Genomic DNA, 72,089 nt, shown 5'->3' on the forward strand with positions numbered 1-72,089 from the left:
ACAGAGCAGTCGAGCAAGTTACAGACGTATAAATGATCTGTGGAGCCTCAAGGATTTCAAATTCGATTTTCATATTTTTCCGGGCCAGACATGAACCTTGTGTAGAAGTTTTGAATCTTACTACCAGAAGATTGTGAAACTGGATGACTTTGGCAACTCCTTGAGTCCCTTATTGGCAGTGTTTTACGTCACTGTAGCAAAGACGAATCGCACTTAAACTTACACATAGACTTGTATAAGGAGGCGAGTTAGACGTGTGCATTAGGAAATTCAGGTCAGTCAGCCTCATATTGAGTGATATTTGCTCATCCTTTTTTGCTGGTGAATATTTCAGTGACAACTACATTCAGCTAGCAAAGCAGTTTTGTAATTTAGATGTAATTTATTAAGTTTGGGCAATGCCAACAAAATATTTTGGCTAACAGGCTACTATGCTCTGATACTGAAAAGCACTTAAACTACCAAAGCGTAACAATCTAGTAGAGTGGATCCATTCTTCTTGACAATACATGGGGCTGGACAGCATCTTCCATACAAGCAAGCAGGGCAATTCAAAGTGAGTCCTCTTTCTGTTTTGTTTGAGGTTCTATCTTTGTGCCATATATCTTCGTGCCAAATCGTAGTTGGGGATAAATATACACATAGAGAGCAGCACATTAACCAGATTTCACTGTGATGGTCTAATTTTTCTACAGCCATTATACTATGTTATCAAAATGAATGTGAGAATGATATATTGAGGTAAATATTCTACATGCAGGGGCTTTAAAGTCCCCATGAAATTAACTCCCATTACTTTTATTTCCTGGAAAACACCCAGACATGGATTCTTTGCCTTTGGTTTTACAATATATAGGATTATCCTCAGAGCTGTTTTTTTTCTCTTTTCTTTTTCAAGACTGCTAAAAGTATGTGCTATCTAAAGTTTGCTGACATAACTGTGAGTGAACCTGACCAAAGCTTCCATTCTTTGTTGAGAGGCTGACAGTAGTCATGACTAGTTCACATGGTATCTCTAATGTCAACGTACCTTCCTGTGCCTCACTCCTTCTTTTCAAGCAGAATAATGGTGGCCCCCATTAGGCTGAGATGTGTAACTGCATGAGTCAGGCCAGCTAACAGCTTCTTTTTGTTTGGCGCAGCCAGTCTGCATGTCAGATTGCTGAATGCATAGGGCAGCCGGCCAGCTCAACTCAAAAGTCATCATCAAGTCAGGAGGTTTTTTTTTTTTTCTTCCAGTGAGTGTGCATGTGTCTCTGCTCTGTATGCATGTGTATGTGTGTGTGTGTGTGTGTGTGTGTGTGTGTGTGTGTGGGAGGGTGTGTGTGTGTGGGGTGTGGGGGTGTGTTCATTTCATGCCCATTTTATTAACATTTCTTATTTATTGATTTCTTTGTCTCATTATTTGTCTATTTGTCCTCAGTCCATTACTGGATGATTGCCATGATTGCCCTTTGGAATAAATCATGCAGAAGGCTGTTAAGCAATCAACCCACACGCTCTACAATGTGGCATATCTCCGATACATATTGACTACATTTTGATGGTTTATTAACACAATTAAGGTAATTGTTATTGGTAATTGACCAAATAGATACAACTGAATAGCTTCAAATAGCCTCTCAAAGAATAGAGGCATGCTAAGATCATTTCTCAGCGCAGCAGTTTCAGTGACTCCTCAATGGGGAAAAAAATGAGCTCATTTGTACTTGAAAGCTTCTTCCGAATATTACAAATTACTAGTGTAAAAATAGCACTTATTCATGCATTTATTCCTCATGGAATTACAATTTAGTTTCACAAACCTATGCCAAATAGCACACCACTAGGGGATGAGCAGTGGGTACAGCCCGATTTCAGTATATTGCCAGTGCCTTTACAATTCAAAGCATTTTGCATTTACTTAATATATAGTCAGACTCCATACAGTGGAAGCAATTACTAGGAATATAATTAGTCACTCATGTACATTCTTGTATATGAAATTATGCTCTGCAAATTAAATTATGCACTGTATATACTCTGTTACACACAGATCTCACCATCTGTTAAGCATCATTAGTGCAGAATTTTATTTCAAACAAAACTCAATGCAGTTTAGAAGTCAAAGAGTTTATGCACTATCTTTAAGAACTGTGATAATGTAGCTATAAATTTCATTTAGGTCCATAAATGCCAGCGGCTGCTCTGATCCTCTCTTTGCTTCATTGCTGAGTGGCCCTCTGATACATTCCCTAACAACTGGAAGAGTAATCAATGCCAGCCAAGGGCTCAAATAGATATTTTTTCCAGAATTTACCTGTGCCAGAATTCATTATTAAGTGAACTAATGAAGGAACTCCCACACCTCTCTGGGACCTCAGTACCACCTTTCCAATAGACACAACAAAGATAAAATATGGTTAAACATTCATATATTCCCTTCTAAATTACATGTGTTTAGATGTCAGCTTTTACATATGTGTCTGTCTCTGCTGTCAACAGGTTGTAAAACGGGAGGAGTCATTTTTGAATTAGGAATTCATACAGTCATTAAGAGAGACTGATAACAATGTAAGGAAGTTAGCTGCGGCCTGAGAGCAACAGGACGGCCCATGTGCATCCATTTCCCTCATACACCAGATTGCTCTCTCCTGTGGTGTATGCATTCTCCTCATAATGCTTAAACTCAACAGTCTTATTCTCCCCTTCCCTTCCCCCTGCTGCCCCTCTAATCGTTAGTATATTGTATGGCACCATTACACCATTACCCTCCACCAATCTTGCCTCACAGTGAGGACAGGTCTGTCAGAAGTCCTGTACAGTTGGGAAATGACAGTCCCTCAGCTGAAATAAAAAGCATTGCTCTGTTGTTGGTTATAAATGATTAATGAGACAGTGTGTCTTACTTTTTTCTTGTTTCTCTCCTTTTTGGGGCATAATTAAAATCTCAGGAGCCCTCTGACTGTGCTGGGGATTAATCTCCCGTGGCACATCTCCATCTGCAGCCTGGATCATCAGCCATCCCCCTCTGCATTAGCCCCCAGCTGTGCAACTGTCTGTCTGCCCAACCCAGTGCTTCCCATCCCCAGCCCAAGCACGCTGCACAGGGACACACTGGGGAGTGGAGTGAGAGGCGAGAAAGAGAGAGGAGAACAAGAGAGAGACAGAAAGAGGGAGGTGGGGCGGCATTGAGGAGCCGCGATAAGTCTCAATATTTCACATCAATTCTATTTTGCAGAGCTGATTTGTGCCTCATTTTCTCTCAAATGGCCTCCTCCACTGAGATCTGATTGATACTAATAGCTTCTACAGCGGCCACATTTGGGGAGGGTGAGAGGATTTTTTGATGCATGCAGAGGTTGGAGAGTTGTTAGGGTGACACCAAGTGAGATTGTAAATTTGGCTCTCTTCATGTAATGTGACTCAGTCACAGTCTTGAGGGTGCTTATGCTGAGAGCTTTTGATACACCACTGCTGTCTACACTTGTCCAGTGGATGTCCACTGCCAGTGAGAAGTGTGATTTCTTCAATAGCATTAACAAAAACATCAGCTAATTCTGCTTATACAGCGAGCTATATTTGAGGAAACATTTGAGTGCAGATTTGCCAAGAAAGGATTTTAATATGGATTGAAATGTTGTTTATTTATGTTACTTATGGACTATGCTGCCATTTAAATTTGAATAAGCAGAGTTGTTTGGAGTGATTAATGAAAGTCACAGATTCTAGGGCACCTAGGTCATGCATGACTTCTGACCTCTGTCCACTCAAGCATGATCTGCAACAAACAACACACCAATAAACATCAGTCAATATAAATCTCCCAGTCAAACATGATTGGATTGGAGACTGTCCCGCCAACCAATAGTCAAGTGCTTGTTTTGCCTCATAGTCCAGCCCATTTAACGGGCCCTGGGCTCCAGCATGCAAGATATGGTTGATCCAATTTAGGCCACGCTCAATCAACCTAATTCTACAGGGGACATGGAGGCCGGGTACTGCAGTGTGTGCAGGAACGGATTGCTCGACAAAGCAGCTTTTAAAGGTCATGTTTTCGCTGCCTCCATGCCCACAAGACCCTTATGGAGGGCACCGTTTGCAAACTGAGTATGTAAATTCATCACAAACCTCCAACTCAACAGTGATTTATGCTGCTAACCTGAGGGGCCAGAGTTTTGACTGTGTGCAATATGGGACTGTAAAAATGCAGCGTGGAGTCTCCAAGGCCCTGTTTATAGTGTCTGCTCACCAAGAAGTTGAGAAGAACTCTTAAATTGACATATCCCAAGTGTTTCTGAATAAACAAGTACAGTCTGCAAACCACTCTTTCACTGTTTACTCTTGCTTATTTTATTGGTGTAGACGTAATTACTTGCTAATACTGTAACTTGTCACAAATCTATGCACATGTGCAAGTCAACAACGTCTTCCTCCCCCCCTTTCAATATCCTCGTCTTTCTCATGGGGAGCACAATGTCATGCTTTTGCTTCTGCCATACAAGAAGCCAATTATATTATCAGCATGGGACCGCCGCTTGACATCGCATGTCCTGATGGTATAATGAAATAAAAGAGGTTTCACACACACGCTCCCACTGTGTCCTTGACGGTTGGAAATGTCTACTTTGCAATTTCTGTAATTTGGGTGAGAGGTATATTTTCAAAGAAACCCCGGTGTTGAGCGTTCTCCACAGGGGACAGGCAACCCCGTCTCACATTTCAGGTGCTGACACTGTTCAGTAATGGGTAGAGCAGACAAAGTTCTAATGGGGTCTTCTACATTGTGAAAACTCGCTGTTGGTTTTACGGAATATTGGTTAATTTCTACCAGTAAATTCCTGTGAAGGTGTTTTACTATTACTACATTACTGTATCCAACACATTTACATGTACATGTTACTACCTCTTGTTTTAGGTCTATGTTTTTAGTATCATATTGTGCTGCAGTGTTGCACTATATCAACTATTAACAATAAGCAAACATGTTGCTTATTACCACCTCCTGGAGGAAAGTGTAAAATAAGGATTTCACAGGAAAATTGCTTTCATGTCACATAGCCAATCATTGGACGGGACTTGCTGTATTTATAGATGTTGATTGACACTGAATTTAATTGACTTTGGAGAACCTCTGCACACTTTGAATTTTAAGTTAATTATTATTCACATAGAATATATATGAAAAGCATCTTTGTGGTTATTTTAGATTGAGACATAAAACTCTCAGACAAAGACAAAGGTATAGGTGACAGTGAAACCAAATTGTTGGGCTTTACTCTCGGTGCTGAGAAGAATTTTACTGACTGTTCGGAGTCATCGAGTCCAAGGTCTCAAACTTTTACAACAGTCAGGAATGTTTGTTGTAAATGCTCAACACACTGTAATAAAATGTGCCAAGCAGTGCTTGATGGCAGGGTTTAAAACAGGCTTGTTCTAATGAGATCTCCCACCAACAAACAGATGTGTTGAACCAGCACTCTGTGAAGTTAACATCTGTAGATAATTGGATGGTGTAGCTATTGTGGAAAACATGTTGTGGGCCCCCGTTTCTCAGTGAGAAGTCATTATCAGTGTTTATGTTAATAGCTTTGCCCATACCAAGGTTGTTCTGGATGTGTTTTTGGATAGAAGGAGGTTTTTTGGCTGACTGTTCCTGCTTTTCCACTCCCTGCACATGGATGCATTCCTGCTTAGATTTTCAGAAGTCTTGAATGTCTAAGCAATCTATTTAACGGCTCCGCTGTGAATTCCCAAACTTTGCGCTTGGTTAACAGGGACTGAGACTCAGTTTCACTCACTTGGTGATTTGGCACATGTCACCTGTCACTTATACTCACAGTAATCTTCCTGCTTGGCTGCCGCTGGATTCAATTTTAAAGAAACACATTTTCAAGTCATATAAACCCACACAAGCAATACAATATGGGAAATGCTTTGTGACAATATGAAGCATCTTGATGCACCGTTTTTGGCCCACGCTTAGCTTCTTGCTAGTTTGAGAAAAGAAAATTTTTTAGGAGAACATTAATTGGCAATGTGGAATACATCAGACTTGGATGAAGTGATACCATTTGGGTTTGCAGGTTTCTTCTTTGCAGAACAGCTTAATGAAGCATGGATGATTTGGGTGGGATACATTTTTCCTTTCATGTCGGATATCCTCAGATGCCCTGCTTCTCCTTAGTATCTCCTGCACATTGTTGGATAATTTGAAACATATTCTGAAGGGAGAAAATCTCTATCTTTCTCTCTCTTTCTCTCCCAAAATTCCCTCTCATACAAACTTGAGAGATGTGTGTGCTTTAGACAGACCACCAGTGGATTTCATATTTGGCTGAGTGGGCTTTATAAGTAGAACACATGAGGATTTGTGTATTAATATTGTGTGCAGTTTCAGTTACACAGCTTCTCTGATGTCCGTGTATGTTTAAAGTGGTGGTACATCTTATGTTGTGCCAGTGCCCCCAGTGGTCTAGTTTAGAAATGGACGGACCTGGAAGGAGGTTCATGCACTGAGAACTGGCCCTTGTGTCACTGTAGAGTAATTATAATCAAGGTTCATGGAAAAGGCCATTTTTAATGATAACCAAGAGCAAATCCACTTTTTGCTTGAATCCCTCATTTTATAATGTGCCTCTGCCAAGGTTTGTACTTGATTATCATATGATCAGATTGGATATTCACATTTAGTCTCATTACAAACTCAACACATAATTTATTGCAATCTTTGACATTTGAGAAAATAAGCATATTCAAGGACAATACACTGGATGGTAAATGCAACATGATAGGCAATTGAAAATTATTGTGTGTCTAAAGAGCTTTGAATGGAGTTAATTTAACCACTCAAGCAATAGAAATGACTGTGATAAAGGGTAGAGTAGGCTAATATTTATTATTTTATGGTCTCTACCTGTAAAGGCCTTGGTGTCAAATCACAAGCAAACTTAAAGAGACAAACATACAGTCAGTATCCACTTTATTAGGTACAGCTGTATAGGGCAAGTTGTTTACGCAAACATTTCGCTGCTCCAGACAGTGAGTCATGCATAAATAAAGCATAAGTATAAAGCATGCAGACAGGGTAGAGAGGTTCAGTTACTGCTTGACTAAACGTTAGAATGGGCAAGACATGAGCTACGCAATTTGAACATGGAATATTTGTGCCAGACACGCCTCCAGCCTCTCGGAAAAGCTGTGACCAGAAGACCTCCTGGGATTTTCATGCATTATACAGTGTCTAGAGTTTATTGAGAGAGAGGTGCATTAACTGTGGGCAAGAAATGCCTTGTTGATGAGAGAAGTCAGATGAAAATAGCAAGACTCATTCAAGCAGACAGGCGGACCACAAGTATGAACATAACAGCTCAGTTCCACGGTGCAGAAAGGCATCTCAGAACTAACACACAACTAGGCAAATCTTTAAAGGGATGGGCTACAGCAGCAGAAGACCATGCTGTTCCATGCCGCTCCTGTCAACTAGAAAACTAGACGATTGAAGAGTAAAAAAAAACATTGTCTGATCTGACCCAGATTCTTTCATGACATGCTGATTCCAGGATCAGAATTCAGCGCAAACAGCATGAATCCATGGGTCCATCCTGCCTGGTGTCAACAGTACAGGCTGCTGCTGCTGCTGCTGGTGGTGTAGTGGTGTGGGGAATGTTTTCTTGGCACACATTAGGCCCCTTTACTGCCAACTGAGCGTTGTTTGAATGCTACAGCATACCTAAACATTACTGCTGACAAAGTGTATCCTTTCATGGCACCAGTCTACCTTTTTTCAAAATGGATATAGTGCGCTAGGATAATGCGACATGTCACGAAGCACGCATAATCTCAAGATAGTTTCAGGAACATGACAGTGACTTTAATTTACTCCAATGCACGGTCCCCAGCAACACAATAGAGCACCTTTGGGTTGAGGTGGAACGGGATGTTTCGCAGCATGAATGTGCTGCCGAAAAATCTGCACAAGCCACGTCTTGCCCTGCATGGACCCTGTGGGACGTTTCCAGCACCTTGTTGAATCCACGCCTTGAAGAATTTAGGCTGTAAAAGGAGGTAAAAGCGGGTCTTATCCAGTCCTACCTTGGTGTATCTAATAAAGTGGATACTGAATGAATAGAACACATTATATTAAAGTTATATTCTATAGACTTCCCATTTAAAAGGGATTCTGAAATGACATATACCCGCTGAAAAGACATATTCAAGTAATACTCCCAGTCAAAAAAACTGTCCCTTTAATTGAAAATGGGTACATAACATATTCATACCATCTAAGGAACTTCTTCAGTGACAGCTACATGGCACATATATGAATAATAATCTAAGCCTCATGTCAGCTTTCATATGATTTAATAGCCGTAGATGAAGCAACCCTTTATCCAGGTCCAAAGATTAAGTAATAAATTACCACAAGGATGGTTTTATTCAGTAAATTGATACCCAGTATCATTGCTATGTCACAAGTGTCATAAAAGTTCTATGAAAAACATAGGGCTTGAGTCAGTATTCCTGAATGTGCTGTGCATCACTGATTAAACTATGATTCAGGTGATGGCATGTGTTATTGACCAGGTTTCAAATAAAGTTTTACTGAATTGACACTGGTGTATTTTTTTCTTCAGCAAAGGTGATATTGAGCAGACTTGGTAGGCTCATGCACATAGCAAGATAACAAATTGATCATGAATTAATAAGGTCACTACTAATCAAAAACTCCTATGTTCAAGTCTGAATGTATTAGTGATCCCTCAGTAACTCATCTAATAGATAACAGCCAGAGGACACGTGCTCAGAATCCAAAGATTTAGTGACGGCTGCTGAGGCAGAGGAAGGAATATCAGAGAGACAGAAGGTCAAAGGTCAGGCTGGAGAAAGACCAGATTATGTTTGCGATGACCTGATCAAAGGGGATGAAGCAGGAGGGAAACCACATTAAGATTGGCCAGATTGGGAGGTGGAGGAATGTGTGTGTGTGTGTGTCTTTACTTTTCTAAACAGTGTCCTTATAGATAGTATTAAAATATCATATTCATGTGAAATATACTGTAAATTATTCAGAAAATAGTGTTTTCATTTACTAAATCATGAGCAGTTCATGTCTGAGCAATTAATTCAAGTCTGTGCGTCAATAGTAATGAAAGTGATACATAAACAGTGTTAGCCTCATGACATTTCATTTTACATGAGCAAATCATTACTGCATGCACTTCAAATGTAATGGAGCTATAGAACAATGTCAATGAAAGATGAAAAGTGAGGTTTGTTGCAAAAGGAAATTTCAATTTTTTTGTTCTTGTTTGTTTTTGTTGTTTTTGTACCAATGAGGAATAAAATTTCTATTTACGAGCTGCTGTCAATGTCATAATACTGTCATTAATCAATGTTGATTAACTACTTGGCCAATCAGCGTTGGTTAGATAGTGCTTATAGTGCTAGAGAAGATGTGTCAGGAAAAAAAAAATCTATTAAAATTGTCAGAAAGCCATGCAAGCTATGGTATTTGGAAATGTTGGGATTTACACAGTATACAGAGTGGTGAATCTCCATTTTAGAAAATCTCTGACATGATTCTTTTCTAACCTGTAATTCCTACAGTTAGATTGACAACATTAAAATCACAATTGTTTACCAAAGTAAATCATTCTGACGTTTTTCTGAAGCCATCAGTCTCATCTTTCTCAAGGGTGAATACCTCCTATCTTTATATTATCACCTCAAACCTCAGACTAGTTATCACTGTAGTAATGTTTATAAAAGAGACCGATTGCGTAGGAAAGTGTGTCTGGCTGCCTCAATAGCACCGACTGACTGGTTTGAAATTGATATTGTGACATACCACTGCGTTTTTATTAACAGTTTGGAATGAATTATGTTTCCACCTGCAATGACACCCATGACGCTCTCCCTATTTTCTAAACAGGCGCATTGTTTACTCATCACAACATAACTGATATTGATTGAAGTAGTTGAAGAATGTTTGTATAAGCAGTGGAGTGCTATGGCATGTAATTATCTCCCATTGTCTCATGCTGATAAGAAAAAAATACCTCGTTTCAAAAATGGTAATCCAGGTATTAGACTAGAAGGAAGATGCATGTCTCACTGCAGACCAGGAATTAGTTTTCAAACACTTTCATTAGGGCCCTGATTGAAATCCCTTCTTTGGCTGGAAAGGTTTGTGCAAGGCTTTCCCTTTGCTTTAATAACAAATGGCTGGGCAGCGTTTGTAGCTTTATAGTTGCTGCTATTGCTCGAATTGCAGATAGAGAGTGGGGGGCTTTTTGAACAAACAGGCCTTGGTAATTGCTATCATTGGAATATTCCAGGAAATGTGCTGTTATCTGTGAAACCTTTTAAGCTATTGTCTAAAGGCAGAACTTAATGATCAAATGGACCTGGAAGCTCTAATCCACTGTTTATAATTTGTCAAAATAAAGCCATAATAACACCCCCATTGTGTCATCACTGGGGTAATGCTGTTTATCATTTTGCGGTAATTTGAAGAAACTGTACTCATATTATGAGGCAACGTAAAGTGTTTCTCCTAACAAAGAATAGTACATTGCATAACCCAAAGTACACATGACCACCATGCAGGAATTGAATACTAATGCACTTAGAACCACTTTGTTCCCTCTCTGTCTAGCTTTTCACCACTTTACTTTTGGTACATTGTTTGCTTGATTAGTGCCCTAAGTTTCTGTGTGTGTGTGTGTGTGTGTGTGTGTGTATGTGTGCGTGTGTGTGTGTGGGTGTGTGTGTGTGTGTGTGTGTGTGTGTGTGTGGTTAGGGTTAGGTCATCAAATTAGTGCTTTTATCATGGTAGGATAGTAAATATCAAATGCATATACATAATATATCCCTGTATTAATTCCTGTATTGGTTCTAATATGGGGTCCCACACTATACTTGTTTGTGGTTTAAAGAGAAAAAAGATTATTTCCTATGTTATATCGCAGTGGTGGTAATTTCCTTGTAGCTGTTGCCCACCACTGCTTATGAAACGATTTCACTCTATTGTATGTTACAATACAGCTGTGTTACAGTTAGTGGTGCCAGTGCACAAGCATTATGAACCAAGTAGTCTACTTATTCACGAGTTGACCTACTCACCCAGCAGTGAAGCTTTGACCTTTGACCCCCTGTCTGGATGGCACCTCAGTGCCCTGTTGAACTTGTCAACAGCCTTCCCATGACTCTGGGTTTGCCAGCAGTGATTTATTCTCTGTCTTCTCTACAAGCAGCCCCGCAGGGCGGAGAGGTGACTGTCGTCCTGAGCAGAGGAATAAACGTTGGCATGATGGTGTCAGGATCCCCAGCCAGCAGAGAACCACCTCCATCACAGGCACAAAGGAGAGAGTTGACCTTGCATCATCGCGGAACTATAATATATTACTGTTGTCATGTAAAAACCTTGTAACTCCAGTTTTTGTGATTTTCATGTTTTAACTTCAATCAAAGGATTGCATGTTCCTCTTGAGAAAATTATACAACCCTTGGGCTTTTGAAACCCTTTGAAACCCCAGTTCATAAACTCAAAAATACACGGTGCTTGGTACTTGATTCCTGAAAAGTACACATTTTGGAGATAAAAGGTTTTCACCTAACAGCGACGATATTTATCTCCATATAACAGCAACCCACTAACCCTAACCCTATATAGCCCTTTATCACAAGCATGTCTCAGAGGACTTTATAGAGAATGAGCCTAGCTAGATCTAACTGATCAACAATCAGTTGTAGAACAAAATGATATAGGACCAACATAGAGAAAAGCAGATGAAGAAGAGCAGATTTTAGCAAGACAAACAGCCTACCTATTCTACATAGCCTAACCTACCCATCACCACCAGCCTTAGACCCTCATTGCATACAAGGAAAAACTCCTAAGAAAAAACCTTGGTAGGGAACAAAATGGAAGAAACCTTGGGCGGGCCGTCGCAAGGAGGGATCCCCCACCGGGAAGGCTGAGCGTGCAATAGGTGCCGGGGCAAAATATAAAATCAAATATCAAAAGAACTTTTTAAGAAGCTCACTGGGTACAAATCAGACTCTTGGTTAGAACCTCTGCCCTAAGCAAACAACTCTTGAAAAAACTATTCTTTTTCTTGGTGTTTTTCTTGCTGAAGTGATAAATCATAACTATGACAAAAGCAACAACAAAGGCTAGTTGAACACATAGAAATGCCATGATCCATTACTGATTTTAATTAGATGTCGACAGTTTTGTACCACCAGCAGTGCCATCATGTCTCACTGCAGTGAGCTTGAGTGTGTACTAAATCTTGGCCACCCACACACTACATCAACTCACCCACACCCATCGCCCACTGGCAAATCTGCCACGGCCACTATCAATGACAGTCCCTTCATTGTTGCGGAGGAACAGTATGTGAGTGTGTGCAGGCATGTGTGTGTGAGAGAGAGAGAGACAGAGAAAGGAAGAGAGAGACAGAGAGAGAGAGAAACCTGTGTGTTAGGAAGATATAAGAAATCCTCTTTGGTGTTTTGCTTGCTAGAGTTTAATCTCATTTTGTAAATACAGACCATCTGATAAAATGAAATCAGCAGGGAGAAACCTACAGAAACATTATTACTCCGAAAATCTATCTTGCTTCGGTGTACATAGTACTTAAGCGTTTCAATAATTTTCTCCTTTGTCTACTTTTGAAGTATTAGAAAAGCCGGTCGGTAGCTCAGGGGGGTAGCACAAGACACTATACACTTAGTCAAGATGAAGAGGATGAAGTCATTATCTGCTGATGTCTCTTTTAAACGCCGCTGTCCTACTGATGTGTACCGAGCCCCACACTATCTCCCCCACCCACCAGCCCGCTCCCCCACTTCTCTCTTCTATCTCTTCCTTATTTGACTTAATGCTGATAAATGAGCCTGTACTTACCCATAGCATTTCTCATTCTGAGTGGCCCGGGTTGGATTTGCTGGTGCTGACTTCAGAGAGTCTCTTTTCATTTTTTTTTTCTCTTTCTTTGTGCAACTGGCCTCAAGGACAAAAAGGTTCTGTGGTGTTGGAACAGGGAAGCTCTCCAAAGGTCATTCATCATGGATTCGATGAACTGCCCCGACAAAAAAAAAAAAAAGAGAAACTCAAAAAGAGCAGCCTGGTGTCATTTGAGTTCAGAGACCCAAAGGTGGCATTTTTGTTTGCTCAGATCCAAAGGTCTCATATTGTCAGACACTATTTATTATTTTTCTCACAGAAATTTGATTTGCATTCTCAGCTGTTAGGTAGAGAAAACATGAAACTGTGTGCGATGATCTGCTGAAAACCTGTTGAAATGTTAGGAATATCACTGTAGATAGACGCATAATGCTGTACTTAGACGCATAATGCTGTACTTAGAGAGAACCCCTAATTTTTACCTTAGAGACTTAAACACTTAAAAGCAATGCCGTTGATTAAAACTATTGTTATTCTCCCAAAGGTTTTCCCTAACAGTATCATAATTACCATAATTATATATTGCATGAAAACAAATTTGCTGAACAACTGGAGCAATATCTCCACTGCTTCACTGTGTAGTGTATGCTTGCGCACTTTTCTTCAAATGGACCAACTCTTTCACAAACTTCTCGTTCTTATTCCCCTTGAGAGCTTTTTGTGTGGCTTTACACTTTTTTAAAGAGGGAGAGGGAGGGGGTGGGGGGTGGGTAAAGAGAAACAGGAAAAGAAAGAGCTATCTGTGTCTGCAAGCAAGTTGAGCTTTACTGATATCACTGGCTGCTGTGTGACGCTGGGTTGCCATATCTGGGTCAGGCCTCCCAGCACAGGTTCAGGCATCATGTGAGATTCTACAGGGAGCGATGTACTCTTTAACATCAACGTGGGTGAGAAGGAAATGGATTTGAGAATATCTTCTTCTGCAGGTGTGGCACAGTAGATGGAGCGCTCCCTAGTCAGGAGGCTGAGCAGATTCATCAGCAGCACAGTGGGTCTGAAAGATTCACAGACCAGCTGGTACACACTCGCAGCTCCGATGCCACAGACAGAGTTTAAATCTTACCGCTTCTGCCTGTCTGTGTCAGTATCCTTTGACACAAACCTGTAGTGAACAGTAATGGTAAAAGGCAGCAGCGTGCACCCCTGACCTGTTCCGCAGAGTCGTGTCCGTGTGTTAGCCGGGGCCTCTGGGGTGCAGACTGTGTCTGCTCTTGATGGGCATAGTCTAATCAAGCTGGCAGGGCGGCCCGGGCTGACAGGGTGTGTTATCTGAGCACATTGCTCACTGTGGCTGGCCATCCCACTTGCTACTCTCTTCAGTGATCAGCGCTGCAGCGACAGGCCGCAACTCTTTCTCCCAGTGCATCAATCCCAGCTGGCACACCACTCCTGCACTCCCCTAGTCATGTAGAGAGCACAGTCCAGACAGGCTCAATTAGTCCAACACACATCACAGTCCACCCAGAGGACGGCCACTTTTGAGTGTACTGATGATGCTGTCCATTAGCAGAATGATTATTTGTGCTGGTTTAATTACTAGTTGTGGCTACTTCTGAGTAATGAGAAAAGTGTTTGTTGGTGAATATGTCCGTATCCAAAGTAAAAATGTTATCATAGCACAAATCTTTTATGCTTTATTGTTTGCTTTTGACTAACAAGGCCAAAACCATTTTGCTTCTAGTCAGTGGTTGGGAATGTTTGTCTGTTGGAAAACTTATGAAATTCTCTACCAGCAGTGCAATGCCTTTTGCACTTACTGGAGAACATCATATTTGACCTTCACAAATAACAAATAACACATTCAAGTGAAAAAGCGATGAGCATTCTTGGAATGTGAGAGACTGCAGTCCTGTTGCCATTGGCCTTTTGACTCAAGGATTGTTTTTGGAATGATGTTTTCGATAAAGGTCTCGTTTTAGTTTGTGTAGACTTAAATAAATAAATATCCAATGGATGTACTATATCTGAACCTTTGAAACTGCTGTATATGAATATAGCAAAATCCTTCTAGTCTATAGCCATGCTGTACTTCAGGGTCATATGTTTCAAATCCCTATATGACCTATGCATCTCTAAAAAAAAAAAACAATGTGCAATTTTGGTAATATTCAGTAAAAATGCTACACACATGCAATCCATTCACTTATTTTAATTTGAAATTTCAACATCAGTTTATGTAATTCATATCGTTTTAGAGGAATGAAAGAAGTTGCAGAGCACAGTCACACCTAATCTTCACCACAATCCCACTGTTGAGAGAACAAGTCCCTGTCGTTCTCCCAGGCTAATCAAATGTATTTGTAAGGTTCACTGGTCGATCTGAGTTTTTTCTCTCCCTGTTTATATCATGAGTCACAGGGCCTGATCAATGAAGCCTCATACAGAGTAGAGCACAATCATGCCAATCAGAGTCAGTGCTGGTGGGTTGAGAACAGAGGACATATTTGTAAGGTTCACTGGTCGATCCGAGTTTTTTTTCTCTCTGTTTATATCATGAGTCACAGGGCCTGATCAATGAAGCCTCATACAGAGTAGAGCACAATCATGCCAATCAGAGTCAGTGCTGGTGGGTTGAGAACAGAGGAGAAAATCAACCCACCACCACCCACCGTGGCCACCCTGCCTGGACAGCCTCTGGATAGCTGTAAATGGGCAGGAGCGGGCTGGTCCACAGGGTGAGGCAATCTAACAAGCTTTAGTAAGAGAGCAGGCAACAGTCAGGTCATCACAGCAGGACTTGACTCGAATAAACATGCAACAAAGTCTGCGGATCTCACTGATTTGGCTCTATACTCAACTACCTTTTATCCGTGTGTCCCTACAGTGACACCAACAGTGTAGTGTCACCTGAAGACTTTACACTTTGTCAGTGTCAACTGTGAGAGGTTTCAAATGGCACAGAAAGGAGGCAGGGGAGTGAGGAGAGCCGACACATGTAATGCAAAAACCTGAAAAGGAAGAAGAAGAAAAAATAAAGTATTGGTTTTGCACTTGTTGTGTTCAGCCACTGGCATTTCTTTGTTGAATAGAATAGAGTCAATCAATTGTCTCTGACAGAGATTTTGTCTTTACCTTCTCCAATATTTTAAAGGTATAAACAACGGAATCAATATTTGTCATCCAACTTAACTAAATCGCATGCGCCTCCTTATCGCAATCTTCCCAACTCCCTCTCTTTTCTACCTCTCTGCCTTACCTCTAGCACCTGCGCACATGTAGACAAATGCACACACGCAGGCCTGCTTGCTCATCCCTGTTCTCCAGGACTAATTACTTTAAGTGAAAAAAGCCCTCCTTTGGGGCGCCAATTTCACCCAGTGTCTGATGAGCACAAATTACATGTCTAATGGAATGGAATAGTTGTGCAAATTGAAGAAATGAAACACACTTTTTTATCTAGGTGCCACCTTAAATTAGATTTTAATTTGGACCACATTCACAGATAATTGAGTGCAGTCAGCCTGCTTTGGCACTTATCCCATTCTTTTTTCTGCAGGTCGCCTGCTGTATCCATTATCAACTCCACTGACCACCATTTTGAGCTAGCTTCCTCGTGAGGCAGGAACATGATGGCAGGAGGGAGAAAGGAAATGAACAAACTGAACAAGCTGACATCATGAACAACTTCTCAAGACCATAGCTTTAGCGGCGCCATTGGAAATAACTGTCAGCGAAACACGTCCTACTGCTTTAAAATGTAGATACAACCCCCAGTACACACACACACACACACACACACACACACACACACACACACACACACACACACACACACACACACACACACTTTAGGCTGGGATGTTGGGCATGTCACAAAGCCAATTTATCACAGTTTTCTCGCTGCATTTTAGGAGTAGATCAAGCTGAGGAATGTTTGCTTTGCTCCCTCGGTCTGAGAACACATGTCTGGTGTAGCAAAGAGGAGAAAAGACAAGAGAAGATTCAGCTGCTAGAGTTAAAAATAAACACAACTGTTCTTATGGGAAGAGGGTTGGTGAGAGCCTTAGAAGGAGCTTCAAGAGGCCGCCCTAATGGCCCAGAGGTCACAGTACAATTTGTGAGTGTGTGTGTGTGTGTGTGTGTGTGTGTGAGGGGGAGAGATGGATGTTCTATGTGGATGTTTTCAGAGATTTCCTCATGTCCTGAACAAACTTTTTCACCAAAAAAAAAAAAGCTCCTAAAGATTAAATAAAATAAAGTATCTCGAATCTCTTTCAAATATGCCCATCATTCTCTGACATCAAACACATTGCATTATTTAAATATACATTACGTGTGCTGGGGAACAGTGTTGGATGGTTATATGATTTAACAACTCGCACTGTATAAAATATAAAGCAAAAGAAAACCTCAGATAAAACAGCAGAGATTCATTCATTCATTTTCTTATACTCGTTTATTCCTATTCAGGGTCACAGGGGGGCTGGAGCCTATCCCAGCATACCTACTGTACAGAGAGAGATTCAATGATAAATGAAAAATGTCTTGATGTAGTCTGATTAGGATTCTGCTGCAGCCCAGTATGTGCTGATGTAAAACTCGAAGAAAGCTTTCATATCATACATGAGGGGATTCTGGCAGCTGTCAAGATACTCCTCTGGTAATCTAAGCCAGGGAGACAAAGCAGATATGTTGAAAGAATTGCAGTAAGAATAGTAACTTATCACCAACACCAGGCCTCCTGGTCTTTGACTACAGCCAAGGCTTATATAGCACAAAGCTGAGTCACTGTCCCAATGTCCCTGTGCACCTCACTTTACCTCTCCCAACTCAAGAAACCTGAACTTATTCAGACTTGGTGTAATGAGGTGTGTGTCTGCGATGTGTCTGTGTGCATCTATGGTACTGTATGGAATTTAAACGTTAAATAAAGACAGTGAGTTGCAGAATGGAGTGAACAGCAACTGTTGAGTGGTTGGAAAGAAAGTGACTTATCTCGCTCTGTAGGCAGCAATGGCAACTTCATCACCGATGAGATGCACGACATGCAAAGGTTGGGGTTAGACCATGAGTGGCAGGAAATGACCAAACTAGAGCAAAGGTTAATGTTATGTATTATGTACTGTTCACCTCCATTCGTTATTCATAATGCACACAGTAAATTACATTACTGCATCCAATATTACCTCTCCACCCCACAACAGACTACTTTGTGGAAGATAATATTCAAAGCTTAACCCTCAAAATAATTCACCACCGCATAAGACTTCTTCCTGTAATGAGGGATTATACCACAGCTTACACTACAGGATTTTATAAAGCCATAAGCTGGAATGGCAGAAAGTTCCCTGAATGGGAGAATTACCATGGCGTAATATAAGCATTGGAATGACAGGAGATACTTTACCACTCCACTGCCAGCCATTATCTCATTGTGATCTTAGCTCAAGCTGCAGACAGGCAGACAGGCATTATTCAGTTTGAGTTTTGCATGAGTATCCCCAGTACAATGTGGACAGTGTGCGGTGAAGTTGGGCGTTCAAAGAATAAAGTTTTACTACAGTTTTAAATCTTAACTTACCAACATAGACCAATTAACCCCAACCCCCCGCTACCTGCCTGTACAATTTTCTCAGTGCATTGGGAAACCACAGCCATTTTCTGAGACACAATGGCTGCAGAGTGAATGCCGATGCTACTCTAAACTAGGCGGACAAAGGACAAAAGAAGAAATGCATTACATTTACTGATATAGCGTAGAGTGTGTTGCATGGAGAATTACCTGCAGCAAATGAAAGCCCAGGCAGGAGAGGGAGAGATAAAGCGAGCGAGTAAAAAATAGAGGAATGTGCCCACCGTTTGCAGATCTGTTGTGTGAAATAGCCGGCCATTATCTGGACGGGCAGGAAGGTTTAGCGCAGTGTGAGGAATGCTAAGGTGTGTCCTGGAGTGTAATTAACAGATAAAACTGTTGGTTCATTAAATGCATATGCAGTGTCATGCGTTCAGTATGCCAGTATCGATCGTCCGGACACCTCCCTGCACCCCCCCGCTCACCGGACTTCTGACACACTACATCCATCACACCACCTACCTCCACCATATTTATAGAATTTTAATTAGCTCTGAGCTCAAGCCAACATCATTAGCTTTTCTCTTTTTTTTTTCTTTCAGCAAACAGCCACGCATGGTAATAATGGTTTCCTCAGACAGAAGCAGTAGGTATCTGTATCAAGGACACAGCGAGCGAGTGGGAGAGAGAGAGAGAGAGCAGGACAAAAGGTTGACGGTTTAAAATGACAATGAAAAATGGAAGCAGCTGAAGAAAAAACAGCATAACATGTGGAATGCAGGCAGTAATGTCACCTTGGAATAATTTCAGAATGATTAAATGAGTAGCTCTAGCCATTCTTCTGTGATGACAGTATCTGAAAATGGTCAATATTTTGGCTACCACTGAATCCCAAGTAGGTGGTGGGTCAAAAGAAAAAAGTTTTAATCTCACTGGTATGTAACGTTAAGTGTAGTCCGCTAACATGAGAAACCTTATGTGAAAACATGTTAGGAACAATGGGTCATTTTTCAGACTGCTCTTGTTAATGCACATATACAGTAGCTATAATATTTTCATTAAAATATCCTTCATGAATCACTTCAAGCTTATAAAGATTTTGTTTATATTCTATTCGTTATTGTGTATAATGTATATTATTCAAGTTTGTATAGAATGATTTTCTGGAATAAATAGCTGTGAATATGTAAACCTGTAAATGCTGCCTGGCATGCAGGAGTGGAAACTCTAACCTCTCCATGAGTACAGAGTGATACAATACAGCAATACAATACCGTAGAAGGAGAATATGAGAAAAGATGTACCCACAACATTCTAACAGCTTCTGCACCAGAATGTCCATTAAAACATTAGGACCCGAGGGATTTCTTGACCATTCACTCTTTATTGGGGTTTGTGCAAACACAAACCAAAATTCCAGTGAAATAAACAGCAATTCAAAGGATTATATAACATTATATAACTAACTGCATCATTAATGCATCCCACTTGTTAGGGTCTGTTAGGGTTACACACTCACCTGTCTCCTAATCAAGCGTTTGAAAATTTCAGACATTAATCCAAACAGTGCAATCTGTGGCTGTTCATTTTATCACCAACAGTGTAGCCTACTCATTTCACAATTTTCATATATTTCACGTTTCACAAACAATGTCCTTCAAACATGCCACATGGAATTTAATTACATTTAGGTTTTGTTTTGTTTTGTTTATTTAAGATGAATTTTCGTTTAATTATATAGTTCAAAATAGACAGAGATAGGAGAGATTGGGGGATGACATGTGACAAAGGTCCCAGGCCACTGTCGCATATGTTGTGCACTTCATGTTCCGTGCCGTACAAATTGAATAGTCATCAGATGATGCTGAAGGCCTTTTGGCCGCAGCTGGTCTCTTAAGTCTTAAGTGAATTGGTTGCCATGGTGAGGACAGAGACACAGTGAACGGTTACTGAACAGTTAGCACTCACTCCTGGTTCTCAGCTTTAGCATGTAGGGAAATCTAGCAAGACTTGAACACTGCAAATGTCCATCGTAATATGATATTTTTCTTAAAGAAAGTGAAATAATTTCATTTGTTCCCACTGGTTCTTGAATGGAATATAGAAACAATTGTCAGTGTATTGAAACAAGGAAAAAAATAAGTTCTAGTATCAAGAGTAACTAGGAAAATATATGATGTGTTGATTCAAGAACATTCTTGAAAGTTGATTTGGAAATTAGTCAGATTACCTCACCCCATTGTCAGATTTCTTTCACTTCTTTTAAGAAAAATAAAACTTTAAGGAACATTACTAGATTAAATAACTTGTTGGGGTGGATATTTTTTGCAGTGCATTACAGCCTCTCTGTAACTGGTATAAGCACTATTAATTCTGAGTGAACTGACCTAACCTTTTAACTGAGATTCCATAATTATGTTCTATTAGGTTTTTTTCCTCATCTGGGAAGAGAGGCACTTTTCAGCCTACTGTATATTCATCATGACCTTGTGACTCATGGACGTGCTCTTCTGGTCTGTAGGGAAGTGGTTAGCACACACACACACATACACACACACACACACACACACACACACACACACACACACACACACACACACGCATGCATGCACACATACGCACGCACACACACACACACACTCACACAATGCTCACTTAAGGGTGACCTAATTAAGCCTGAGGGTAGGTGTAATTACACGCAACCTTCATCTGCCCCATTCACTATTGTTGTGGCTACTTGCTGCCTACGGACTCGGTCCCATTGTGCCTCACTATGCTGCTGTTGCTTAGGGACCCAGTATTTTTTAAACCATTTGTCGTATAACTCCACAGAGGCACAAACATCATTCATAAAACCCCAAACAGGTATATTTAGGCTGGCATGCTGCCTAAATTTTCCATTTACTATGTCACTGGCATTGTATGTAAGAACACAATAGGGCCTCTTTACTTTATTTGATAATGTTAAGCTATCCAGTAATCATTCAGATGAATAATCTGTCTTGTGTTTTCAAATGATCAACATTTTTAAGTGTTATTATCTAGAGACTGTATGTTTGTGCATTGTGTGCATCCCTAATTAAACACACATGATAATTATACATGTACCTTCAGGTGTGGTGATTTATAATATTCAAACTCCATGATTTACATTGACTATATACTGTACAACCAAAAGAATGTTGGCTTTCAAAAGAGATGCTTTGTTGTCTGAGGGCTGAAGGCGACTAATCATTCTCTCCTACTTGAATGTCTCAAACACTGGGTCAGCGTTTCTGGTACTGCTCTAGACTGGTTTTCCTTTTATCTGTGGGATAGAACTTTCCCTGTTACTGCTGGGGAGTCCAGGTCATGTTACCTTGCGGTGTCCCCCAAGGGTCTATTCTGGGTACCATACTTTTCTCTATATACTACCATTGAGCCATACAATCGCAAACATATTAGTTACCTCTGCCAAGGAGGCTATGTTTTCGCTGCCGTTTGTTTGTTTGTTTTCTCTGTTTGTTTGGCTGTAAGCAGGATTACAGAAAAACTACTGGCCCGATTTTCATGAAACTTCGTGGAAGAGTGTAGCATGGGCCAAGGAAGAACCCATTAAATTTTGGAGCGGATCCGGATCCGACTCACAAACAAGCAATAATAGCACGAACCGGAGGTCTGCGCTCTCCGAGTGTCCTTCTAGTCTCTTTTGTCCTGCTGTTGACACCCAGTTCTACCTCTTGGTAAGCCCAGGCGATGTCAAGCAGTTGGCTATTTTACATGATGGTTTTCTGGATATTCATACCTTGGTGCCTCTGTACTTCTTACAACTAAATGCAGATAAGTCTGAAGTTATTATTTGTATGCCCACTCTGTTAGTGTTAAAATCAGTTTGTATCCCTACTCCACCCAACATATCACATTGGGAAATATTTGTATTATTTTTTTCTTTTTCTATCTATTTGTTCACATTTATGTTTTTTATCATTGCTTTCATTTTTTACCCTTTAAAGCACTTTGTAACACTGTTTTGATAGGTGCACTATAAATAACAATTCTTATTACTTATTATTATTAAGGCTTGTGTTATTTAGCAACAATGGCCCCCTTTATTGCCAACTAGCTTTGCCTGCCATGAAAGGGGGTCCAAATCTGGGTTGTGTGATCCGTGTGGCTTACGCTGGGGGTGATGGAGGTCGATGATAAAGAATCTTATCACACAAGCTGTCATCTGTGGCAGCGATTTGCTGTAGGCCCTGTCAGTAATTAATCACAGAGGCTAGGTAATACATTCATTCAATCTTGGAGGGATTCATCTCTCTGTACAGTGGCCCTTGAAAGGTCACAGTCCCCAGTTGTTGGTCATTCCGCATTTTACAGGATGCATAGGAGCTTCTAGTCAATACGGGTTTATCATGATGCACATATGAAATGAGTCCCTGCTGAGGTTGACAGTGTTTTGTAAGTGCATCATCACCATGTCCAGAAATAATTTTAACAAGGTGACTAATCGTTTGTTTACAGGAGGTGTACCGCAATTAACAGAAGGACACATTGTTTCAAAATGATTTTTATTCTCACCTCATTATAAGAATTTACAAATGGCATTTTCCTGATTTTGCAATACTGCAAAATTAGCCACAATAAGGTAGAGTTCCTGTATATTGTCCAGAGACCTCACATATTGAGTTAAATAAAAAATGCAGCAATCCATTCCAAAGTGTAGGTATCACAGATGATGGGGCTTCGCTTTGACCTCTGGGTGGAGAGGATGAAAGGTTAGAGGAATAGGAATGACTGCCAAATGTACCTACATCGATTTCCCCTCCACCATCATTCCTCTACCTGCCACTCACAATAGATGGAGTGATTTCTGGGATGTCAGGGTCGCAATCAATGAGAGAAGAGGAAGAGATGGTTTTGGTGGGTGGAAGACCGAGGAGAAGGAGCCTCACCCTGAGTTAAGGGGAAAGACGTAGCGTGAAGTTTGTCACAGACAGATGAACTCGCGCAGCAAGATGAGAAGCCGGGGAACAGTTGAGCCCACATTTAGAACAAATAGGTCAATGTTGCCTGTTCGGTGAAAGAAGTGTGTATTGTGTGCAGGAGTTGTTAAAAATGACACATTATGGCAAAATTGTGACAATGGATAAGACTGAACTGAAACCTTTTTAGAAAAATAGTGCTTCTCTGTGCTCAAGAAACATATATGTAAAATAGAAAATTTTAGGGGTTTGCACTCAAAAGATGACTATAAATGCAAAATGTGTTCAAATCATTTAATTTCAAATCATTTGCATCTGCAGATCTATAGTCGTCTTTTGAGTGCGAACCCCTAAAAGTAATTTTCCACTGAACTGAATCGTTGCCTGGCAGTCAGGACTGAGTTTTACTTTAAAATGGTAGAAAATGTTGACCACATGTGGTTTAAATTATACAGCATAGTGCAGTGCAATTTTGGAGCGCAGCTGTTGGTAGATGCTACATAACTTGCATTATGGAACACAAGATAGATCTGTAAAAGTACAGTGCATTGCTCTGATTCATTTCATATTGTATTGATTATCCAATTTACTAACTCAGTTGAATCAGGTGTTCACTGATATCTATCGCTAGGCTGCTGATTGTCTGGGAACGCAAGCCAAGTGAACTCAACACTCAACGGAGCACAGCAGACATAGTCCAATACTACTTCTTTTGAGCAAGCTGCATGAGACACGGGTTCAACCCCCCTGTTTTCCACAGTACATATCATCATTTGCTGGCCTATTTGTGCTCTGCTTACCGTCCACTGGCAGTGTTGTTACGTACCAAGCCTCCTGATAGGACTGTGTTGATCCAAGCCTGACAGCAAATCGATGAAATGTATTCCCCTAGCATCAGTGCTGGTGGATATAAAAAATGTCTTTTGAGCTCAGTCTTAGAACATGAAAGGGATCGACATGTAAGGGGTGTCGGTGAGGTTTAACTTCTCTAGACTTTGGTATAAATAAACAATAAAGTGGTCACAGAGCTTAGAGAGAGATTTGCTGCTGTGCAGTATTGGATTTTTCACCACCACCGTTGGTACATTTATTCAAAAATAATGAAGTTGCATTCTTATGTGCCCTCTCATACATGCAATGTATGCATTTTGGTAGATATTCCATCCCACTGGGAACTGCCATTACAGACCTTTACTGAATGATTTACAACACAATTCCTGCAGAATATATGGAATAAGCGCTGCATCTTCGTCCAAAAATACAGAAGAGAATAGTGTTTCGTTAAAAATGTGTATGCTCACCGAGTCCAACCAATCCATGTTTACGAACTTGAATTTGAACAGTTACTCTTGGCATCAAAAATTCCCAAGTAATCTCATCAACATGCAAATTTCTTTGTTATGGTCATTGAGCACACTGAGGTGGAGGAGATTGGGTTGTACACTGTGTATCTACAGCTTCAACCTTTAGCTTGTTTTTAACACACACCTACAGTGTCAAAACATCCCCCGAAGTCAAATATACAGTTGGCCAATTAAATTCCAGACTGTGTGCTTATCAGGGCATAACCCCTGTGTGAGATTGTGTTTTGTAGTCTGGTGAAGTCCCCCCGCCCCCTGCCCCCCCTCTTTCTCAATAGCCCAGCCCCAGAGAGTGGCAGAGAGGTAAAAGCAGGGGCCCACACAGGAGGCGGTCTGATCTGCCTTATAGATCCTCACTGCAGGAGTTACACACTGAGAGCCAGCGTGAGCCTCCCTCTCTGCACAGACTGAACGCCCTCCATCAGTCCCCCAAATCAACTCACAAACACCCTCATCAAAGTTGTCCCACACCTCCCACCTCTCTCTCAGTGTGTGAGTATGTGTGTGTGTGTGTGTGTATGCGAGTGTGCCAGGCGGTGTGCCTCTGTTCTTTATGCTCTTAATCTACCTGTTTACCCCCCTCCCTCAATCTATCTATCCCCGTCTCTCTCTCTTTCTTTCTACTCAGGCAACTCTCATTCTGCTGATCCTTGCGTGTTGACTGCTGACTGTTCAACTGTGAAATTCTAGCAGTTGGTGAAACACGAGAGCGAGATTTGCGGAGAGCTCACTTTGATTATGATAACTACAGAGGAAAACACTTTGTCAGGTCCTCTATTTCCATTTCATTCAGATGACACTGACTGTCACAGGGCGAGTGCGCTAATGTGCGGTGCTTTCTGACAAGCAACCGTGTCACTCCGAGACACCAAGTCAGACAGAGACGCTTGTAATAAACACTTTTTTTTTTTTTTCGTCTCGGAAGGCTCTCTGACACCAGCAACACCTCTCTCAGATCGCACCTCTGGTCTGTAATCAGGAATCAGTCTCTCACATATTCTAGCTCGCTCTGTTTGCGACTGTTTTTTTTTTTTCTTTTCCTCTCTGAGAATGTGTTCATTAAACAGATTATGCTGTGCTGTGTTTTGACACAGTTGTAGAACTGCTCCAGCTCTCAGCCTCACACCTGTAAGGCTACGACATGCCTGAGATTTCCTCTCAGAAGATTCTTCAAAGCAACACCGCCTAACAAAAAGTGTGATCTGTAGTGGAAGCCTGGTTGAGGATAATGAACATGGGACAGACTGTATGATTCTAGCATGTGCTGCAGCCCGATCTCTCGTTTATTATACTACAAAAGTTCTGCTCAACAAAGATAAACAGATGTCTCGCACACCTAAACAGCCATGCGAGCTGGTTCAGAGGTGTGAATGTGGAGATGAATGGCCGCAGCAGTGGTCAACCTCATCCATTCTTTCGGTGCGATAATGAGTCGGAGGCTTTCGCTCACCGAGCTGTTGCCATGGTTGAGATTTGGTGGTGAGGCGCACGTTTGATGAATGGAGCAGCATGGCCCTGCGTGTTTCATTCTCATCACTGCAGGAGAAATAAGACCAAAGGGGAGTTTAAAAACTCATTTCTTTTGACTGTTCAGAGACAGCTGAAGATTCACATGCACACATACATTCACTCACTAACACATACCATGACTACTACTACACACACACAATTTCCTTTACCATTTATGTTTTGCCATTAGCTGTTTAGAGGAAAAATGAATGTCAACACCAGAACCATTTCATGTAGAAAATGTAATGTTCAAACAGTGTCAATGCATCCTCTCACTTCCCCTTCTATGCTTTTACCATCTGCGTCACTCTTGTCCTTGTGTCCACTGTTATAGATTACTACTGAAATGGGGCCTCTGTTCAGTAAAACCCACACAGCCTCATCATTTAAATCTAGGGAGAGAAATGACATGTTTATTCAGGCAATGCTTATGAAGGTCATCCCACACATTAGTCGTTTCGAAAGGATGGCGCCCTATCAGGTAATGGTCAGACATCTGTTATGAACACAGGTGGGACCCAAGCGCAGGACATGGACAGGGTGTTGAGGGTAAGGAAAAGGTTTATTGTAAGGGAGTATCTGGATGAGGGGCTGATGGCAGGCAGGGGCAGCTTGGAGGCTAGGAGGTGGCTGGCAGGCTGGCAGGCAGGCAGGGAGACTAGCAGGAAAACAGGCAGGCGGGTGATGGTCCTGGGATAAGAGAGGCTGGTTAGTCACAGGTAACACGGAGAAACAAAGTCACTGGGAGTTTAACTAGATCTGGCCTTGAGCGTAACTACCACTGTAGTTGAAACAACAATCTGGCGACAAATGGTTGAAGAGCCGGGGTAGATATACTGCAGGCTGATGAACTGATGAGAGGCAGGTGAGCAGACTGGGAGAGGTGATGAGTTGATGCAGACAGGTGTGCAGGAAGAGCAGAACCGGGAGCCAGGAGAACGAGGAAGGGAGACCACGCCCACGCCAATACACACACAAACAAAACATAGACAGAGAGAGAGACGGACAGGGGAGCACTGGGAACACAGGGAAGAGGAAACACAAGGAAACACTAGGGAATCTTCTGGGGGTACGGCCACGGCCGTAACAACATCAATACCAGAAAGTAACTATTGTTGTAAAACATATGATCATGGTTTTAGAAAGCTATTAATGGTTATTCATCTTTTGCATGCTGTTTTTAACCCCACTATAGTCAGTCTGATTGATTTTGAATAGCTTTAAGTATTTATCTCGAAAAACAAATGTTGGGGAGAGAAGAAAAATATAAGAAATGCATATTTGGACTGTGCCTAGGTATTCTACTGGAATATACTTACAGTGCCAATGAATTGAATGTATTAATTTAAAATGTGTACACATATTCTTTAGACTGTTTGTCACTTGAATCCTTTTGACTAATTAAGACACAGATCTCTAACTGGGGCTTTCCGCTGCTAAACAGATTTATCTAATTAATATGTAAACTGCACATTTAAAAGGAGCGTGGATTATGCAGACTGCAACTCCTGAGAGAAACACAATGGCCCAAACAAATTATTTAACAGGAAATTTAAGCTCATACATAATTAATGTTCAAGTAATTTAAGGGCATATTCTTCCAAAAGGTGAGAGTAGATGTTATGATGATCGCAGCACAGTGAGGCATATCATATGAGGTTGTAACATGATTAAAAGAAAAAAAAAAAAAAAACTTTTTTTTTCTCTCTTAATCATGTTACAACTTCGCTAATAGTTGATTTCCCAGATACCTGTATATCAAAACAATGTGATATGGATACCAGGAATCTGTGCGTCGCTATAGCCTTTGAAATAAAATTTTTATTTGTTATCCAGTGTCTTTGTTTATTTTAAATGAAATAACGTTCCATTTAAATGACAAGAGCATCACATAATCCCTCTTTAAACACTCTCTAAATTCTCTGAGATTAATGTTGCAGGGAGGAGAGAAAAGTATAAAATACAATAATCTTATAGAGCTGTCTAAATATTCCGATCACTAAAAATTGGAGTTTTTAAATAAACCTTAGTTCTGCATATGAATTTGTTGATAACTGTAGCCCATGATGCATCAGTCACACCCACATACAGTGTATTGGCACCAGAGAGCTGGAGGTGAGTTAGACTCTCACACCAGTTATAATGAACACGGAGGTGAAGCAACACATGCAATGAGAAGCCTGACCTTGTTAGAGAAATGACACTAAGCATTAATGAAGGGCACTGAGAGCATGTGATAACTGTACAGTCTAGCATATGCCACATCCAAACATGACGGGGCTTCTGTCACAGCCTGTCACATCACTCCTTTTTAACGCCGCTGTCGTGCCTCCACATCTTAATTGAAGTGATTTCAGGTGTTCAGTTACACTCGCGAGAGACAGAGGAAGTGTCTCGACTGAAATCAGCCACCTTCTAAAAACATGCCCCCCAGCCACCTCCGAAGAACAGAGCCAAGCGCAGATGAGAGGTAAGTGTGACACCTAGTGTCCCTGAAAGTTACAACACCTTGTAACGTCTCGCTATGAAGAACTATGATGAAATGAACCATACGTGACAGAATGGTGTAGTGACATACATTGAATCAATATAAAATCAATATAAAACATTCATAATTCCACACATCCCAATAATTTGAATGTGAGCTGCCATTGGGAAACTGACATTCACTGATTGAATTATTGACAAACCAAACTGAAGACTTGGTGTGGGTTTGTGCTTTCCCTGTACAGAACTGATATACAGTAAATTACTTTTTTCATGTATTTTATGAGCAACTAAACAGCCGTGTGGGAGTGCGCTTGTCATTTTCAACCATAAATTCCAAGGCCAAAGCCAACAGGGGGTGAAGAAGTTACTGCGGCCCTCAAGTGTGCTCCACGTTCTTGGCAGCTGAAGGAACCACTCCATATTGAACTCAGATGGAGCCAAGTGCCCTCAGACTCTCTGGTGGAGGGCGAAAACACCCTATCTGGAGATTGTTTTCACAGTATGCTGAAAACTAATTACAAGCAATAAATTAATTTCACGCTACTGCTTTAGAATTAATTGCATCTTTAAAGAAGTGACTGGAAGTGATGGCTCAAGCAGCAGCGATAAAAGTGGACAGACAAAGTGCTCTATTAAATTACGTGGCTTATCAGTGCCATTGCCTCACATAAGGTTGTACTTCATGATCCTTTAAAGAAACGCTCTAAAGTTCTGGCTTGTTGTCGTTTTAATTGCTGGAAAAGTATTTTTGTCACACAGCTCCTATAGCGCACAGCTGTTGGGGGAGTCGAGCATGTGCAGTCGCTCTTAGACATTACAGCAATGTTTCTTGTGTATTCTGTAACTAAGTTGTAGAATGAAAATATGTGTGAAGTCAGGACAGTAAGAAGCTGCTCTCATATTAAACTCTCACCTTCATTTTGAGCCCATATGGTACATTTTACACCCATTCAGTGGTAATAAAATAAAATGCGATAAAATAATGATTTACTGTCCAAATAACCCTGACTGCAAGGTGTCAATAGGTCATTATGTGTCCTAGTCATTAGTCATTGATTTGTAACAAGGATGAACTCCCACACCCACAACTGAAAGAGCAACATGACATATGCAGTACCAGACCCATGATAAATATATATGTAATGCATCACAAAAACTGGTTCTAGAAATATCTAATAATATGCATCATTATAGCTGTACTTTTGATTTGTGGGTTTCTAGAATACTAGTTATACAAAGATCATTTATTTCTGTAGAGAACAGTAACATCAAAAACTATTCATGGCTGCAATATGAGTTATAGAACTGTAGCCTGTGCTTGGAGTGCCTTCTTTAGATATTTAGGTTAACTGCTTATTTTCATTATTTTGAGTTGAGTGACTTTTCAAGATACTCCTAATTGGCCCCAGTGGGATTTTGAGCAAAAAACCCTTGATGTTCACAGCTCGTTCACATCCTCCCATAATTGTGACAGTATTATTGTAATCTGAGGAGATAATATTGTTGTATTTTTAACAAGATTTCAATGTTTGATCATAGCGAGAGACCAGCTTCATTCTGCGATTTAATTTCCTTTCCTCGCTTTCCGCTGTCATCTTTGATACTCGTCACCACAATCACATGACAGATGGCCCTTTCTGGAGCCTCTAATCATATTTTCAGCTTCAGATTTCAATTCATCAAATTGATACATGATTTGCATGTCATCTAAGCAAAAACACTGTGGATTGGCATTGTTCATGAACACCAGTGCTTTTTCTATATTAACTATAGGCTCAATAATCTATAATCTTCCTAAGCCTAATAAGATTTTAAGATTTGAATTTGAGTTTGGGTTTCAATGCATTTGTTATAGTGTATTACTTATTTATGGATGTCTGTGCATAATGCAGATAATCTTGTTATCCACAGAATCTCACCATTCTAAATCCAATGTTATGAATCATTTATTCAAAGTGATGTTGATTGGGCCCATAAGTGAACTTCTGTCACTGTGAGATCAACAGTTTGAAAGAGGATGGCTGAGAAAAAAAAAGAAAAAAGAAACTATAAGTAAGTGAATAACCTTGCTGTGCAGTCTGAACTTGGGATGCTGTCTAAGAGATTATAACAATTAAACTTGAGAGCTACAGGTATACTGTGGGCATGGATTAGATTGGATAATTATTAACAAGCCACAATACTGTGTGGTGAAGTGCACTGTTGCGGTCTGCCAATGAGTGGAGCTACATGTTAGCTAGAGGGTGAACAGGTTGGCACTGGGTGCAACATGACACCCTCGGTATTGTGCAAGTCTACAGAGAACCACACCCAGTGAATCATTCACCAGAGTGCAAACAGACTGAGCTGCATGAGTAACAGTTTCTCCGTCTGTTCTGATATATTGCTGTCTCTCTTTCTCACAAGGGGCAAAGTCAAAACAGCACAAGAAAGCTCTCTTCTTTTTATTTTACAAATTACTCTTTATAAAAAAACATATTTGTACATTGCCTAAAATCCAACTTGTATGAAAAGCATTTAAGTGCATTTTTGAGATACAATTAACATTAAAACAATAAAATAGATTTGTGCAATAACAATTACTTTTGTTGTTGTACTACAATGTTTTCTGGAGGAAGAAACAGACATGATCACAAAGTAATTTCCCCATCCGAATTACACTGTAGTAGGGTTGAAGAATTGTGTTGCTGTAAACACACCATGTACCATTGCCACTGTACCGCAAACGAACCAAGTGCACCAACATTCTCCGATGACCATGTAACACGAAATGAGAGAACACAACTCTGAAACAGGAATGCCAGGTGTGCATAACTTTGGGCGCTAAAGTCTCAAGAACACTTTCACTGACATTCTAGATGCACTATTTTTAGAACACTTTTTTTCTGGGAAGTCAAGTGTTTACAGTTAAGACAGGTGCAGGTGATGTGGATAACACCTCACTCCTCCCAGTCACACCCGTCTGCTGACTCTCACAAGATTAATGTCAGACTGTCTCAGTCACTTCAGTGACCCTGAGGGCCGTGACTACACCCAGTCAACAGGCAACATCATACAATGTATGTGTTTCCACGCCAAATAGGATTTGGAGTTGTACATACATGGAGTTGTAAAATCACTGTTAAATGACTCTTAGGATGAAATTTGATATGAAGCGCATGAAATATTGTCAAGGCCATTACATTCTTGTTTTAAAAAAAAAAAAAAAAAGAAACAATAAGGAAAGTGTACATGTTCCAACTTATTCAAATTTTGGCGACAAATTAAAAAGGCACACATGCAAAATGGTATAATCCACTGACCACTGGGAACATACAATACCCAAAACACCCAAAGTTGTTTACTAATTTATAATAAACCATGTAGCCCTTTACCGTATCAGTACAAATAACCAATATTAACCTGCAAAACAAAGCATCATAAAGCAAATAACAACAGGTAACACACAACACAACATATGTACAACTACATAGTTTTCAGTGCAAAGAGCTTTTACCAAAAAAACAAAAAAACAAGAGCAGTACAGTGTTCAGACTCTTACAAAACCTGTTTTGTTCATTTTCTCCTTCCTCCTCAGTGTCCTGCCAAGCATTAAGAATCCAGCAAGCCTCTGTACACCCTGTACAATCAAAATAAACACCATTTTTTGAGCTTCATTGTTCATGTTTTTGTGCAGACCTCTGCTAGAGTTTTGAACTTTGGCCCCAGTGTGTTTAGGAAGTCGAGGTCGTCGCTGTTGTCCTGGTCACTGCAGCATCCCACAGAGCCAGCTGTGGAGCCCACGCCCTCGAAACCGTACGAGTGGAGGATGTCATCTGCGTAGCGTCCCTCCCCCTCTGTCCCAAGATAGACCAACTTCTGCAAAGGCAAAGTGGAGGGGAGAGGAAGCGTGTTATTAGCCCTTGTGGAGTTAAGCCTGGGAAACTGACCGATGAGAGGGGAGATACTGTGCACCGTGTGATATTGCAGAATTGCTCAAGATATGACTGGCGGATATTACACAGTGAACAGACAAATAAGTCACCAACAAGTTGAGAAATATTAAAGTTTACAGTCGAGACCATCGTGGTTTAGACAATAAGAGATTACATTACACATGAGAATTGCCTAAGCTTTTACAGATAGGAAAGAGGTTATTAAACCTCAGAGAATGAAAAGTGTGCTCAGCTGGACACGTTTACAACACAATTCTGCCACTCTCAAATTGTGTGCTAACCTCCACTATCGCCCTGCCCCAGATTTATTTCTTTTCATGCATACATTTCTGCAACTACGGTAACTGAGTAATCAGGCAAACATTATTGCTTTGGTTCACCGTAACTTAGTTTGGTTAAAACAATATGTTAAAAACAATCCTGAAACAACATTACCTGCTGCAAATAGCGGCCGTTTGTTTGCCAGGCGCCATGAACGGATGAGTTTTGGAGGAGTCTGCTGTCAAAAGCCTGACTGCTGCCGACAAACTGACCCCCACCAAACTGTCCAGTAGCAAACTGGCTACCATCGTACTGGCCAGCAAAGTAGTCGTTGTGCGCATCGGTCACCATGATGCCACTGGACCTGTACAGCCCATTCTCCTGAGTGCTGAGGCCTCCGATTGTGCTTGAGCTCTTGTTCCCCAACCATCCTGCATTCAGCACAGAACCCTTCACCGAGCCTTTCACTTGTTCAATGCCAGTAGTGGGAACGATGATGAGATTTGAATCCTCCAGAGACGAACAAAAAAAAAAACAGACAATCAAACAAAACAATCAAATACATTAAGCAAAAAAGTAAGGATGAAAATCTGGCCAGGCAACACTTTCATTATTATTAGACACTTACCACTTCTTCCCCCGGGGCCTCGGTGTTTGATTTGAGCAAGATGCCACCACTGTCTCCCATATCTTCAATCTCCCACTTCTCGGGCTTTGTCACACAGAAAAAGGCAAGCAGTATACCTGCGATAGAGAAGCAAGCATCATGTTTGAACTGAGTTCAATAGAAGTGCATTTTCATAATAAACAGTACTGTACGTGTGGCAGGCATCACAAGAGTAAGATCAAATCACAATTTCAGGCCTGCAATACACTAATTCAGTGACAATGGGGAAACCTCAATAAAACCTTCAACTTTGCAGCACTCCTCCTGTACTTTTACACATGTTCAAAAAATTATTCTGTCTCTTTACAGGCTTCTCGTGAACTAGACAGTATGCACAATTCTGCTGGCAAGAGTGAAGCAGTTGGGACTCACCGAGCAGCAGGAGCAGGGCCAGAGGCAGCAGCATGGCCAGTAAAGCCAGCGGCCCTAATGACACGGAGCTTGGCTTGTCCAAGCAGGCTCCATTTCTGCACCGGCAGATCCTCACCGTCACCATCTGCGTTTTACCAGAGCCCTGCAGATCTTTCACCACCAAGGGAACAGTGTATATCCCTGTAGGAAGCTCTTTGGTCTGCTCCAGCGTAGCTGCCGTGTCTGAGGAGGAAACATGCCCAGGCAAATATTATGAACAGCCTTCAGTGTCTGCAAGTAATAGCAAAGTTATGCTCCGCAGAGTACTTTGGTATTGAAGTTAATATTTCAGGACAGATGGGAATAACTGTTCATTATGATGATTTAAACTGTACCATAACACTGTTTCCCTATCAAATACTTGACACCCTTTTCTCATTTCATTTAAAAAGGCACACATTGACAAAAAGGTAGATCAAATAGGTAAAGAGGCAGCGAGAGCAATCACAGCATAATCATCTACCATTAAACCGCTTCACAGCCCATTTGCCATCGTGGTTCTCCGCCATAGTGAAGCTGAAGGGGGCGGAAAAGGGAGCCTGGTCTTTGTCTTCAGCCACAGCCAGCACGGAGCCGAGCTCCCCGTCCTTCTCACACACCACCATGTCATTGGTGGGGAACTCTGGCATGTGATCGTTGACGTCCTCCACCTGAATGATGACTGTTCCTGTTCCTGTCTTGGAGCCTGAAACGCAGCAGACTTAATGTAAGACAAATGTGAGCAAGACAGTAATGAACTAGAACTAGTTAGAATTAGTTGGCGCAGTTGACGCAAATCTACAGTCTGACATCACTTGGGTGTTAATTATTTGGGTCATAAAATCACACAAGCATGTAGGATATGAGCCAAATTTTTACCATCACACCAGCAAACTTTGAGTATCCATAAATGACTTGCCACATCATCATTTGTGACCAGGGACCTCATTTATAAACGCTGTGCACGCACAAAACGCACGATACTTTCCGCACAAACGTTGAGATTTATAAAAAACAAACTTGATGTGAGAATGTGTGTATCTCTACGAAACGCGTACACACACGTCTGACGCACTGTGAAATGGCAACTCTGACGGCAAAGCAAGTGAAATAAAGGAAAATGTTTTAATTACACATTTAATCAATTCTTTACACTCCATATCAAATTACACAGACTTCTAATAGGCTAAAATCCCAGAGGAACAACCAGGCCTTAATCATTTATTTGTTGCTTTAGTCTATTTGCAGTGAACTGTCATTATGGGCTCATGAGTTGCGGTGAGTTGCTCATAAGTCCACTCAACAAACTTTTTTTTGGCTGGTGATACCCGAACTGAGGCCAATGTCTCTTTATCGTCTCGCTCCGGCTTTGCCATTTTCTCACACAAGCACATTTACATGCATAGCGATATTCATTAAGGGCGTTTCATTAACCATCTATGGTTAATTGTGGGAGTTAAGGGGGCAGAGTATGAGAGGCTCATGCATGCGTGTACTATTTCAAGATTATTGGGATTTTGAAATGGGGAATTACGCGGCAGTGTGAGTACGCACGGTTTTATAAATCTGATTATTTTTGTCTTTTTGTCTTTTTTTTGGTATGTTCTTCTCCTTTTGTGAGCATGTGAAGTTTCAGTGCGGAGTCTATGTACAGTTTTATAAATGAAGCCCCAGGTGTTCTCACGGCACAAAGCATGTCATGCCGGCTCTTGCTTTACCAATTTAATTATTCAGACAGATACCAACATGGGTGTGGTTGGTTTTGGCAATAACACAAGACTTGTCTTAACAATATCAGCAGATGACGTGAAGATGACACACTTGACACTGACACATCTTCTGTAATGACATGTGTAGACTAGACACTCCCATACCAGAGTGCATCCTATGTGTTTTTATGTAATGAAACATTATGGCTGGATATTTGCCATACCTTGAGGGAGACAATTAGTTCAGGAAACAAGTGTAAGTGTAATGAACTGGGCAAAAAGTCAAACACACTGTCACAGGCTGTTTGTAATTGCTTCCTTAATATTGTGGTGATAGAGGAACAAGAAATATCTAAGCTGGATCTTACACCATTAGAGCAATACTCTGTATTTCGGGTAACATGATAACAGTTTTAGTTGTGTATGCAGTCCATGGTTTGCTATACATAATTAAGTGACAACTGAGTGTATTGCATTTGACATAAACTTACTAGCATCCACAGCCTTCATGGTGATGTTGTAAATTCCATCCTGGACAAACTGGGACTCTCTGTCAATTGTGTTTGCAACCTTCAGCTCTCCTGAATTCACATCTACATTGATCCACGAGGCTGGATCTGTGGCCTTGTAATACCTGAGAGGTACAGTGGAAAAAAGCACTCATGTATTATTATCACATTCTTCAACTCAGCGGTGAAAGTCTGCCCTCAAGTGCTTGAGAGAAGTAAGAAAAACTTGTATGGGATTCTTGACCCAGAGCCGCAACTCCACCTTGTGTTGAAATGTAAGTAATGTTATTAGCTAAACTATAGGACAACAAAATGAATTCCTGTGCAGCATACTGTATCGAGAGAGTAAGAATCCTCACCTGATGCCTGCGCCGCTCTTGGTCTCAGGATCTACAGCTGTGTAACTTCCTATCAGTGTGCCGTTTTTTGCGTTCTCTTTGACAAGAAAGCGTACAGTGGGAGCTGTGAATTCTGGACCCTCGTCAACGTTGCCGACAGACACATCCACAGGGATGGATACCCATGAGGCCTTGGTGTCACTCAGCTCAGCTTGGTTACGCGCCATGATCTCCAGCTTCACGTTTTTGGTCTTCTCATAGTCCAAGGACTGGAAAAAGAGGAAGGTATGACGGAAATGTAGTGTAAATAGAAACTGCTCTGTCAGTATTTTATCAAACACATCATAGGCCTACGCATTTTGTAAGATGGAAGTCTGTATATCATAGTTAGATGTTTATTTAAAGCAAGATCTTATAGATAATAAACCAAATAACAGATCTTGTAAGCAAAAAGTATTACTACTACTACTAGTAATGACAATACAATAATAATAATAATAATAATAATCATAATGATGATAATGATAGAGCCTGCTCACCCCTGCATATAGAAGCCCCTCATTAGTTTTAGGGTCTCTTTCAATTCTGAATTTCCCGTTTTCATTTCCTTTTGTGATGACAAATTGGGAATTCCAGTTTGGTGTGTTTATCAGATCCTTATCCTCAACTGGAATTCGGAGGATGAGTTGTTCATTTTGGTTCTCCTCAATAGTGGCATCATACTAAAAAACAAAGAAAGTAGGCAAGGCAAGGCAAACCTTATTTGTGCAGCACATTCCACACCCAAGGCAAATTCAGTGTGCCGTAGGTTAATCACACTACATTAAATCACTATGAATTATGAAAAACAAGTTCTGAAAGTACGTTGCTTAACTTTCACGGAGAATGGTAAGAGAGGGATAATATAAAAATGCAAACTCTTATGTTTCATTCTGTAGAAACACAACAATGCAGTAAAATGTAAACACTGAGATATTCTCCATGTGTCTGCTGTCACAATTCTTTTAAGTAATTGCTAATCACTTACAGAAGCCTTTGTGAAAGTTGGAGGGTTGTCGTTGATGTCACCCAGCATGATGGTGGCTGTGGCTGTGTTGGAGAGACCATTCGCTGCGCCATCCATGTCTTTGATTTGTACTGTGACCAAATACTTGTCTTTCACCTAAAGAAGAAACGTGTCAAATTTTCACTTTTTTCACATGATGTCACATTATTGAATAAATCGTTAATGTAGTGGTGCAGGCCCTCACCTCTCTGTCCAGGGTGTTAGTTACTGTGGCAATGACACCTGTCGCTGGGTTGATGGTAAACAGGTCCGTTCCAGTCAAGAGAGAATACCTGATCGTGGTGTGGAGTGTCTTTTCCTGGTCTCTGTCAGTAGCATTCACTTTCCCCACCACTGTTCCTGTGGTGTAAAACACGATCATTTGTGGGTTACCATCCACAGCAACAAGGTCAAACATGTCTGAATCGCTGGTGTGATGCTTCTTGTGTGTTCCTCACCTGCCTTGCTTTGCTCCAGCACAGTAAACTGGAGTGGGTCTGTGAATGTTGGTTTGTTGTCATTCACATCATCAACGATCACAGTGACATCCAAAGGCAAGTCTGTCTCCTGGTTGGTGTATCTGTCATAAACTCTGGCCATAAACTGCGTGGAAAAGATCAATTTTATGAGGTTGACAGACTCAAAAACACAAAGAGTGTATTGAGTGCTGAATATTTCATGTCATGGTGGTATCCTTTTGATTTTCTATCTGATAAGAATAGCAACTTTCAGTGCAGTACAACAATGTCTTAAGAGTTTTATGACTAAATGAATTCCACCTTTAAACCTGTGATCAGTGTAATGAACATTATGGTCTTGCACTCACGACAATCTGTGGGTACTCTTCGCGGTCGACTGCCCTGTGGACGCTCAACATCCCAGAATACCTGTCGACTGTGAACACATTCTCTGGTTCCTCATCAACACCGGGTCCAGTGATGGTGTAGTACACGGTGTGAGTGGCTTGCGAATCTGATCCTATCTATACCAGGAAACAAACAAAAAATGATTCTTTCACTTGCATAACTTGTAATACGGTATATTGAGTCTAGTTAATGCAGCCGACTTTATTTGCTTTCAGTATGCAACACTTGGAAATGGATCAAGGGAGAAAAAAATGGGCAGGTTCCAACAGATAATTTGGAATTGCGGGTTAAAGGGAAGTGGAATGGAGAAGGAGATTAGCACTAAGTAAACACAAAGCAATGCACTCTATAGGCGTGCCTGGGTGTGTGAGGCACTTAATCTGGGAGGCACAATAAAGAACATGTGAAAAGCAAATGCAGCATCTTCACACATATTTTGTCCGGCCAACATGGAAGGATAAGAGAATTTGTGGATTTGTACTGAATGTGCTGCAAGAGTGAATGTGCTGTATTTATCCTATATACTATATGCTATATTTTCCAAGATTATTACCCTATCAAGTTGTTTCGGAAAAGGTGGGACATCATTCTCTATTATATTGAAGGGAGGGGGACTCCAGCGTCTTTTGGAGCGCCTCAGCAGACCCTTGTCCATCACCTGTCCCATGCAAACAATTCAGGAAATAAAAAAAGTGTGATTACTATTTTGAGCTATATCAATCAGTTATAAAGTGAAAAAAACATGGATCTGACTGCCTTACCATTCTTTTCTGTATTGTCCTGTGGACAAGATGAACTTCCATCTCACTTTTCTGTCCGCTCCTGTCCTGAGCCCAGATAGAAAATGTCCGCCCTCCGCTTGCCACTATAGTAGTTGACAATGCTACTATTGTTGTGTCACTTCCTACCGTGAAGCTTGGGTCACTTGATGTTAAGAGCAATGACTTGGGGTCACAGTGGTCGACTTCAACTGAAAAAGAAAGGGAAAGGTTAGAGTGAGTATTAGGCTACACAGGTAGGGGAACTCCAAGACTAAACGAACTGTAAAGGATCAAACTGTTGAAGAGTGTTGTAGACTAACATATTTACAGCGCAGTAGCCTACCTTTTGAGATCACATACTCAGGCGGGATCGTCTGTGGGACAAACACTTGTATAGAGCTGGGGAGTAAGCATGACTCCACACGGGACAGGACCTGAGGCGGGGAGACAGTTCAGGTCAAATAAATCAAACTAGGAAGATTATAATGCTGTTACTGTGCGTGGATTCTTACGCTTCTTTAGTACACTATGTAGGTTTCAAAGAATATCGAATGTATCAAAATTGTTACTGTTATTAATAAAAAATATATCCCATCCATCCCCATCCATACTGCTCTTGCTCTACGTCGTATCTTTCTTTTCTCTCGTTTTTCTGTAAGTTGCGACATAAAAGCTCAACACCGTCTACTCCCAATTCCAAAAAGGCTTGTGGGTAAAAAGTAAAAACGAAAACAGAAAAATGAAACTGGAATTACTTGGAATTACTTACCAATATCATACAAATGTGGAAAATAAACGCAGCCGTCATTCTCGTTAACGTCCAGTGGCTCTTAACCTGAGGAGGCGCAACTCTGTGTACTGCTGTAAACGCACTTAACGCAAAGGTGAATGCGCTGATATCAATCAGATCGGTGTGACAGATGGCGGGTGTCCTGTCAGACTCGGTCCTGGGAGTTTACGAGAATAAGCTCATCAGCCCTTTCACCTGCTCTCCCACGTTAAGGGCGGGCAGTTTCTCTAAGGCGGGCAAAGATTATCAGTCCACTGCTGGATATGACTCATTCTTTGTCTGACACACCTTGGCTGCCACACCCAGACGTTAAGCTTCAACACAGAGAGCAGCGAGCAACTGTATGTTTCTCTCTCTCTCTCTCTCTCTCTCTCTCTCTCTCTCTGGACACGTAGACTCCTAGAAGTTGACAGATATATGAGACTGATACTATATGAGACTGATACTATTGTTACCAGCAGGGGGAAACATTGCCTAAGAATCAGCCTAACAGGAAAAGTAATCCTATGAAAACTATACACTATATAATGTCCAGTGGGAATATTGTAGTTCTACCATATGAGATATAGTACCAGTCAAACGTTTGGACACAGGTGATTGAATGTACTATTTTTTTTCATGATCTTAAAGCCATTTTGATCTAAAGGCCTATGCTTAAATGCTTGAAATGTGTTTCTTAGACAAATATAAATAGTGAAGTTGATGCCTATGTATGAATTTCTTTCCAAAGCCTTTGCCTTTCCATCAAAGCAAAGGGCGGCTACTTTAGAGAATCTAAAATATAAGATAGTATTTTGATTTGTTCAACACTTTTTTGGTCACTACATAATTCCATTTGTGTTATTTCATAGTTTTGACGTATTTACTGTTATTCTAAAATGTGGAAAATAGCAAAAATAAATAAATAAAGAAAAATGTGGTGTATGCAAACTTTTGACTGGCAGTGTAAAAATACCATTATTATAAGGTCTCTATAACCTCATTATTGAGTACTAAAGACATGCTGTAAATCTGTATAGGAATATTATAGGAATATTGTATTGATTTTGATTAACGCTGGCCAAGACAGAGCTCTTTCAGTCCTGCATGCTGCAGAATAAAAGTGCACTTGTTTGTCTGTTTGCTTGTTTTCCCATGAGTATCTTGTCTAAGAAGCCTCACCCAGGTCTGCACTCTCAGAGACGATGACCTCCGCATGCCCCTCCTTTCTCAGCCTCAAGTCCACTGAAGCATGCTGGTAGGAGGAACAGAAATTGGCTCTTCGCTAACACCACAGGAATGTGTGTTGAATGGGGGAGGCTCTGCTCACACAGCACAGCTCACACTATCTCTGTAAACTGCTGATAAAAGTTGAGTGTTCAGAGCCACCAGCAGCTGGGTGTTTGACCTCTCAAACTGTCCCATTCGGATCTGCAGAACGAGGATAGACCTTGTTTAAATGCTTTGGAAATTCATAATACATGGAACGGGAACAGGAAAGGAGAAAAAAAAATTGTCAGGAAGACCGTTGCGCTGTGGGTCATGGGTGTGGACATAATGAAAGGGCCGGGGGGGGGGGGGGGATCTTAACACTATAATGCAAAACAGACTCAGCAAAATCCTCTTCTGTCGTTCCCAAGCTAAAATGAACAGGAATTACGTTGTATACAGACTGGCTAGTGCTGTAGTACAACAGTATGTGTTCAGAACACACAGAAGTGTATTTGCGTAGACAAACATTGACGTATCTGTTCACTTTTTCTGGTGACACTCTGTCTCACCTCACCTTCCCACACTGCTTATCCAGTAATTGTAATTTATTACGCATGTAGTCAGTGAGGATGAACCGAAATGTTGCAATTCCCGTGAACGACCAAGAACCTCCCTGCTGAGTAATACAGTTGCAGTGGGCCTTGGCTTTTCAAGTGTGAAAGTGTGTTGAATATCAAAGGAATTATACTCTCTGCTCCTCAAGACTCACTTCAGGAGTCATTATGTGATGACTTAATTCAACTGAATTTGAATTTGATTTTGTAACCTGGACTTCCAGTTAAATGTTTGGACACACCTGATTGAATGTATTATGTCTGACATGATCTTAAAGCCATTTTGATCTAAAGGCTTCTGCTTAAATGCTTGAAATTTGCTTATTTTTAGACATATAAACAGTGAAGTTGATGCCTATGTATGAATTTCTTTCTAAAGCCTTTGCCTTTCCATCAAGACAAAGGGTGGCTGCTTTAAAGAATCTAAAATATAAGATAGTTTTGATTTGTTTAACACTTTTTTGGTCACTGCATAATTCCATGTGGGTTATTTCATAGTTGTGATGTCTTTACTATTATTCTAAAATGTGAAAAATAGTAAAAATAAAGAAAAATATGTGTCCAAACTTTTGACTGGAAGTGTATGTGTAGTGTCATGTTTGCTTGGTCTCTTTTGTAAAAACTGAGTTTAACATCATTCATTGACATTTGCATACAAGGGATAAAACACAGTGTCATGTGTTTCATCAGTGAGTGTATTTTGCAACAAATAAGCTGTGTGACAGCTTCCTCTGCGTTGATCGGTGTCAACATTGATGTCAAAAGCCTTTTCCAGGTGTTCCAGCGACCGCATTCAAAGGGTGTCAAAACTATTTTACAAGAACGTTTCTCAATGATCTAATACATGACAGTGACAAATTTATCCCTGAGGGAAGAAACTTCTCACACATACTCCACCCTCTCTCCACTCCCTCTCTCTAATTTGGGCCAATGCCAGGGAGAGAAAAGGTGTGGCACTTGCGTCATTTTTCAGGAATACTGTCTGAGTGCCACGAGTTGCCTGGGTTTTGAGAGTGATGTTACTAGTCAAACATGTGTCTGACTCCAACTTTGTTGTTTGGTACATGTTGATACGCATCAAACGTTCAATATGTTTTGATACACGTTTGGCAACACACACTGACTTTTGCAAGCAAACATATCATTTATTTTCAGTCAGGACTCTGCACTATTTTTCCAACTCAGCACCTAGAAAATCAACATGTGTGTGTCTGCTTCATCTAGTCCTGCACATTTTTGATAAGAAACCAGGTATTGTGTTGTGGTAACACTGCATGACAGCAACTAATAAATATATTCTCATTTCATAGAGATTTCATAGAGTTGTGGAGCAATTCACAGTGAACGGTAAGTCAAGAAGAGAAGAGTAATCTGGCTTTACTGTGTTTTTGCACATTATTTTGTAATTTCCAAATTTTCCAATTAAAATAATCTAGTTTCAGTTGTCTGCTATCCTTTTAGAATTGCATGGAAAAGATCACATGTAACAATGTTCTCTTTTCTAAAAAGTAACTCAGTAACCTTTAACCTTTTTAAGAAACCAGGTATTGTATTGTATTGTGGTGACACTGCATGACAGCAACTAATGAATATATTCTTATTCCATAGACATAAAGCTGACTGGCCAAAATATAGCCATTAAACAGCCAACCAAAATTAAGGTGGTGTCCAAAGCAATGTTGTCTGATTTTCTCTTTCTCAAGAGAGTGGAATGTTGACAGAACCTGTATCCTGCAAAAGGGGCGTGGCTACACAGTTCAGTGGCGTCAAATTGGACAGGGTCACCGTCATGTTTCATAAGAAGCTCACACTCATTTCAGAATCTACTAATGCAAATTAAACTGATGATTAATTCCTTCCACTTTCCATGTTTTTATTTGTTAAAGGTTGTACGTGTATCATCTTTACACGTCAACATATCATTGTCAGATTAATTGTGATACCTTGATAACTATCATAAACAAATGAGGGCATGACTGAGACAATTGGTAGGCTCACACCAGCGTAATTGTTAGTGTTTCTCAAGGTTAAAACCACATTTCCCATAAACCCCCAGATGTTGGCACTTGACCCCGATTCCCCTCCAGGTCTTCGCTCCACATGCATTTTGTTTCTCTTTCGCTTCACTGAAGAGGATAAACATGTTGGAAGTGATTTTTTCCCGCTGGCCTTGCACTTGTTCCACCATCTGCCATTGTGACAAACTCTGAAATAACTTGGAAGTGTTCACATGTTTAACTCACTGGAATGCCCACAATCAAAATGATTTTTATTTTTGATGTGAGAAATCGGAGCGGATCCCACAGAAAACTCCCATTTATCCTACTTGTATTTACCACTAGGAGGTTGACATGAACGTTTTTTCCCAGTCGGCAGGTCGTATTTACGGTAAATCCAATATGACAGAATGCAGCATTAGGTCTGTTTGCGCTGAGAGAACATTGTCCCTCTTCCTGTTTTGTGCCATAAAGCAATCCAGCAGCTTCCCCGGCAAAATTTGACCCAGTGGCACATAATGTAGAGGCCACCATTCTTCTGTGCAAAGGTCTTGTTTGTTTACAGAAATCATACTCGTGTCTCAAAATTATTGTAGTCATGATTTAGCTATTAATGTTAAAATGCTACGTAGCACCTTTAATACCGGCTGACATATAATTCCATGTAATATTTCTCTCCCACAGCTCCATGGGAATCTTTTCGAATGGCCCTAGTTAATGATTATCCAATGCACAACACACTGTAATGCAACTTCTTTTTTATCGCACAGTTACTCCGTTATCATACACCAGAAGGTATCATTGAAACCACCCATTCCTCTTTGCGCTCTTGGACATTGACTTGGAAACAAGGAACTCAAGGAAGAAGAAACAATTTCTCAAAAATAAATAATTCTAAATAGAAATAATTAAATTCTCATTCACTCAGGGAGAGTCAGTGGTTGCACCTGTTTCCAATATTTCTGTGGAATATGTGTGTAACTTTCGCAGGAATACATCAGTAAGCCACAAACCGGTTTAATTAGGCAAGACTGCTATCTGCTCCCCCCCCCCACACACCTGTAACCATTTAGTAGTAAGTAGTGAGGAGTTGCTTGTAACTTGGCAACACCTATCAACATGAAACTCAAACTTTTGGCGTTTTGGTGTGCCAGTGCGTCTCTCTCTCTCTCTCTCTCTCTCTCACACACACACACACACACACACACACACACACACAAGGGTGGAAGATTTTACATTTCTTACATTACTGTAATTGAGTAGCTGTTTTTGTGTTGTCCTTTTTGGAGTATTTTTTTAAGTCAGTTTAAATTTTATTTTTACTTAAGTATGTTTTTACTGAAGCATTAGGCCTATACTTCACTACATTTTAAATCACATCCATTACAGAGTACAGATTTTGTGGCTCTCTATAAGAATCAGAAACGGGACCATCATAAATTGGCCAATTGTGGAGCAATTCACAGTGAACGGTCAGTCAAGAAGAGAAGAGCAATCTGGCTTTACTGTGTTTTTGCACTCTATTTTGTAATTTCCAAATTTTCCAATTAAAATAATCTAGTTTCAGTTCTCTCTTTTTTTTTTTTTTTTTACTTTTAAGTGGATTTTTACACCAGTACTGTTAACCTTAAGCAAAGTAACAATAGTTCTACTTGAGTTGACATTCTAGTACTCTTTCCACACACACTCAGTCAAGTGTGCAGCTGATTGTTTATGGGTAGTGACCCCAGAAACAGAGGCAAACTCCTGGTATTTCACAACCTTGGGTGAAGTTTTACAGATGAGTGAGAGCACTGGTCTGAATTAATTTTCTTTGTATGTTGAACATCTAAATCATTGTAAACTTTTAGAATTTACCCTACCGCCAACTCATTTGGATAGTTAAACCTTAAGCATTATTTTAAACCACAAGAAAATACACTTTTAAATGTCTTTATATTTCTACTTCAAATTCACCATGCCATGCATGCCTGTCTGATAGTCTGAATTTTGTTGCTTATTTTGGTGTGATTTCCTCTCACCCTCTATCCGGTATTTTTTTTTTTCCCTCAGAGTCAAACACAATAGGCTGCACACAAATATTATAGCTATGCAGAAGTGGACACAACCTCCCCTCTCCGCCTGCTATCAGCAGCTTGTGTGCACTCACACAGAGAGGCACCGCCTATTTCTGTAACGCATTAAAGAAAGTTCTCTCCGCGCTATCGAAAGGGTCAAAGTCTAATCTCAGTACCTTGACTCGAGTTGACGGGATTTCACTTCACCAAGAGGATTAACACCGTTTCATTTCCAACACGATGGCTCCTGTGTCCAAATACAGCCTTGTTCTAATTTTGCCGTTCTTCCTAACGGTAAGTAAAATAGTTTCTTTGTGCTCCAGATGATTATTTCTCTTGTTTAGGCTAAATAGCGGAAATTTAGCAGGTGTGGCTGTCCTCAGGTGGGGTACTAGGAGCCCCATCTGAGGCATAGCGAGTATATGACTGTAGACCGACTGTAAACTAAACGATCTATAGCCTATTATTAAATACACCGAATGAATACACTAAAAATACACCGTGTCTATGTTCGCATACAGCTGTAGACTAAGTCTGAAGTTGACGCAGCAGCCACTCGATCTCCACCTTTTCCTCTCCAGCAATGTATTTTTTCACTTGATTACACTTGAATAGGCCTATACTTGAATGTGTAACATGTTAAGGACACTTGCTCTTTTCATGAAGTAGGATGAGGTAAATTCAGGTGAAAGCCATTATCCCTTATTGATTTCCCGTATTATTTCTGTCACAAAGGAGTAGATGAAGGCTTGATAAAGAGAAGAGACAGAAGGATTTTTAAGCTTTGAGACAATTGAGGATGTGGATTGTGAACGTATAGCGACGTGTTTATGTAGGCTTCTCCCTCCAAATGCCAAGCAAAAGAAACTGATCTCTTAAATTGAGATAACAAAATATAATATTTGATGGGACAAATTTAATTGAGAAAAAAGAGTCACTCAGTTGTTTTCAAGTACGTGTCCTTATGTAAAACTCTGAAATACCCCATTTGCCATATCTCTAAGGATGTAAAAAAAAAAAAAACTTTATTACTATTTACAAGCTTATGCTAAATGTGTGTACCAATGACAACAAGTCATGAGTTTTACAAATGATCACACACTAATTATGTCATGCTTTTCATCCCTCTCTGTTTACCTGCAGTTTTTCCATGGCGTGGCAGAAGGAAGGGGACTGGTGCTAAGCAGAAAGAAAAGAGAGTGGATCATTCCTCCTCGAAGGCTCATAGAGAATGTCGATTACACTGGCTTGGAGTATATTGCTAAAGTGTGTTGTATTCTTATTCAAGTTAATACTCTTGCTTCCTTCTGGAGAATTCCATCAAAACTGAATTTTAAGTTGTTATTCTGCATCTAAAGTTATATGAAAATGAAAATATATGAAAATATAGAATTATAGATATTTTATATGGGTATAGTGACATAGCTTTCCTTGAAAATTTCTCTCCACCATCCCAGGCAAAATAATTCAATAATTTCATGGGATTGCACCTCATTATATATGCTCAGGCCACCATTTGTTTTTGCAAAACCTTGTTTAGACAGAGTATGTGTGAGACATGCAGCCCCAGATGTTGGCAAACGTCCATATTGCCAATGAGTCAGTTATAATACAGGACATGATCATGAATAGTCTTTGTTCAGTAATCCCAGCATAGCCACATGTGGTTCGGCTGATGTTATGAAGTTTGACCAGTTTTATATCTCAGCTAGATCTTTTTTTCAAACAGTGTTTTAAGATCTGTGTTCCGCTGTACTGGCTGTGTATGATTTAATGAGCCAGAGTGCTGGTAAACAACGAAGCCTAGTGTGTAGTCATGGACAATTCCTATCAGAGGAACGGTTAAGTCGAAAAGCAAACAGTTTGGGTGCCATACTGTTAAAGGCCTACTCCTCTAGACTAACTACACATACAGTACATGTCACATGACTATACTTACAGGATATAAATTATATATTATTCTAAATTACATTTCTCTTCATTGTCACATTTGACAAAATGTCAAATAAGATCTTCAAATGCATCCTATAGTACAATTAGTATATATAGTATATACAGTTAGAATATATGCAAAATAGCATTTTATATTAAAAAAATTATGATTGTGTTTTGATATGAATCCATTCATTCCAACTATCAATTACAATACATTCAGTCCTATTCCTTCTCCAGGACTGTCATAGATTTCCAGATTACAGAAATGAATGTGTGTGTGTGTGTTGCAGATCCGTTCTGATAAGGAGTACACTTCGAAGGTGTTCTATTCACTAACAGGACCCGGTTCTGATCAGCAACCTCTCGGCTTATTTACTGTCAACGCTGAAACGGGCCTGGTGAAAATCCACAGCATTCTGGACCGAGAGGAGATCCCCTTCTACAACGTAAGAGCTCTCATAAATCCTGCTCATGAAATGGAAAGTATTCCACATTCACAAAACGTAGTGAGAAAATATTTAAATTGTTGTGATATCTCTCTTTGTAGTTAAAAGGTGTGGCAAAATACAGCAATGGGGATCGTGCTGAGAAGGACATTGACCTGTATATTATTGTCGTGGATCAGAATGACTGCGAACCAGTGTTTGAAACACAGCAAATTGGATCTGTCAATGAATCAAGTGCAGCAGGTATTTTCAGCCATCTGTATACAGTATGCGACAGGGCTCAGTGAAACAAATGTATTTTCATTCTTTTACTCAAAAGTGAGCCATACAGTTAGTGTTATTTCATTCACTTTGGTGATTTCTAGGCACTGTCGTCATGAAAGTGATTGCTACTGATGCTGATCAAGCCGACACAAGTCACTCTCAGCTCTACTACAGCATTGTGGAGACGGGTACCTCAGCTAGGATGTTCTCCATCAACTCTCACACTGGAGAGATCATGGTTCAGCAGAACACTCTGGACAGGGAGGTGAGGTACTTTACCGACCCACATCATGCTGAAATGATCAAAGGACATCAAGGTTGCAATTGGACGCTGACACGTGGAAAGGGGGTTCTGAACATTTAGGTTACTTGAAACTCTAATCATGCAACTACTACAAAATGTCATGGTAGTTGAATCAGTATCACATGTCTTGCATGATGACATTATTAGCATTGCCATACTTGAATCCCATGAGGACAGAACTTAACTTAAGAACTTAACACACCATTTCAGCATTTTTTCTGTTTTCCACCATAAACATAATATAGTTTGTAAGCAATTTGTAGTTTTAGACCAAATTATTAACACAGAAATCATACTCACAGACATGGTATTGGAAGAATTGATAAATGCGTTGCACCAAGCATCTTGTTGATTTTCTAATCTCATCTAATTGTCTAGACACAAGCCCAACATACACTGACTATACAAGCCTCAGACATGAATGGACAAATAGCAGGAAACTCAGCAACAGGACAAGTTGTGATCAACCTCCTGGACATAAACGACAACATTCCTACCCTGGAAAAAGAAACGGTAGGGGCGACACAGTTCCAAAAAACAGTGCCTCTATTCTTATTTATTTGGTTTGATTAAATGTGTCAATGTGTGACAGTTACTGGTGTTCTAAAGCAACTGGTCATGTGTTTTGTATTTGCAGTATGAAGGGAGTGTAGAGGAGAACACTGTCGATATGGAGGTGATCCGGATCAAAGCCGTTGACATGGATCTGATTCACACTGACAACTGGCAGGCTGTCTACACCATTGTTTCAGGGAATGAGGCCGGCTATTTCACCATCACTACTGATTCTAAGACCAACGAGGGCATCATCATGATTCAGAAGGTAAAAGATGGGCTTCCTGTGTGTGTCTTCTCATTTTAAGGCACTGAAATTATTATTGAGAAGCGTAAAATGAAAGATCTTACCCTGCCAAAGGAGTAAACATTATTATGGCGCTTAATTCTCCTGATGATTTAAAATTAACTGCATATACCGCGCATCTCGCTTGAATCCACAGCCCCTGGACTATGAGGAGCTAAAGGTGCTCAATCTGGCAGTGGCTGTCTCCAACAAAGCCGAGTACAACTTCGGCTCTGCCTCTGGGACTACAGAGGGAACCCTAACCCTATCCCCAAAGACCTATCCCATTAAGATCAATGTGGTCAACCAGAAGGAAGGCCCCCGCTTCCAACCCACTGTCCAAGTGGTGACCATCTCTGAGGACCAGACCTCCGTCGCCATCAACAAGGTCATCACCAACTACGCTGCTATTGACAGTGACACTCTGCAGACGGCCACCAACGTCAGGTACGGTCACATAGTCACAGATGTTCCCACATGGCAGATGTATTGATGTTTTCTCTGTGTTTCTTTGTGACGAATAACTTATTTATTTATCTTCATGTATGATTTTCATGCTTACAGGTATGCGAAATTACAGGATACTGACAACTGGTTGATTATTGATGAAAAGACAGCAGATATCAAACTGAATAAACTGCCTGATCGCGAGTCCAAGTACTTGGTCAACGGAACATATTATGCTAAAATTATATGCATCACCAATGGTAAGTATTGACGGCTATCGTTATCCTCCTTGGACATACATGGTGCACTGCACAGAATAATGCTCCTTAATTCATCTTTCATTATGGTTTGTTTTCAGATATGCCCTCCAAAACTGCCACCGGGACCATCGCCATTCAGGTGGAGGACTTTAACGACGACTGTCCGAAACTGACCACTACGACTCAGACCATGTGCCTTGAGGAAAATGCGGTGTATCTCACAGCCGTAGACAGAGATGAATTCCCCAATTCAGCACCATTTGAGTTCAGGGTGATCCAGGGGGACAGCAAGGGGAAATGGACAGTGGAGCATCTTAATGGTAAGAGCTCTTCTCAGTTTTTAGGTTTACATTAATTGAGGATTCAGCTGTCTCTTGGTCCTTTCATCCATTCGTCCGTCCATCACACACAATATCTCAGATGCCACAGATTGGATTTTGATTAAACTTTGGGGAATGAAGCGTCTCATTGCGCCATTTTGGCATTTTCGAAATTGCACTGATTGGCAAAAGGAGGGCCTTACAACATTTGTTTAATTGTCTGTACGTCACGCACAATATCTTGGACACCACTGATCAGATTTTGACAAAACTTACTGGAATGATGTGTCTCATTGCTGTGTTTCACCATTTTCAAACTTGCACTGATTGGCCTAAGGGGGGCACCACAATGTTTAATTATCTGTGTGTCATGCACACAGAAGATGCCAATGAATGGCACCTGGGGGACAACAAGTTTACTGTTTTACTTATTATAGCAAAACAAACGTCTGCAAGGGCCCAAACTTGTTAAATTCACTTGTAACTGATGCTGCACATTTTGATGTTTGTGTCTCGACTTTCTCCAGACACCACAGCCATTCTGCGAGACCAAGCCAACCTGTGGCCAGGCACCTACAAAGTAGCTGTGGAGATCAAGGACCAGCAGGGAAAGTCATGCGCTGATGTCCAGGTGATGGACGTGATCGTGTGCACTTGCCATGAAACCACCAAAGACTGTCTGGCGCCCCAGACAAGCAGTGCCACCTTTGGAGCTCCGGGCGTCCTGCTCCTCCTGCTGGGACTGCTGCTGCTGCTGTGTGAGTTGAGTTGATCATTATCAACTTCCTGGTTGTTTGATAGGAATCATGACCTCTTCCTTGTTAGGATGCATGACCAGACATGCTTGGAGATATTAACTAAAAAAACATGGGTAGATCACAGGTAGTTTTTGTGAGAAGCTAGTCATAGTTCTGTATTTGATTTTCGTGTTGGTATTTTGCCCATGAGTCACTGTAAATCCCCGAGCTGAAAGGAAGTCTTTCATGGATGACTGGACACACCAACATAGTTTTTCAGGTGGTGTCATGCCAGTTGTTTTGTGAAATAATGTCAAATGTGTATATTTTTCAGTGGTGCCCCTCCTGCTGTTGTTCTGCCTGTGTGGAGGCACAGCGGCTTTGGGAGATTTCAAACCCATTCCATTTGAGACCAAACAACAGCTGATCTCATATCACACCGAGGGACAGGGAGAAGACAAGGTACCGTGTTTGTTTAGTCTTGATATGAGAAAAATATGAGAAAAAAAATGTATTGCAGATACTTCATATAGGTATATCTAGTTTTGAAAATATGTTAATCAACCAAAGTTTCATTTGCTGGATATGTTACAGTTCTGATGGGGTCTCACATTTCTCTAACAGGAAGTTCCTCTCCTACAAGTCCCAGTAGAAGTCGACCACGGGACAGTCAGGCCTGTGGACGTCAACGCAGTTGGGGGGAATGGATTCCTCGGAGGATTTGGTGCAGGAGCAGCACTAGGAGGAGGAGCAGGAGCAATTGGTGGTTTAACCTCTTCCTCCTTTCTGACAGCAGAAAACATGCATCAGTACAACCAGTTTGGGGAGCATATGGAGATGGACTACATGGGTGGGCAGATGATGACCGTAAAAGACCAATTCTCATCCAGATACAGAGCCGGGGCATACGATGGGATGGCCCTATCGGAAGGATTCCTGGCGGAGTACTACGGAAGTGTGAGTACCTGAAAGTATTATCTTTGAAAGCTCCACTGTGGCATTGATCCACGTCTGTTGGTCATGTGAGTCATTACAATAACTTTGAAATTTGAATGATTACAAAATCGTTTCTATAACCTCTGAGTGAACAGTCAATAACTCACTCATTTGTAATACTTTACGCTGCCAAGATGCCAAGTTTTGTCTTGAAATAATAATAAACAAAGCCAAAACAAAGCCAAAACTATACGCTCTACTTTGGTTCCAGAATGGATGGGCCTCTTATCTCCAATATATAGTAGCTAATGTTTATCATACTATACTGTATGTAAGGAAAGCACAAGCTGTATCTTACTATTATAATAGTCAATATTACTGAAGTTAACCCATATACTATATAATAGGGATGGGACGATATGCTTATTTCATGATACAATTCGATATGCGATATGGGGTTCACGATTCAATACAACCACGATATGATATGATAAATAAAAGTTCAACAACAACAAAATGTAACTGTGCAGAATTGTTGTTTATTTCTGAGCCACAAATCTTTCCAGCAATGGCATTTGCTTGCTTGAATATAAACAACAATATAAACATGTCATTATAAAGTGTAAATTGTATAATATGTGATATATTGAATTTTGATATATTGTCCCATCGCTAATATCTACTGGTTCTGTATGTTTGCAGAAAGCCAACCACGCTGCACAGCAGTCCCAGCAGAAGGATGCTCTGCTGATCTATGACTATGAGGGTCAGGAGTCGCCGGCAGGCTCAGTGGGCTGCTGCAGCCTCCTGGACAATGATGATGACCTTGCGTTCCTCAATGATCTTGGACCTAAGTTCAAAACCTTGGCAGAGGTTTGCCAGGGCTCAGCATTGGTGACCGAGTCTGTGGATGTAGGGGTGTCTGTCTCTCAGCTCAGACCGGTGTCTCCCGCCAGGCCCTCCACCTCCACCCACACGCACGTCCACACCCACAGTGAAACGATCAGGGACAGGGACCGTGTCAACGTCAACACCCTCAACACCTCCAATGTAGCTTCTGGATCCTCCACCATTGTCCAAGAGGAGCTATTCAGTCAGAGAGCCCAGGGATCAGCCACCGTTCCCAAGGTACACATCCAGGACAACGCTGTGATTCCCGGCCAGACGCTGCTCATCCAGCAGCCCACGATGTACTACGCTGCTGCCCCCATGTATGTGGTCGAGTCCAATCCCCAAATGGTCCTTGTGGCGGGGGGTACCCAGCAGGCAGTGGGTCAAGTGGGGCTCGGTCAGGGGCTGGTGCAGGTCGGGGGCCTCCATGGCTCCCAGGGTATGGTACTTGTTGATCGGCACATGGGAGTGGGCGGAGCGGCAGGACAGACGGCAACAGGCTTTTCACAAGGAAGCATCTCCAGGTCCAGGCAAGTGTTGGTGGTGGAGAATGCGTCAGCATCGTCGGGTGTAGGGGGCAGCGCAGGCTTAGCACAGGCCGTTCTCCAGACAGGACAGGGGTCAGAGGTGCAGGGCCTGGAGGTCAGAGGTCACGGTGTACAGGTGAAAGGTCAGAGTTTCTCACTGGGTTCCAGCTCCCAGCTCGGCTCTACAGGGTCAAATGAGAACTTTGCTCTGACAGCCACACCCATGGCGCAGGGAAGCCAAACAGTTGTTGTGCAACATAAGAAAGTATCACTCACTGAGAGAAATATTGAGACTAGAGCGTAGAACAACCCACGCCTGTTTTAAAAAAAAATACATGTGTATATATATATATATATATATATATATATATATATATATATACATATGTAAATCAAGATCGTGTGCAAGACTGGAAAAGGGTAGTTTTGTGTTGTCTCCTTGACTAAATGAACTATATACAGCATGATTCATCGCTGATTCAAAGTGAAATATTTCCTTCCTTATTGTTAACACTACTATTCATAAACATTTAGTTTACATATAGTAGTTTTAAGTCATCTGAATACACATTTAATAACAAATATGGAAACACAATGTACATACATGGTGTATGCAAATATAATATTTCACTAATCTCATTGCATTTTATCTCAACAAATTTTAATTTTATTCACATAGATTCTTGAAGAGATTAGAAACAAGATTTTTGCAACCTTGATACCTCAAAATTCAGGCCTTTTTTATGTTTCAAAATTTTTGCAATTTGACACAAAGTTTCACAGTGTCACATTGCATGTAAAGCTGCATGTAAAGACATTTTGCTGTCACATAGGCTACAGTTACACTTGTTGTTTCAATGCAGCTTTTATTATCTAATCATGGCAGGGACTAGTCTTGACACACAAAAATCTGATTTTGATCGCAATGCTCTCAGATCTTTAAAACCACAAGCTGGCACTGTGATTGAAATTTTACATAGTGTAGATGCAATCTAGCCATAATATGCATACAGGCAATGTAAAGAGACAGAAAAGCAGAACAAGTAAAAATAAGACAGATTTAAAGGGGCATTAAGTAATCTATGACCCGGATTGACCTCTATAGGCTATTAATGAAATGTCAGTGGAAACATGCTGGAAAATTAGTTTTGAAGGCCAGAAATCTGCGCATGTGGCAAATGAATTGTATGAATTGTGGAGTCATTGGTATTGATAAATACCTCTAGCACCTGCAGATATATTATGGTCATTTTATGCTTTGGGGCAGTAAACAGAAGATGCATAACAGGCATTTTCAGGCTCAGTATGCACATACAACAATGTGAGTTCATAAAATCAGATCTTTAGAGTCAGATTTCAGATATGATGTTGAAATGACAAGAGTAACTGTAATCGTATGCAAGTCAATAATTCAGTAATTTTGAGGGTGAAAAAAAATCTTGAATCCAGTACATGCAAACATAAACAAAGCCAGTAGTGGGGCAACAAAGTTTCACTAGGCAGTGTCATATTGCATTTATGGATTTGGGCTTTAAGCACAATATTCAGTATTCTGAATACACTGAATTACCAAAGTTGTTGTGGAATTCTCAAGATGCTTGTGGTGCATTTTGTAAATTGGGGATGATTGAGCTTTAACCTTGCCTTAAGGTCTTCTGCTGATCTCTTGACTGTCTGGAAGTAAAACGTTTAAGTGCTGATTGCATAAGGGCGGGTGCATTTCGTGTAGCAACTGCTGTTTGTATAGTATTATGTTCCTGTATATTGCTATTTGTATGGGTTTCTAAATTGTGCTGTTGCAATAAGCCTAGTGTTGACTCCAAATGATACACAAAGCTCTTAGTGCCAAAGCTGTACAAATTGTATGTTAGAATGATGGCCCTATTTTTTGCATATATACTGTATAAGGTTCCATAATTAGCAGGATAGACTTTAAAATGCTGTTTTTATTGTTTGTTTTTAAAAGTTAAAATATTATTTGGGTATGTGGATATATGGCTAGTTTAATAAAATACTGGCTTGCCGAGCACTGATAATTTTTGGTAGAGTGACATTGTTTGACGTTGCTGTTTTTGCTACTGATACTTTTTATTCATCTTCAGCTACAAGCTCTAGTGTCTAATATGTGTACGTATGACTATAGAACATGTGGCATGCCAATCGGGATTTTTTCAGTTGATTTTCAACTTTTGCACCTTTTGTCATAATAAAGTTGAATGGTTAAACAACCTATTGGGCTGATCTGCTTGATTTTATTGTGTCACACTACTGTGATAGATCATAGATTATAACGGAACATGGGTTATACTAATACTACATTGCAAACATTTAAATTGCATTTGAAAACACAAGACACACACATCACACGCACATCATAAATACACTTTTATTATATTTATTTTATAAAACACCTTTATCAAGATGCATTTAACCCTACCTGGTCATTTAACAATATTACATTCCTCAGAAGTATATTGCAGAATTTTTTAGGGAATTTTTAGGGTTCTTCCTGATTACTCAATTCACTGAATAGGATTGTTAACTCTATAGACCCATTAACTCTTACTGTTGACAGGTTTGTTGCTGTTAAATATTTCAACAAAATTTTAAATAAAACAAATAAAAAAAATACATATTCTGTAAAGACAGTATCATTCTATAGCTTGCTACTAAAACTGATTTTGCTTTTAAATAATTTCTAGTTAGTATTAATTGGTTATTACAATTTTGTAAATTAGTTTTTTGGTGGTTTTGGTGGTAAAACCTCTGAAGTACACTTTCTTAACCATTCAAACACACTGAGGGTGCATTGTATGTTAATATCTATTTAATGTATCATAATTCTCTAATGTAAAACAAATTTTGACAGCAACAGGATAAAAAATCTGTTAAATCCATTAAGCACATTTCTTTATTGATTAAAATGTGCATTATCTAATGAGGCTAGAAGGTTGAGAATTATTTGCTCTCAAACTAGGGTTTTTCAAGTAGAAAATGGCTTATGTAGGATGGACACAACCGGTTTCTTTGTTGCTGGCTGGAAAGAGTTTGCTCATGACTGGTGTAAACACCTGAGTGACAGAAAGTGGAAAATCAGGTTTCCTTAATTTATTTTATACGGGATAGTGCTCCTTTGCAATGCAGATAAAGCCAAAAAAAACAAACAAACAAACAAAGCAGAAAGAGTTAGGCTTGAAAGATAAACTGTGGTTGGGTGTATAGTTTTTTTATCTTTGTACCGGTGCTGAGACTTCCCTCTTCTGTTGCATAGTGACAATAATAGCAATACTTATCAAAAGTAGCTCCAAGAGGTTCAGGTCATAGTATTGAGAGTAATGTGTGGTTACTTAAAGAAGGAGAAAAGAGGTAGGTAGGTCACAGAACATGCTCTACCACTGTCTCAAGTGTCAGAATATAGCTGCAGGGCAGAGTGTTCAGGATGCAGGTATGGTGACAGGTGAGGAGAGTTTGACAGCACACAGGTTTAGGTCATATGGGTGCTGTACAGTATGTAGCTGATCTGTCTACTGCAATTCCACTAGATGTCAGCATTCATGATTCACATACAACTCAGCATGCAGCACAACTCCTAGTACAGGCGCTTATAATATCATGCCTTGGCAACTCCTTACTGGCAGGGCTCCCGGCATGTATGCTCAAACCTCTGCAGATGATCCAGAACGCAGCGGCGCATCTGGTCTTCAACCAGCCCAAAAGAGCACATGTCACTCCGCTGTTCATATCCCTCCACTGGCTCTCAGTTGCTGCCCGCATCAAGTTCCAGTCCTTGATGCTCACCTACAAAGCAGCAACCAACCTGACCAGCCGACCTACCTGAACTCCCTCATTCAGGTCTATGCTCCTTCCCGCCCACTACACTCTGCCAAGGAGCGGTGCCTGGTGCTGCCACACCACAACAAGGCCCTAAGTCTCTGGCCAGACTCTTCTCTTCTGTGGTTCCTCGGTGGTGGAACGAGTTACCAAACTCCATTCGATCCGCAGTCCCTCTCAATCTTTAAGAAAAGGCTAAAGACCCAGCTCTTTAGTGAACACCTTCTCACCCGATGGACTGTGTAACCAAAAAAAAAAAAAAAAACTCTTTATCTGCCTCTATGCACTCTATGCACTGCCTCGTAGCACTGCCTCGTAGCACCTATGTCCTGTCGGACCAGAACTTTATGGCACTTACTCTCGTTGTTCTTTCCTGACTAGAACCTTGCTTGTGTTGTATTAAAATCTCATGTGTACATCGCTTTGGATAAAAGCGTCTGCCAAATGGGAAATTGTAAATTGTAAATTTTACAACTTCTAAATAATGTCCAAAATAAGGAAAAACAGTTCTAATAAGGTTAGGAATGCGTGGGCACTGGATGTTCCAGTGACTCCAGGTCACAGACGCCACTAATTTTACATTTTCCCCTCAGTCTATGAGTGAAAATAATAACTATTGCACACACTTAAGCTAAGCTAAGGAGCGGATGGCTTGGTACCTGTATGTGAACCAGGCATGCAACCTGGGGGCCATATAAAGATGGCTGTCTCAGTTACAACAAGTTGCAGCAAGTAAGTCTTGAACAACATCACCGAACAGTGGCTCCATGAGTCGGGGAAAAGTACATAAGGATTTAAGGGAGACCAAGCTGGAATTCTTCTGAAGGATTAAAGATTACCTGTAATGGTTCTTTAGGGAGGCCAAACTTTATATCAGCAGTTCTCATGATGTTGCTGTCGTGGTATCCACCTGGTATTAATTTACACTGTTAGATTGTTGGTAATAAATGTGTGGTTTGAAATGCTCCTATTGCTTGCTTTGAGTCTAACCAAACATTTCTCCCTGACATGATTTATTCATTGTCTCTGGGCCCCTCCCTTGTTGCTTGAAAGTCTGGCTCAGTCTGATGTTTATCTGCGGAACAGCTGAATAGCTCAAGACTTTCACAATGACTGATTTCACCATTTTCAGAAGTCTAGGCAACTCAAAGGTAAACAACATTCTCCTGAGGCAGGCCTTTACCTGATTTATGTTGTGATAAAAGTTTATTTCCCCCTCATTATACATTGCAAACTTTATCTGATAAAAAGATTCTATTAAATTATTTAAGAGGCTCCCTCTCTTTCCACACATTTTGTCATCAAATTACAGTTGATATGCCTGACCATGACAGAGCAGATTTGCATACTTCAAAAACACCATTAAGTACTAATCAAAACACTATAAACAGTAAGAAAAAACTGACATTCTACTTATTTAATCAGTGTGATCATTGCCTGTTCCAGTGAGTCAGTTAAAAAAACAAAGGGATTTCTCAGCTATGGCTTTAAGCTGCAATAAATAAAGTAAATATACCACATAGCAGGGCTAACTCATATGGAAGGGACTTATATTGTAATATATGAGTGCCCTTTTTTCCCTTACACACTTTTATATCTATGGAACTAATGAAAAAACACGACACAGAAAATACTGATAGGACTGGATCTTTTATTTTGAGACGTGACAGTGAATGCATTTTGAGGTAAATGTTACAAAACTGTATTTAGGATGATAGTTTTTCTTTTTTGACACTGGCAAAGCATGACTTGGAAAACCAATGACTATAATACTCACATAATTGTTAGGTTCTAACATCACTCATGGTCTTTTTCAGTATGAGCCACATTGATACGCAGTATAATTTAGGCTAAACAGCTATATTTCATCATGATCTGCACACTGCAATATATAGTTTAACATTTGCATATCTAGCATACTTCTTCTAATCTCTCTGCACCTTCCAACAACAATTATTGATTATTTCAAGTGATTGGTTCACATAGCACATAGAGCGGCACGGCTACGCTTTACAGTCAGTGGCGAACATCATGGCGGACATCTTCCTCATCTTCTAATTCATCCTCTTCATATTCTCCCATCTCATCAGCGGTGGCATCCTGATACTGCTGGTACTCAGACACCAGGTCGTTCATGTTGCTCTCAGCCTCGGTGAACTCCATCTCATCCATTCCCTCTCCAGTGTACCAGTGCAGGAAGGCCTTGCGGCGGAACATGGCGGTGAACTGCTCAGAGATCCTCCTGAACAGCTCCTGGATGGCCGTGCTGTTGCCAATGAAGGTGGCGGACATCTTGAGGCCGCGGGGAGGGATGTCGCAAACTGCGGTCTTGACGTTGTTGGGAATCCATTCTACAAAGTAGCTGCTGTTCTTGTTCTGCACACTCAACATCTGCTCATCCACTTCCTTCATGGACATGCGGCCGCGGAAGATGGCCGCCACTGTGAGGTACCGTCCGTGGCGAGGGTCACAGGCCGCCATCATGTTCTTGGCATCGAACATTTGCTGCGTCAGCTCTGGCACGGAGAGGGCACGGTACTGCTGACTGCCCCGGCTGGTGAGGGGCGCAAAGCCTGGCATGAAGAAATGCAAGCGGGGGAAGGGCACCATGTTGACGGCCAGTTTACGGAGGTCAGCGTTAAGCTGGCCGGGGAAGCGGAGACAGGTAGTCACTCCACTCATGGTGGCTGACACCAGGTGGTTAAGGTCTCCATAGGTGGGTGTGGTCAGCTTCAGGGTGCGGAAGCAGATATCGTAGAGGGCCTCGTTATCGATGCTGAAGGTCTCGTCTGTGTTTTCCACTAACTGGTGAACGGAGAGGGTGGCGTTGTAGGGCTCCACTACGGTGTCAGACACCTTGGGGGAAGGCATGACACTGAAGGTGTTCATGATGCGGTCGGGGTACTCCTCACGGATCTTGCTAATGAGTAGTGTACCCATGCCAGAGCCGGTGCCCCCGCCCAGTGAGTGGGTGAGCTGGAAGCCCTGGAGGCAGTCGCAGTTCTCGGACTCCTTCCTCACCACGTCCAGCACTGAGTCCACCAGCTCTGCTCCCTCAGTGTAGTGGCCCTTCGCCCAGTTATTTCCTGCTCCACTTTGACCTGTAAGATGCAGGTAGTATTTAAAGACACATAATTTTAGGCAAATACATTTAATTACTTATTATTTACCAACACACAGGGTTTGATGTTGCAATCCTTTGAGCCATAATCCAAGGTGAGTATTCATACAGAAGCCCAATTCTGACGTAAAAAGAGTGATGCACTGACCCACAAATAAATAAGAAAAACATACGATATGTTAGCTTCAATGAAAGAGACATTAATTCAATGAAAGAGACAATAATTGATTGTATGTATATTTTATCATGAGAAAACAAAGCAGTTGTTTCCAGAGCTCGCCCCTGTTTGTCTGTTCCATGGCAAGGAAAAATGGAGAGTCATCCTGGGGTGGATTTTATTGGCCTCTATAGCCTCAGTCCTTTTCAGCACTGCAGCAGTATCTCCTTGTAGACCACTTTTCGCTGAGTCACCATGAGAGCTGTCTCAGTCTGACACAGCTGCACATGGGCAATGCATCACATTACTGGCACAATGCTGAGAGGCTGCAGCAGCTTTACGCCAGGAATATGCATTGCTGTCAGGTGGAACTAAGCTCAGCCTTAGAGGACATGACAGGAGATGCTGACACACACTGATCTGTGCAGCTGGTTCAGGATGAACGGTGACATCACGATCACTTGTACACTCACCAAAGACAAAGTTGTCAGGTCTAAATAGCTGTCCGAATGGGCCGGAGCGAACTGAATCCATGGTACCCGGCTCCAGGTCCACCAGAATGGCACGGGGGACAAATTTATTACCTTTGGATGAAAGAGAGCAAAGGATAGAGGAATACAAAGAGGGAACGGATGGGTGGGTGGAGTAAGGCATTGACAGTCTCTAGAGTGTGCACTGGGTGAGCACAGTATCATAATGAACCATGAAAATAAACATGGTCACTACTTTTTAAAGCATTTGTACCTTTATATTAAACCTATCAAAAAGCAGAAAAGGGACATAAATATAACGTCACTGTTTGCTAAAGAAATTACTCTTTAAAGGATACTGACAGCCTCTCCATCATACTTGATGTTTGAAAAATCACATGGTGCCTTTTATTGTGTGTTGCCCTCCCATTTGCTCCACCCTCTCTCTGTGACCCTTCTTGCAAGCAGACTGCAGCAGCATGCTGCACTGCTTGTTCTAGAAGAGTGGGGCATTAAAAGTGCTGAGCTCTGCAGAAACCACTCAAACAAAGAGGTAATCTACCCACAGACATGCCTCTTTTTCTCTCATCACATCGGCTAAGGTCTTAATGTTGCTGGCTTCTGTAAAAATCTCTCAATCAGCTCTCTTAATTTTTAAAGAGAAATTGATTAGTGGGATGCTCAATCGATCCGCATGCAATAGTGACCCAGTAGTTGACAATGATGCCAGCTCGCAACAGGGAAAAAAAGGATCAATAATGCCTGCTGCTGACCACTGGAAATATAATAGACCTAGACATTGTAGGGAATATCCTATGTAGGCCTATGTGGGCTCCCTGTGTAGGCCTTTAGTTTAGAGATTTAGGCAGATGAGTGGGCACTTGAGTCTGACCGCTCAGTGGAGCTATGACGGACGACACTGGATGCATTTGCAAATGACCTTCAACATGACTTGCCAAATAAAATCAGACCAATGTATAGTGAGATGAGACCAAGGTACAGTGAGCTCTGGGTCGGCTATACAGAGACTGCAGATACCTGTGCTCCCTATGAGAGAGAGACAGAGAGAGAGATAGAGAGAGAGAGAGAGAGAGAGAGAGAGAGAGAGAGAGAGAGAGAGAGAGAGAGAGAGAGAGAGAGAGAGAGAGATGTATTTAGCAGGTTCCTGTCCTCATTTTTCCTGCACAGCGGGACCTACTTTTCCCTGGCAGCTAAATTAGTGACATGGGCATACTGTGCGATTCAAATTAGGTCTACAGCTTGCATAGCATAAGGTCATGCAAGGATATGAGCAATACAGAATAAAGCTGTTTGTAGCGGTTAGCATTGTTCAGATGCAAACTTGTGATCGGTTTAAGACAAAGATGTACAGATTTACACACAAACATTTACCTGATGCCTCATTGTAGTAGACATTTATCCGCTCCAGTTGCAGGTCACTGTCACCTTGGTAACTACCAGTGGGATCGATGCCATGTTCATCACTTATCACCTCCCAGAACTAAGATGGAACAAATATATCCATATGAACTTCCAAATGTCGGGTTCATATCATCATTTCAGCTCAAATAACAATAGAACGTGGCGTGGGAACTGTGCGTTACTGTAAGGCCTTATTTCAAATGCGCATCTGTTTGGTGACAAAATGACACGCAGCAGTGGGGCCACACCACTGCAGCCTTTGCCTCGTAGCAAAGCCCAGTCAGACCAGAACCGCACCCACATATGTAAACAAGTAACAGTTCGCAATCTCTCACAAACTTAGTTAACATAAACAGAGGGAGTAACTGTTTCAGTTACTCAGGTCTATAAACTGTCCAACACAAAAATCCCATGGGTATGAACAATTAATAACACGTGTCACGTTCCGCATCAAAACTACCGTCCAGTTAGCCTATGTTTTTTTTCCCCTTCCAAAATATCAACTCCATTAAATTATAAAGATCATACCTTCGCCCCAATCTGATTTCCACATTGTCCAGCCTGGATGTGAACGATTTCCCTCATGATGCGCTTTGGATGCGGGCAGAGAGCTTTCTGTCTCGACTTCACCGACGTCCAGTCTTCAGTCCCTTACCGCTGTATTTCTCAAAATCAGCACTTGCCTCATTCCTAGGACAAGCGTTGAGCCGGGGAGAGAGATAAACGTGCTGCTGGTTGGATGACGTTGTACCAGCGCAGCATCCCAGTATCCGTATCAGCCAATGGGAGCGCGCCGGTTTGATGCAGTGGACCAGAGGATGCCGCATCACCCGCTGTAGCCTGACATCACCCTGTCTCACACCAAATGCTGCCTTTTTCAGTGATGTGTGGCTGTTCCAAAGTCCAGACAATTGTTTTTACTGACATAAAATAGCAAATATATTACCAAGAAGATTGTATAACTTTATCTGCACTAGCCTTAATAACAGTCTGCAGATGTGCATGTGCCTGAATACATTTAATTCAAGACATTAGGGATGAGCTTTGTGAATATCATGTTTAGGATCAGCAGGATCAAGTACCTCTAAAAATCGTTTTGTTTCTCCAATCAGGGGAAATAAATATCATTTGATACTTTGAATCTGCATTTTACATATCGCTGTTGTCATGTGAAAACCTTGTAACTCCAATTTTTGGTGATTTTTATGTTCTAACTTCAATTGAAGGATCACATGTTCCTCTATGGGTTGAGAAAATTCTAGAACCCTTTGAAACCTGTTCAAACCCCATTGGGTAAACTCAAAAATACATGGTGGTCAAGCTAAGAAAAGAGGCTGTTTTTTAAGCTCCTGAAAAGTTGACATTTTGGAGCTATACGCATTCACCTGACAGTGATAATATGTGAGTATCTACTTGCTTGGAATCAATAAGTGTTCTGATAAAAATTAATGATACATTGACATCAATAGTTGATCAATAAATAGCGGTTTATTTTAACAACAGGTATGGCTTATGTACAAGTGCATTATTCATGTTAAAACAAAAAACAAAACAAAACAATCTGAAATTATAATGGTACAATCCATGGTTTTTACATTCATTCAAATCTCCCATCGAGAGATTCTGAGCCATACTGTAGAGAGAAGCAAGACCTGAAATGTGGACACTGGGGACTTAATGTCACTGAGACCTTTGCTTGCCAGGGTCAAAACGGTTTGCCAATCAATGCTATGATCTATGATCTATCATTTCATTTCATTTTGGTGTTTCCACACTTATTTACCAAGGCATAGCTAATGTGTTCGATAGTCTAATGTATTCAGTTTTAGTCATCTATCAGTTTTGCTTTTCCACCCATCATTATCCACTAGTCTACACTCTCGCTGGTGCTAATTTTGCTTTGGGTTGCTTTCACTGATGCTGTTTTGTATCCCAAACCAAGATAAACTGACTGCTGACTAGGCGGGGTGTGAGAGAGCTGCAAACGGGAGTGGAGACATCAAGTGGAAGCAACAGATCTGATAAAAGACACTGGTCGTATTGTGCTGTGTCACTGTCTTTACACTGGTGTTGCACGGGCTTGGGCCATTTGTACAATGTGCATATTGAGACAGAGAGAACAACATTCAAAGACACAGGGAGCCAGAGTGATGTGAAGCCACTGACCACTGCAGACAATTTCCTCTCTAGCATGTGGATGCAAGAATTCCTTATTTAATCCAGTGTCAACACCCTATTCCATAAAATAAATCATATGTGGGTCTATTGCAAAAGTGTGTTTAACCAGACTTGCTGTATCGTCTTTAAAATTCCACTACATTTTCCATTTTTTTTGTTTTACTTTTAAGGCAGCCAAGCTCTAACAAATCGGACGTCACATGATTGCAGGACATTGTGCTTTGAGACTTGGCATGGCGTGTCTTACACATGAAACGCTCATTACGCATATTTCTATAAATGGAAAACACGTTTTGTGATGATCCATTTATAATCAAGCTTCATTCAGAGCTTTCATACTTACATTGATTTGAGCTGTAGTGTGAGGATGTCATTCACAGGAAAACAACCAAAAAGCAGGTCTGCTCAATCATCAGATATCAAAGCATAGTGTAGCATTTGTCAGTGCACATTTTACTTGGATATAAACACGAGAGACTTTTTGGTGAGTAAAGCACCTGCGAGGTTCTCCACAAGCACAAGTGGTTGCACTAGAAAACAGTGAGAACAACAGCATATAATTGAAGTCTGCTGATGTCTGTCACCACTGAATGAGACCACATACGCTCTTAGATAACTGCTATTCCCTGGATAAATGACTTGCAATACAATATACTGTGAGAGACTGAGTTTTATCACATTTGAAATGACAAGACATCATTCAGTTGGCTCTAGAGTTTTACAGTACAGTAGTATTGTATTATTATGAAAATTGTTGTAAACAGTGGCCCATCTGTAATCATAGCTCTTTCTCTGGACAGGTATTACAATTACCTCCAATGCATGAAGTATGTAGCTACCATTGTCAAGTTAGACACAATTCTTAGTCAAGTATAATGCTGTCCACAGGTGGACGTGGGCTTTGGAAGAAAAAGCTCCTCATATATACGTATATTCTATATATTTATCAGAGACAATTTCTGTAAGCAAGAGTCTGTTAATTTAACAATGTTAATATGTTAAGACCTCGACAAAGAATAAAGCAAAGGATTGAACCTACATTTTAAAATGTCACTTTGACAAATGTATAAAATATTGCAGATTTTTTTTTTTTTAGGGTAAACTTAGTTGTATGTGCATGTATGAATCATGACATACAACAGCTGTTTACAAGATGATTTGAAAAACACACTGAAGGTTGGCAATGTTGTAATAATTTGTAATCAAATCAAACATTTTATCACCCATGGGTTCATTTCAAAAATAGCTTTTGTGTCTTTTTAAGGTTGCTATTTTGAACAGTTTGTTTTGTTGACAAGTTCACATTTTTCTTTTCATGCTTTGTCCCCAATGCAAAGCATAAGGTGCCACTAAACATTCACACAAATATTGTAAGAATGCCTTATAGCTTTGTACAATAAGGGCACGCCACGGGAGATTATGCTCAAAAAACTCAATCAAGCACAACAACAAAGTATGCATTTACTTACAATATCACATTTACAAAAACAATTGCATACCATAAATTTCATTGACTGGAACGATTGGAAAAATAAAATTGTTTCTTTCGACCAACAAAGTTTGGGCATCTCTCTTTCTTTTTCTCCAATTACATCGTTGTTCATACAATAAACCGCAGGTTGACGAATGTAACTCAGCAATTTCATTCATACGTTATCTTTCAATTTTAATATACCATCTGGCGACATCATTTTTGTCCCCTTCAAAATACCACACAAGTAGTATTTCTGAACTTTGGAGCCTCATCTGGTGCACTTTAATCCACATACAGTTCTATGACACAAGGGACAGCACTATCCAGAATTTTCCCCCAATCAGGTTTCATTCTAATACTGTAAATATTTATTCATACTTATCTTATTTGTTGGCACTACATCTACATTTAATTTTTGGTCAGAACTGTTTTTGGCGTGTTCAGAAAATTACTCCAATTCTGACTTTTTATCTCACTAAGGGCAAAACACTCCAAAACATTCACATTTTTTCCTCCATCTATGTAAGGCGATATTTCTATACAAATATGTTGGATGGACATTTCATTGGAGCAAAAGTACGAGTGATTTTTTTTTTCTTTTCTTAGCAACATTGCGTTTCACACCAGTCTTGGTGACATGTTTCAGTGATTGTGGGTAGAATTTAAGTCTCTTCAAAATGACAGACAGTGATTCTCATTGATTTACATGAAAGTAGTTTATAGGCTGGTGATGTCCAGTGACATTCAGCAGAGCAGAAGATACTGTCACATTGTCACAGACCAGCCTCCAGCACTCTCCCACTTGCATGGTCCCATTCATTGGCTAATCGCAGTAAGGGGACATTGAGAAACATGCAACACTGTAAGACATGTTTACTCAACTCCAGATGGGGGCAGTCTTTGTTAAGCGCCTGAGGCCTGAGCAGGACTGTTAGTGCCCCCATTACTCTTGTGGAATGGGCTGCTTCCTGCATCAGAGACCTCCAGTGATGCTTCATCCTGGTGGAAACATCGGATCAAGACGACGCCACTCCGTTGACAGTGTTGTTCTCTGTGCTGGTACAGTCCCTGATGGGAAGGACACCAGAGTCTATGGGGGAGGAGACGGTGCAGTCCAGTACAGAGGCGGGGGCCGCCTCCGTAGCGGCAGAGTCTGAAATGGCGGTCGGCACCGAGTCTATGACAAGTGAGGTGGCTGAATCCAGTGAGGGTTGAACAATGTCTGTGACAGTCAGAATGGTAGATTCTGGAGTGGAGGTGTGAACAATGTCTGTGACAGGGAGAATGGTAGAGGATGGCGTAGGGGGGTCAACAGTATCAATGACAGGGCGAGTGGGAGAATCCACTGGGGGTGTATGACCTGAGTCAATGGGTGGAGGAGGAGAGGGTGGAGGAGAAACAGTCACTTGGACAGGGGGAGTAGGGGGAGGAGGAGCAACATCACTAACACAGGGAGAGGTAGAGTCTAACTGTGGCGGTGGGGCAGAGTCTATGACAGAGGGTGTGGGAGAGTCTCTAGCAGCTAAAGGGGTGACGGGTGTAGATGCAGATTCATCTACTGATGGGGTTTCTAACTGAATGGGAATGCCAGAGTCTGTGCTAATGGAGGGCGGAGGGTCAATGGAGATGTTAAAGTCCGTCTCGGGAACCGGGGAGAGAGCAGGAGAGGGAGGGGCGCTGTCATGCACAGGTGGAGTTGGGGAGTCCACTAAAGGGGCAGGGGTCGCCTCCGGCAAAGGTGGAGTGGCCGAGTCGAAAATCGGGGTGATATCGTTAATGTCATCGGCCGGGGTGGTGGTGGGAGAGTCTAATGTGGAGCTAGGCGGGGGTTCAATGACAGGAGTGGTGCAGACCAACATGGAGGTAGGTACGGACTGAGGGACAGGGGCAGCGGAGGAGTCCGGTGAAGACGAGAGGTGCGTTTCGACGGCAGGGGGAGTGGTTGACTCTTTTGTAGGGGAGGGTGCAGTGTCATTCATCTGGGGAGCAGTAGAATCCGTGGCTGGCTGGATAGAATCCATGAGCGGTGCAGTGGAGTCTTCGGCATTGGCTAAAAGTGGGTCTGTGGCACATGGGGCTTTGTGTAAAGGAGTGGAAGACAGCAGATGCTCTTTACTGGCAAGTATGATGCACTCTTTATCCAGGGCAGTGATGGGGGCGCTGGATAAGGACGACACCGAGCGACCGTTGGGGTCTTTAGGCTCGGGCTTAATGGGGCGGAGCTCCGTGGAGGCGGGGACAGGTATATCTACGACCGACGGAGCGGTCAGATCGACAGCCGAGGAGGCCGTGGAGTCCATGGTGGACACTGCAGTGGCGGCTGCCTCGTGAAGTGGGGTGTCGTGCACCCTGGTGTAATCCCTGCTGCTCTCCGACTGGGCCAGCAGGAGGCGCTGCTCTCCAGGCTTCCTCGGGGGGAGAAGGGGTTGGCGGGTGTAGCTCTCGCCGTCTGCCAGGGTCTCAGGGAGGGGCTGATAGCGTGTCTCGGGCAGCAGTAGAATGCAGATGATGCAGATGAGTGTGCAGCACGCAAAGATAACATGGTGAAGGAAATAGCCCTTCTGATTGTGGAGCTCCATAATGGGGGCAGTCAGCATGCCGAAGCCTGCGCTGGCCAGGACCAGGCCCAGACCACCACCCCTAAGGCAAGAAACACAAGGTAATCACCATGTATGATTTAGTGATGACCTCTAAAGGCTTATATGTTCACAGTCTAAATGGTAACAATTTAATTTGCCTCAATGTTTACTCTAAATCACCCAAAAGAGAAGGGTGTGTCCTGCAATGATATTCAAATATACTATAATCAAGGTATGGTACAAACTATATGTTACACTTATGTAGCACAGCCAGCAACAATGATCTTTCATGGAAAGAGAAGCTCTCATTTACACCCTTTATGTGCTTATATATATTGATATGATATTGACATATCACTGCCATTTTATCACACAGCAGCAGAGAGTGCTGCAGTACCACGAAACACCCTCTTTTGCATGCAGTCCCATTCCTCTTCTGTCATCGCTTATGTTAACCACCAGAGGGTGCCCATCGGCCGCCCCATCTGCAGCACACCACTCCTTACATAACCCAAGATAATGAAAATACATTGCTGTGTCATATATCCTCAGAGGGAACGGCTAATTTGTAAAAGATGTGGATATACAATTACATATACACTGAACTGTGAGGGGCTGTGTTGTTTTCAACGGTTCAATGATCTCATGCAGCTAATCCATCTGCAGGGACATGTAATGTGGCGGTGGTTTCCCTCCATCCAACCTTGAATCTTAAACCTCTCGATTAGCGAATGACTGGATCATACGCTAATCAGGATAATAAAACATAATGTGTAAACAGAACACTTTCCGGCTTTGGTCACGACATCATTTACACTCCCAGTCACCTGATGGCTCTAACAATGATAACATTGATCATTTGAGTAACATTAAAGTATACAACGTAGAACAACAGTGAACACATTGTAGACTTAAAAGTTAAATTCCAAGCCCTGACTTCCGTGTGAAAAAACAAACATGTGTTTTACCGGTGTTTTGTTGGGTTTACCTGATGACAGTGGGTGTGATCTCAGCACAGAAGAAGATGCTCAGGTTGCTGACTGCGTGGGAGGAGAACATGCCGATGATAGAGAAGGCAATGGAGAAGTTCCTATTCAGCGTATCCGAGCGCTCTGCAGACAAAGCAAAAAACACAAACGTACACCACTTTTCACTCAGTGCTCTGCATAGTGATTATACAGGGAGAATACCAGGTGTAGCGTGTAATGTGTAATTATGAAGTGTCCAAAATAATCTGTTTTTTCAGAGGTCCATATTCTTTCTAAAAAGCACAACAAGAATTATGGATGTCAAGTTGGTGTTCCACCTGTAGTTTCATAGCATTTTTTAAGATTATTTTGTAGCATTTCTGCTTAATTAGAAAATATACAGTGGAGAGTGACAGGGGAAATGGGAGAAAAAGAGAGGATGCCTTCCAATGAAGGTTTTAACTGGTGAAAATTAAGGGTACCACATACTGTATCACCTCATTAAAGTTTTCCAAAACAAATAAACAATCATCCGATTCTATTAATATTGCCTCATGTAGGAATTCCACACTATCAAATGAAATATAATGATCATCTGAGCTAGTACTCCTGTGAATTGCTGTATTGCCACTTCTTTGCTAGTATTAGAATGTGAATGCATTGATGAGAAAACATACATGTAACCTACATAAATATGTGTTTATTTTGATCAGTTACTGTAGATTAGGCCTTTTTACACTATGACTGTCTGACCCTGCCAGCTCATTTAGACCCAGCATGGTTTGAATGCCCATTGGTATGAATGAGATATGTTGAAGTTGGCATAAAGAGGATCATAGGAGACTGCTGTGCGATCGGTTCTAATCTCTAATCCCTTGTCTGACTACAGGATGGCTCATTTTGCTGCCCAGAGGGGGATTAACGGGGAGAGAATAAAGGGATTGGTAAACAGAAGAACAGAGGAGGAAGATGGGTGCTGAGGGTCAATTAGACAGCTCCATAACAGAGAGGTTCATTCTCTTCGACACAAAGGGGAGAAATGAGTGAAAAGCTAGATGTAATTACACCAAGGACTTCATTAGGAGTCTCTCCAGGGTTTGTATACTCCTAATGAAATCTGTGTGCAGCGCATTTTTCGAAACTTGATCAAGATAGTGCAGCAAATTGAGTGGCTGAAGAGTCGATTCACAATTTCTAAAGGCTGATATAAATTATACCAGAATTACTTCTGACCAATAGTAATGAATTATTGATTATTTCTCAATTCATCTACCCGACTCTAAAACACTACAACAACACAATTATAAATAAACATATATCGATTATAAATTATCTTACCTATATTCAGCTGAACACTGTACTTCCCCAGCACTAGAGGATTAAAGAGATAAAAAAAAGTATGTATTAGTGAATCAGTGACATACAGTAGGAAAAAAACAAAAAAAACATACAAACATGTTGCGCAAAGCTTGTCAACACTCTGTTAAAACACAAACCACTTCAAACGGGAACATGAAACATGGACATAACCTTGATGTGTTGACTCAGGTTAAACATTAAGTCTAGCTCATTTGTAACTGAATGGACTGACTTGAGTACTGTTTTGATCATGTAGAGCACCCTCGCTACACAACAATGCAGTTTGAAAGTCCAGTGGTAAATGTTCTAAAAGCATAGTAATTCAGACATTGATCAACTGAAGAGTTTCTTTACAAAATGAGATATTCACCATTTAAATAAATAAATTTAAAAAAAGAACACCCACTCTCGCATATTGACTGCTGCTTAAGCATTATGGTTTAGTATTGAAGTTAGGACTCATCTTAAGACATCTGCTTGTAAATGTCAGACAGAATGTCAGGACAGAATCATTTATGTCTTTCAGATATTAGCAAATTAGCAGCTTTTCCAAAATGGATATATAACAATTTGGCATGAAACCCTTCAACTATTCCATTAGCTTAAGCAGTGTTCACATACACTCAAAACACTGACATGAAGTCTTTGCAGCATCTTTGTAAGAGATACTGGACTTGGACAGGCACAAATAAAGACAACTC

General features: G+C 41.1%; 4 protein-coding genes across 6 annotated transcripts in view; 1 reads left to right on the forward strand and 3 right to left on the reverse strand.

The window, feature by feature from the left end:
- Positions 1-31,220: 31,220 nt before the first annotated feature.
- Positions 31,221-40,298, reverse strand: LOC139650162 (desmocollin 2-like protein). Its single transcript, XM_071526733.1, has 16 exons — positions 40,042-40,298; positions 39,616-39,706; positions 39,273-39,481; positions 39,065-39,169; positions 38,472-38,627; positions 38,104-38,248; positions 37,851-38,005; positions 37,628-37,762; positions 37,140-37,322; positions 36,622-36,869; positions 36,245-36,387; positions 34,529-34,750; positions 34,027-34,248; positions 33,616-33,731; positions 33,162-33,497; positions 31,221-32,649 (listed from the first exon to the last, which is right to left on the reverse strand). The coding sequence occupies exons 1-16, from the start codon at positions 40,078-40,080 to the stop codon at positions 32,452-32,454; spliced, it is 2,703 nt and encodes a 900-aa protein (XP_071382834.1). The 5' UTR covers positions 40,081-40,298; the 3' UTR covers positions 31,221-32,451.
- Positions 40,299-46,030: 5,732 nt separating this feature from the next.
- Positions 46,031-55,880, forward strand: LOC139650167 (desmoglein-2-like protein). The gene is made up of 14 exons (XM_071526740.1): positions 46,031-46,215; positions 47,065-47,187; positions 48,147-48,302; positions 48,404-48,545; positions 48,668-48,831; positions 49,249-49,383; positions 49,508-49,693; positions 49,869-50,158; positions 50,276-50,418; positions 50,517-50,738; positions 51,266-51,496; positions 51,810-51,937; positions 52,100-52,432; positions 53,114-55,880. Exons 1-14 carry the CDS (start codon positions 46,162-46,164, stop codon positions 54,131-54,133), a joined length of 3,327 nt encoding a protein of 1,108 aa, XP_071382841.1. The 5' UTR covers positions 46,031-46,161; the 3' UTR covers positions 54,134-55,880.
- A 3,796-nt stretch (positions 55,881-59,676) lies between these two features.
- Positions 59,677-63,415, reverse strand: LOC139650164 (tubulin beta-2A chain). 2 transcript variants are annotated; one of them, XM_071526734.1, is made up of 5 exons: positions 63,359-63,415; positions 62,801-62,909; positions 62,447-62,455; positions 61,412-61,522; positions 59,677-60,761 (listed from the first exon to the last, which is right to left on the reverse strand). In XM_071526734.1, the coding sequence occupies exons 1-5, from the start codon at positions 63,413-63,415 to the stop codon at positions 59,677-59,679; spliced, it is 1,371 nt and encodes a 456-aa protein (XP_071382835.1). The 2 variants fall into 2 exon arrangements, with proteins under 2 accessions (XP_071382835.1, XP_071382836.1); XM_071526735.1 differs by lacking the exon at positions 62,447-62,455.
- A 904-nt stretch (positions 63,416-64,319) lies between these two features.
- Positions 64,320-72,089, reverse strand: part of LOC139650166 (solute carrier family 22 member 23-like) — a 37,657-nt gene continuing 29,887 nt past the window's right edge. For both annotated transcript variants that reach the window (XM_071526739.1, XM_071526738.1), the window contains 3 exons: positions 71,368-71,400; positions 70,050-70,173; positions 64,320-69,122 (listed from right to left, as the gene is read on the reverse strand). In XM_071526739.1, coding sequence (XP_071382840.1) covers positions 67,499-69,122; positions 70,050-70,173; positions 71,368-71,400 — 1,781 coding nt within the window. In that variant the 3' untranslated portion in view covers positions 64,320-67,498. The remainder of the gene's footprint in view (positions 69,123-70,049; positions 70,174-71,367; positions 71,401-72,089) is intronic.

The sequence above is a fragment of the Centroberyx affinis genome, unplaced genomic scaffold, assembly GCF_046629955.1.
Source record: "Centroberyx affinis isolate AG114_WGS23_722 - 3 ecotype Tasmania unplaced genomic scaffold, CSIRO-AGI_Caff_v1 ptg001449l_1, whole genome shotgun sequence".
Classification (NCBI taxonomy): Eukaryota; Metazoa; Chordata; class Actinopteri; order Beryciformes; family Berycidae; genus Centroberyx; species Centroberyx affinis.

Bases quoted from the DNA above. Each gene is read 5' to 3' on its own strand.
- LOC139650162 (XM_071526733.1), bottom strand. From the start codon at position 40,080: ATGACGGCTGCGTTTATTTTCCACATTTGTATGATATTG. The intron at 38,249-38,471 runs GTGAGTGCAAGA...TTTTCCACGCAG, and splicing joins AAGAGTACCCACAGATTGTC to TTTATGGCCAGAGTTTATGA. The intron at 32,650-33,161 runs GTAATGTTGTTT...TTGCCTTTGCAG, and splicing joins ACGGCCGCTATTTGCAGCAG to AAGTTGGTCTATCTTGGGAC.
- LOC139650167 (XM_071526740.1), top strand. From the start codon at position 46,162: ATGGCTCCTGTGTCCAAATACAGCCTTGTTCTAATTTTGCCGTTCTTC. The intron at 50,739-51,265 runs GTAAGAGCTCTT...GACTTTCTCCAG, and splicing joins GACAGTGGAGCATCTTAATG to ACACCACAGCCATTCTGCGA. The intron at 52,433-53,113 runs GTGAGTACCTGA...GTATGTTTGCAG, and splicing joins TGGCGGAGTACTACGGAAGT to AAAGCCAACCACGCTGCACA.
- LOC139650164 (XM_071526734.1), bottom strand. From the start codon at position 63,415: ATGAGGGAAATCGTTCACATCCAGGCTGGACAATGTGGAAATCAGATT. The intron at 62,910-63,358 runs GTATGATCTTTA...GTTCCATCTTAG, and splicing joins GAAATCAGATTGGGGCGAAG to TTCTGGGAGGTGATAAGTGA. The intron at 60,762-61,411 runs GTGAGTGTACAA...TGCATCTTACAG, and splicing joins ACCTGACAACTTTGTCTTTG to GTCAAAGTGGAGCAGGAAAT.